Here is a 57,295-nt window from a genome sequence, read left to right on the forward strand (position 1 = left end):
CTGGCCCCCCAGGTGACAGCAGCCTTCTTTTCCATGTCATCGTCTATCCGGGCGCGACAGCCTGGCCCCGGCTCTGGTCTATGCACAGCATCATTTCCTGTAGGGCGGATGGGGTGACTGAATGGTGCTGCCATCTCATGGCTGTTTGGATGCCCCGGCGCATCCCAGGCCGGTTACTGGGGTGCTGCTGGCCACTGCATGGAAACCATCCCCATTGCCAGTATGGGGCCTGTACCTGGCAACCCAGACGGAGAGGCCCAGGCGTACAGGACTCCCCATCAGCCCTTGCGGGTGCTGGGACAGATGGACAGCGGGGCTCTGGACAGCTGCCGCTGCACAGGCTGTGCCTGTCCCACCATTCGGTAGCGGGCTTCAGTCCCCAGGGCTACCAGCCCCTCGGCAAGGCAGTCAGCTGACGGGCAGGTACCGTGTGAGCACCATGGGGCATCAGATAGAGGAAGGACAGCAGCCCCAAGAGACACCCCAGCCTGGCCAGTGCCAGCCCTGGGGGCAGCAAATAATGGGGAGAGAACGCAAAGGGACAAGAAGAGGACTGCAAATGGGCCATGCCCCAGCACCGTGCGTCACCCCCCAGGGCTACATTTGGGAGTACTCAGAGACCCCCACAGCTGGGGAAAACCACTGCCTGTAGCACTGGCCCCAGAGCAACTGTAGCCCAGACAGGAAGATCTTTAACCCTGCTTGCCCTGCGCCGTGCTGCTGGTTACCAAACGCCCCGTGCGATCCACAGTCCAGCTGTCTCCAGCAGGGCGCGGGCAGGGCCTATGCAGGTTGTAGCTGGAAATCGCCCTGCGCGGTGATCCTTTTTACGTGGCAGTTTCACTTCCCCACCTTCAGCTGTCACCTGCCTCCGCTGAGTGCAGGTCCTGCCCTGGCTGGAGCTGGCTGAGAGCCAGGGGTTGCTCTGTGGGGTCTGGCTGTTGGGGAGAGGGATTTTCCTCCCAGGGCTGTGCTAACTACACCGTCGGCGCCCCGCTCCATCCTGACAAGCACTCTCCCTGGCTCCAATACTCGGGGAGGCCAGTCCAGAGCCCCGCCAGCAGCACTCTTCTCCCTGACCCTGGGACCCAGCATGGTTCTGGGGCAGAAGAGAGCATTCCCTCCCCGGGGTTTGACCCCGAAGCCCAGCTGCCCCAGCAGCGCAGTGTTTAACGCTCCTCCCTTGTGGCACGTCGCAGGATTGTGGTTAGCGGCGCGGCGCTGCAGCGCGGAACGGTGGCCGGATCTGCCGGCGTCAACAACTTCCAGGAGGCTTTCAACCTGCAGCGTGAGGATGTAAGTGAAGCTGACAGCCTACCTGGGCTCTGGGTGCTCGCAGAGCAGAGGTGGCAGCGAATTGCTAGGCCGGGGACTGCCACAAGCTGCAGTCGGTCTGGGGCCAAGGTCAGAAACAGCATCTCTGTTGGTGTCTTCACTGCACCGCGCTTCGTGGGGAATCTCTCAGAGTTCAAGGCTAGTCCGGCTCCACTAAACTACACACAGATCTGGTCCTGGTTTAATAACTGCGTGGGAGGAGTGGGATAGTTACGTGAAGGCAGTTATACCAGTATAAGGTGCTGTATAGCTGATTGCCTTCCCAGGTGGGAACAGCTATCCTGGGATAAGCACCTTAATACCAGTCTAACTCCATCCATACTAGGGTGGGGCAAAAGTGGTACCACGTGTGTGTATAGACAAGGCCGGAAAGCCTACGGGTCTGACTCTCCATTGTCCTGCCCCTGGTGCAAAGGGAGTGCAAGGAGGGTAGGACAGCAGGATCTGAAGGGCAGCCTTGGTTCTGGTGTCCCACAAAGGACAGGGCAATGGAGACCGAGGCCCTAGACCAGTGTTTCTCAATTGGTGTTCAGCGGAACCCTGGGGTTCCACGGGAACACTGTTAGGGTTCCGCGAGCAGCTGTTCTCCGCGCCGCCGAAAAAGGGAAGATGTCCCGGATTTTCCGGCAGAGGGTATCCAGTGTAAGTGTAATTTAATTGAGAAATGCTGACCTTTGCTTATTTCGACATTTGAAGACTGTTAAGAGTTTGGGGGGTTCCGCAATCATTTATGGAGTTCAAAAGGGTTCCGTGGCCAAATTTAATTGAGAAACACTGCCCTAGACATTGCTGCCTCGCTGCCTGCCCAGGACACAGCATTTCCACTGAGAGGAATGTGCTGGCTCTATTTTGTACAGCTCACTCCACCCCGGCAGGGGGCGGCTTGTGGCCGTTACCTTATGGCTGTTGTGTATAACCTCCCCCAACCTGAAACCAGACCCTGATTACAATCCTGGGCCCAGTTCTGCCCTCCCTCTGGGGTAACCACAGTTGTCAGCAGACAGCTGTTCACAGGCGTAGCTGAGAGGAGCCTCCAGCTGCTCCTTTCCCAGCCCTGGGGAATTAGAGCGTGAATTATGTAGGGAGGGCTGGGCTCTCAGCCCATTCGCTGTGGCTCACCCGTGTTATGCTGGCACGTGGACGCAGCCACTCAGGTAGCACCCAGCAGCCGTTTCGCAGGGGGCGAGTGGCATGGGAACTCTCAGCCCCCTCCATGAGGCGGTCTTCCCTGGGGGGAGTGCGCCTGTGTTTTGCATGCGTGTCGACTGCAGGAAGGAGGGAAAGCTTTTGGGGACGCTGCGTGGGCAGCATGGTCCAGTGGCTAGTGCGCAGAAAGGGGCATCGAGAGGTGGCCTCAGGCTGGGAGCATTTTACCCACTTTTTGCCCCGCTGTGAATGACTCCACGAGGTGCAGGACGGGAGAGGGCGAAACTCCGACTTGAATTGTGTGGCCAGTTCTCATCGCCGCTCTGTGCCTCAGTTTCCCCTCTGTGAAGTGCTCTGAGCTTGACGGAGGAGCTGGAGGGGGGGATCCCAGCATCATTCTTGCGTTTGCCTCGTGCTCAGCAAGTGCCGCTGGTGTCGATGTCAAAGGGTGAGTGCAGATGGGGCTTTGCGGGTTGAATAGCTTCCCCCTGTTTTGCGCTCACAATCCTGATGGGAATGCTGCACGGGAGCTCCTTTAAAACCATGCAGACCCCACGGCCTCTCTTCTCCCCAAAGGCAGGGAGCTAACGGGACCCCTGCGTTTGAAAACGAGTCATCTTTTGTAGGAGGCTCTCAGACCACCGCCTGCATGTTAACTGACTCACCCTGACAGCGCCCTGTGACAGGGAAGGTCAGCATTATCCCTATTGCACAGATGGAGAAACTGAGGCACAGAGGGGTTAGGTGATTTGTCCAAGGCCATGCAATGAGTCAGTATCAGGGCAGGGAGCAGATCCTAGACCCACGTGCTGTTCATTAGCCCATTCTGCCTCCTGCCGCACATCAGGAGTTGCTAGGCTCCATGGGAGGACAAGAGCAATAACAGCCGGTCATGTACAAGCTGTGTCTGATGCCTGCTGAGCAGCTCAACAGAACTCTGTGATTTTTCTTCTCTGTGACCAGGCCTTGGCCATCAGTGACCATTTCCCGGTGGAAGTGACTCTGAGGGCTCGCTGAGGCTCACCCGCTCCAGCCTTGCTCCTGTCCACCACTACACCAGGAGACGGAGCTATCAGCAAAAGCAACCTCTACCACATTCGGATTCTCTTTGGCTGCAGCTGGTTGCGGCGCCAACGCCTTCAAACAAGCTCCCAAGTCTGCATCTCAGTGTTTATGATAATCTGTGTCTGCCTGCAGCTCCTGGCACAGTCTCGTGGCTGGTCACCTCTATAGGTGCTGCATCTAATGGCCCACCAGTGTCACCTACTGGGTACCTGGCTAATAGGTACATCCACGTCATGCCATCAGGGGATCATTTCATGCAATGTAGTTAGTAAGCTTTGAAGTCTTTGGTTTCAGGGCATCCTGGAGCATTATGCTGGGCAACAGGGATGGTGGAGGGGAGCTGATTTTGTGGCAAATGAGTATGTGCAATTAACGAATTGGGTGCAATCATATAAGTGCTTGATGACCAGCTAGAAGCCAACGCGCGTGACTTTATTATGCTGAGTCTCATGCTAACTGGCGTTTTTCATAAAGCCCCAGCTCTTGGAGTCATGTGATTATAGGCGATGCTCAGCTTTCATTAAGAGTCAGGTTCCAGCCTTCAGGACTGCAGAGTAAAGCTGGAAGATGCGCCTCCCCCCTGGGTGCTCAAACACCACCAGGCCAATAAACAGAACCCATCATTGATTATTTTGTATATCTCATCGTTTTTAAGCCAGTCTCATGATTTTGCAGGCCTGGTTCATGAATTCTGAACACTTAACATAGAACATAAGAAGGGCCACACAGGGTCATACCTGTGGTCCATCTAGCCCAGTATCCTGTCTTCCAGCAGTGGTTGGTGCCAGATTCCAGATGGAATGAACAGAACAGGGCAATTATCCAGTGATCCATCCCCTGTCGTCCAGTCCCAGCAACCGGTAGTCTGAGGTTTAGGGACACACAGAGCTTGGGGTTGTGTCCCTGACCTAATAGCCATCAATGGCCCTGTCCTCCATGAACTCCGTGAATGTGATTGTTCTTGTAACCGTCTCTCTGCCTGGAATTGTTCCCTGCAGGACAGCATTCCATTCAAATGGGCCCATCTGGATCTGACTTGGAGTGGTTTTTGGGGGAGCCATGTATGCTCTTCTGAGCTGACAGATTCTGCAATGAGGGGCATTTCTCTGCTCACGGCCGGGTCCCTGTTCAACAGATGCCACTGCGACAGCAAGCCTGTGGCACAGCCCCGGGAGGGAAGGGCCTAGCCTGCGGCCGTGGGAAGAAGACAGGATTTAGGATGAGGGAGGCGTGTGGCTCACTGGACAGGGAGTGGCAATGCTTCTGCCTATTGCAATCAATCATTCAGCCCCCACGGTGCCCGGGGAGCCCCCAGAACAGCTCAGTGGTGCCCTGAGTGAATGCAACCAACCTCCATCTAGGCCGCTGCAAGCAGCCTGTTTATCTGGCGGGTGCCTAGCATCTCAGAGAGCCTTCTGGGTGCTGGGGAGCTGGAGTGCCTTAGTGCAGGGTGACGAAGTCTGTGCGTGTGTGCATGTGAGAGATCGCACACCGGCTAGGGTTTTAGTGCCGTGTTACAAATTACACCATGACTAATTAGTCTTCTAATTTATTAAATAAGGCATCAAAATATCCCACTTAGCCCGGATGGGCAGGGATGCAGCCCCATGCTCTGAAGCATCCCACCCTGGCCTCTGATTGCCAGAAGCTGGAAGTGGATGACAGGGGATAGGTCACGCGATGAACGCCTGCTCTGTTCATTCCTTTAAAAGTACCCGGCATTTGCCACTGTTGGAAGACAGGATACTAGGCTAGCGAGAACATTGGTCTGACCCCATATGGCCATTCTTATGTTCACTTTATACCTTGTGACAGGAAAAATGGGAAAAACCCTGGTAATTTCTTCTCTACCATTTTCTTTGCTGCTGGAAGAATGAGTTTCCTGCTACATCTCCTTGGCCCACTTGGTGGCAGTGGAGACTGTTTGCGTCTGGACACAGGCACATAACCCTTGTGTCAGCAGCACCCAGGGCTGGCTTCAATATCCAGGAGTTCCTCTTAACATCACAAAACTAGAACCAGCTCAAGCCCCCATCCAGAAATCTGGGAAAATTAGCCTCCAGCCCCAGGCCCCTAAGGAGGCACTACTTCCCAGCTCGCAAACAATGTCTGCCTGCAACAAAGACAACGTTCATTAATAGGGAGAGGGAACTGCACATTAATTTGGGGAAACCCCGCAACGAGGAGTCCAAAGCAGCAAACAATAAGTCACCCCCCACCCCACAGTATCTGGGAGGATGCCCTCTGCTTTCGTGTTCTACCTTGCCATGTGAAAGTCTGACAGATGAGTAGCCCTTTAACACAGCACTCCCCTTTTCCTCTGCCATCACAGTCGTATTCACGACTGGTCGTCCGAGGTCAGCATAGTCCCAGAATTCAGAGGCGCTTGGGTCACCACCCACCCTGATGGGAGGGTCGAGCAATGTCTCTGCTGCTACCGCTGCCGTTGTTCACCGCGGCCTCGGCTGTGGCTTGCCACTCGTGGCTGCCCTTGCGTCAAGCTGAGTTTCCAGCACTTAGCCCAGTTCTTAGTGATTTTACTGGGAACCTGACTGCTACTGCAGCCTCCGTGCCGCCTATCACACCAGGCCTCACGCCAGTGTCCTAGACCCACTCATCCGTGATTCCAGTTCTAGCGATCACTGAGCAGAAACAATGACTCTCAGTTCATTCGGATCAGCTCTATCTTTAAACACTGGAGACGATCAACCGGTATCTCAGCTCCCTACGCAAAATTCCCACCACCCGATAAGAGCATCTGCCCCCCCCCCCACCCGCCTGTCATTTGCATTTAGTATCACAACCCGTGCTTAATGTGGGTGACCCCCTCAATTAGGACAGGCTAAGTACAGTTCTGCTGCCTCTTACTCATATAATCAGGATAATAACATTTCATTGCTGCTGTGTTCAAGGTTAGAGTGAATTTTAAACTGGAAGAGCTAAAACTGATCACTTTGGCATAGCAGGCCTGCCTGGTGATCACCTAGGCAGAGTAGGTGTAGCTATACAAACACAGTCCGCTCACACACACACACACTCACCCAGAGCCTGTCTGTGCTTGGCTGATGCTGGCAGTAGCACCTGCCTTTCAGTGATGGTGTCACATGCACGCAGCCAGCCACGTGGCGGTGCCTATGCTGGGTATCCATCTTCCCGGACAGGGGACCACAAACAGACCCACAACGTTTCCACAAATGCTTTGTGACACAATCCCCACTCCAGAACAGCCTGCAGTGCTGAAAGATGTGGGGTCCAAAGCTTTCCCTACCCCCAGGACAAGCTTCCTCCACATTGTCCTGCCAATGGGCCTCAGTCCTGCCCTAGAGGAGACTCCTTCTGGGGTCTGGCTGCCATCAGACTCTTCTGGTGTGTGTTTGGGTCTCTTGATCCAGACACTTGATCATGTCCCACGTGCCCTAGCTTTGCTGGCTCTCCTGAATCGGAGCATCTGTCCCTGCCCGGCTCCAGCCCTAGGGCTGGTTACAAATTGTCCATCCAAACTTGGTATTGATGGACAATGTGGGTTTTTGAGGTGTTTGCAGGAAGTCTCTGCTTTCCTGGGACTTCCCAAGCTCTGGATGGGAAATCCCAAGCTCCCAAACAGCTTTGCCCGTGTGACGTTTCCCCTCTGCAATCTGGACTGGTGTGTAGCTGTGTCACCCCAATTCTTCACTCTTGGGCCTCCCCTTACCCCATTTTGCTGTGTGAACCACCCACTCCTGGGTCGGCCACACCCAGCCTCCCTCATGTAATCGGTCCCTCACCTAGTGAAGGAGCACTCCGGCCAGCCACTCATGGGAGAGACCCCCAGCAAACATCCCCAGTCCCAGAAGCAACCCCGGGAACTGCCGTCTTGCAGATTGCAGAGCTGCACACTGCACCCTGCAAGCGCATTTACATTTGTCCGTCAATTTATCAAAGAAATTGATATGCACGAGCTCTGTCACTCTAAGCGAGGTCTCTGCACACACTCAATCCACATGCACTGTTTTAGATAAAACAAACATGTTTATTGACTACAGCAAGATTTTAAGTGAATCGAAGTCAGATTATTAATAAGTCAAGGAGTTAATCACAATTAACTAAAAGATAACTCGCATCTTAGCCTAAGGTTACTATGTCAGTCTGTATTCAGCTTACCGCACGGGCTGGTTGCAATGCCTCTTGCAACTGGGCTCCCCCTCCCTGTGGGTAATTCTCAGTCTTTGGTGTTGCTTAGAAGATGGATTCCAGGGGAGAGCCAAGAGACAAAGACACATCAGCTTTTAACGAGTTTCCCCAACACCCCCTGGGGTCAGGTGATCGGCCCTGTCCAGCAAGGGGCATGATTTCTCCCACTTGAGCCAAAGTGCTCACAGGTGCTTAGGCCAGTCCATGGTTCCTGTACACATGCCTCTGTGGGGCGTGGAAACCCAGCTTTGTGTTTGTCTGCATCTATTCAAACCATATGAGACACATCCTTTGGGGACAGGATATAGCAGGGTTTCATATCTGTGCACGGCTGACATTGCAGGGAACATGCTACCACAACAATAATGGTCAGTATGCCATGAGCATTCCAGAAACACCGGACATGGCACACTTTGCATCAGTTACACTGTCAGGGTGACCATGGGTGCTACACGGATCACACTGTAAGGGTGTACATGGGGTACAAAGTGTGTCACAGCACCCAAACCAATTTTTGGTTTGCTTTGGTTTGGTTTGGTTTCTGGCTGGAAAAATGTGGTTGGGGAACGTTCGGTTTTTGGCTGACAGTGGAAATCCTCTGCGGGAAATTTGGATAGAATTATTTTTCTAAAATTTTCCTGGGCGTTTTCTGTGGGAGCCCTTCCCCCACTTTCTGTCCCATAATGGATATCGTGGCAAGACCCCTGGGAGGTTTCTGTTGCCCTGGCTGAGCCGATGCCACTGCCTTTGTTTGTCGGGTTTCCAGCATTTCAGGCCTGCGCTGTGCATCTCCTTGCCCCCACTCAGGCCGGTGACGCTCCCCAGGGGGTGCCTCTGCTCCATGGGGGAGTTTGCTCCAAGACCCCTACCCTCCACACTCCCTCCCTCTGGAGCGGCACCTCTGGGTCTGGAAGGATCTAGTCCCAGCAAAGCGAGTCTCCCTCCCTGGATCCTTGCTTTGGCCCCTTACCTTTCCTCACTGCTCCTGCTGATGAGCCAGGATGCTGTCAAGATCAGGGCCGGCAGGCCAACATCTCTTCTCTGGGGTGCATGCGCACAGGTCTGGGGAGGAGCTGCCCCCACGCAGACTGTCCAGCACCACTCTGGATCTGGGGAATCCTGGGAATCTGGAGTAGCTTTGCTCTGACCCTCTGCCAACTCCCACTCACCTGGCTGAGCCGTGCTTCCTGGGTCAGCTTATAAAGAGCCAGCCTGAGGGTGACATGGTGGCTGGTGAGCAGAGTTTCATGACCCAGCAGGAGCCTGGGGCTCAGTTCCCTCACTAGAGCGGATCCCACCGGCAAAAGGAGGAGGGAGCATCTGCATCAATATCCCTGAGCGGTGCCCCGATCCTTCCAGTGCTGCCAGGTGAGCTCCCAGCTGCCTGTGTCTTGTCCCAGGGCTGTGCTGAGTGCCTGGCCCCTCCTGGAAGGGATCCCTGACGCCTTCCTCAGAGAGGGCGAGTGGCTGGCGACACTCAGACAGCCGAGTTCAGGTTCCCTGCTAAAGAAACCAGCCTGGATTCTAGTGGCCCAGCCAGCTGTCGCCCCAGCCACGTCTCACGGGGAGGGATCTGGGAGCTGGGTGTGGCAGGCCAGTCCCAATGGGCTCAGAGGGTCCCAGCCCAGGAGCAGCACCAGCGTCACCATCAATCTGGTAACACCCTGGTTCCACCCCAACACCGGCCCCAGGGGGAGCCGTCACCAGGCTGCCCCACTTCTCACCCCTCCTGGGGGCTGGAGGAAAGCTGGCTGAGAGAAGCACCTCCTGGGGAAGGGAGCAGAGAGATTGTTTGGCACGGGAGGCTGTGGGGAGGGGAATTCCTGGCCAATGTCAAAGGGAACCGCAGCCTTTACTCAGCCTGGCTCCTGGACTGTCTGCAACCTCATGTAACCTGCTCCTCGCAGTAATCCCTCCAGCCTCCACCACAGCGGGACCAAGATGCCCAGCTGGCATCAGTGGCTGGCAGAGAAAGGCTGGCACAGAGACCATACCCCATCTCCCCCAGCACTGCCCATGTCTCTGCCATCCATGTCCTTGCCACACACAGCCGACTACGGCCCTGGCTGTGCCCAGCCAGGAATGTCACTCAGGCCGGTGGGTGGGACTATCCGCCCCATTTACAGAAGGGATTGCACAGGCACAGAGAGGAAGCGACTTGCCCAAGGTCTGTTGCCGAGCTGGGAGGTGCGGCGAGATCTGACTCACAGCCCTGTCCCGTAAGCGCCAGCCCAGCCCTCCTTTGGGGCCTGCGGGCATAGCCAGCACGTAGGCAGCCTGACGCTTTGCAAGCACCAAGGGCAGGCAGCGGTCAGGAACCCACGCTGGGAAGCCGGCACCCTGATGTCAAGTGTGTGCCTGTACCAGATGGCCAGGCAGAATGAGGCAGTGCCTTTAGCAAGCTGGGCCCTTCTCCCTCAGGACTTCAGGGTGAAATCCATGCCAAACTGAGGGCTCAGTGCCGCCTCTCCCTTCCCAGTGTCTTGTCTGTTGTATTTGTCTATGATAATTGAATCCTGCCCTGCGAATGTTGCAATGGGACAACACCCACACCTCCAGGCGTTATGACACCTGCCAGGCTGCTCCAGTAGCAGATGAGTAAGAAAGGACGGAGAGGAGGGAAACATCCCAGCTGCACAATGGGCATGGAGTATATCCTATCACTCCCTCCCCTGGCAACTGCATCTGTTCAGAACTGGGAACTCCCTGGGGCAGGGATTCACCCCACGAGGGTGCAGCCCCTAGCACAATGGGGGCCTGACCTCGGCTGGGCTCTCTAGGCACACCCAGAACATAAAAACAGACACAATCACATTTAATACTAAGCAGTGGTATGGAGCAAAAACTGGTCCCTCTGGCCAGAAGCTGACACTCTGCTGGCTGAAAGAATTTCCCTGCCATTTGAAGTGCCATGAAAGACAACACTCTGAAGGTTCTCCACTCCCAGTTGCGCCAGGAGCTGCGTCCATCCCAGGGCTGGATCAGAGCACCAGGGGACACCAGAAAGGAGGATTTTGTCCTTAATTTGCTCACAGATTACAACAATGGTGGCCATGGTGCCTAGTGGTTAGATCCGGGATCAGGGTCTATTCCCAGCTTGGCCCTGATTCACCGTCTGACCTTGGCTAAGTCACTTAGGTCCAAAACTGTCACAAACGGTCTCTCATTTGGGGTGTCCAGCTCCTGGCGCCTTGGGCCTCCAGGTCAGATGTAGGCAGCACCTGCTGCTCCAGCTGACATCAGCAGGAGCTTGTTATCTAGGGTGCTGGACGTAAAAATCAAGGTCATTTTAACAACGTGGGTGTTCCCCTCTGAGCCTCAGCTCCTTCCCGTGCACAACGGGAACAGACAGGTGCCCCCTTCCTTGCGTGGGGCACACTGATGAGCCCCTGGACTCTCCGGTGGGGCTGGGAGAGGCAGAGCATGGTCACGGCAAACACCCCTGTTTAACTCACTGCTGCTCACTTTGCTGGCAGCAGGACTGGGCTCTCACCAGGCAGGATCTGGAGAGGCGTCGCACACCCGCAGCTCCCACCGCAGCGTGAGTGCTAACAGGGCCCGCTCTGTGTGGTGGCGAATGCCCGCGGCTCCCATGGAGTCTCACGAGAGCAGGGTTATCTCTGCGACCGATGCCAAGGAGGCACTTGAAGCAGAGCGTGCCCGTTCCTCTCAGCATCAGCTGCTCTGTGCTGTCTCCGGAGACTCCAGGACCCAGCCCCCCACCCCAGGGACTCATAGCAAAGCTCAGTGGAAAGTCCACAGGCCATCTCATGTGGGGATGGACGTCAGGACAATCTGGGAGGGGCAGAGAGTGACCTGGCATGGGCCTGCACAGGATGGAGGTGGCTTCGAAATGGTAGATTATTGCTTGAGATAATTAGTCACTGTAACTGCTGTGGTGTCTTACTGGATAGAAAACACCATGTGATTCCCCCTCTCCTTGGAGATGGCCCGTGAAAGTGCCACGGGCAGATGGCAAGGAGGGGGCAGGCTGTCCCCCAAAGACATGGGGAAACAGGCTGGCTGGTGAGTGGGTCTCTGTGTGTGGTGCAGGCTGGGGACAAGAAGCTGGTCCACCCTCCAACACATACGCTCCAAGACAGCAGCCACTCTCAACCGCGGGTGTTTGTACCCCTGCTAGCAGTCAGGCTCTGGCAGACTCACCCAATTTGCAGCTGGGGCCAACGGCTATTTCAGGGACTGCCCTGCACCAGGCAGGAATGAGGAGCTAAGCTGTGAGCACGTTACAAGCCTTGGGAACTCAGCCCTGGGGGAACCCTCCAACTTCTCTGAAACTAGGCATTAAAACCTGCTCACAGGGCCCCTCAGCTGGGCTGTCTCTCTCTGACCTCACTGCTTTATCCCTGGACCCCTTCCTACCCGTTTCCCCTTTTCTTCCTAGACCTACCAGCTCCCAAAACCTCTTCTCAGGAAGCACCTGCGGTCCCGACTCACACATCGCTTTCTCCTAGGATTGTCTGCTGTCAGCTCCTGGGCTTTCTAGGCCCCACCTATTCCTGCCCAGCTGAGCCTCCTTCATCAGCTGCCTAATGGGATGACTGGCCTGTTAAACCCTGCAGGGCGAGTGGGGGTCAGCCCATCACAATGCGCTAGTGATGAGAATCATCCCCAGCTTTCACTGCTCCTCCCCTCCCCGGATCACAAGTTCTCTCCCAGCTCCTCCTCCGTGTCCCCAGGCCCTGGTGGTAGGGCTTGGATGCAGCAGTACATTAATATGCCTCTACCTGGTGTCTCAGGACGATCACATCTCCTTGGGCAGGGGCCAATGCCTGAGGTCCCTGCCCAAGTTTCACTTAGTCTTATGACTCCAGTGTGACTTTGCTGCTGTAGGGTTGAGTAAGACCCTTACGATTTGCCCCCATGCAAGTCGATTTAAGCCACCGCTTCCCTTCTCCTCCTTGGCTGTTTGGTTTATGGCCCACCAGAGACCCTAGGCCAGCTGTGAGCCAGCAGGCTGCGGCCGCTTCTCTTTGATCCGGGAAGGATGGCCAGGCGTGGAGCTAGCATTCCCCTGATACTATGACACACCATGAGCAAGCAGGTCTCTCCGCTCTGCCTAGGTAGGGATGGTCCTGCTGCTTTTGTCTTGCATTTGTTCTCTTGCTTTCATACCGCCCTCATACTAAATTAGCTGCTCCCAATTAGGCAATGTATAGGTTTTCCCCTTGAACTCATCTTTATCTCATTCTAACATAAGAGAGAACTCCTCAAAGCAGCCCCACCCTCCCCAGGGACGAGTATTTGTTTCCCATCTACAAAGAGGCATCAATCAGGAACCAAAACGTGCACCGAAGTGTCCTGCTCGCTCTGCCTGGCCTCCTAGCCGTGCTCCTGCTGGGGCAGCCGGAGCAGCAGAACTGCGGGCCAACCAGGAGAGCAGAGCGGCTTCCTGCAGCTTCCCCCTCCAGACCTGTGGCTGGGCACCAATAACGCAGTAAGAGCTAGCCTCCCTTTTTAAAGCATGCATCTTGTTTTCATTTTCTGATGGCAACATTATCCACATAATGTGTGTAGCTTTGTGCTGGGCTGTGGACGAATGCAATTATTGCTTGTGCAGAGCCTTGTCTGCACTCTTGAAGGTGGTATTATTGTTATTATGAGCTGCGGGGAAGCAGATGCTCGAAATATCTGCTGAGCAGCTAAAATAAATGGAACAGGAGGTCGGCTTCTCGGTCATCCTGGACCTTGACTGAATCAGGGTGGGCAAGGGCAGATTAGCGAGGCATGACCCTGGAGCGATGCCTGGGAGAGATCTGAATGACACAGCTAGAGAAGTCAAGGAAGATTTGGAGTCAGATGGGATGAAAGTTTTGGGGGGCATACAAGCGAGGAAGAATTACTGTGGATCAAGGCTGTGAACCGAGCACTGGGACTTGCGACAGACACTCAAAAAATCCAAAAAAACAATCCACAATAGGGAGGTGGGATCAGAAATGAAAAAGGCGGAGAAGGTGGTGGAGGGTAAAGCAGATTCAGCTAGAGAAATCTACACGAGAGAAGACGTAGGCTACCTAGAGATCTGCTCCCCAGCCCAACTCCCTGCTCCACACAGACTGGCTGAGCGTAAAAGCTGAGAACAGAGGGAGCGATTGCCTTTGCTCTTGCTGGGTGCAGCGAAAGCTTGTGGCTGTATTAGTACTATGCCCAGAGTAGCGTGGCTGTGTGCGATGCCTTTGAGTAGATAACATGTGTCAAAGGCAGGAATCCTGCAGGTACTTCATTTGTAATGAAAGAGGGCCCAGGGCTCAAGCCATTTTTTTACTTTCATAACTGACGTGGCAAGCCCAGAGGTGTCAGGGCAATAAACTGCCACACCTAGAGGTGCCGGGGCTGAGCCCTGGCACAAATTAAGCCCTGGATCTCTCCCTCTGAGAGCTATCAGACTATTGGCACCAGCACAAAAACATATAGCACGGGAAATTCTGGGAACTGGCCGTTATTACAGCAAGGATCCTTCCTGTGGAGTGTTTAGAAGGAGATGCTTTGTGGGCAGACATGTCATGTGCTGTCACCCGGCAGGAGACTTTGGGCACAAAACACCAGGAGGAATCTGGTGATTGGATTCACACCCTCAGCCGCACATGAGAGCCAAGTGGCCGAGGTGTCTCGGCTCTGCTGTAAGCACAGACCAAACGCCAGGGACGCTCCGCAGAGCATAACCCAGCTCCCATAGAGTGATGCCTGCCTGCTTTCAAGCAGAGCCATCCTTAAACCCTGCCCATTAGCCCATAGCGTAGGAGGACCTGGCAGAGACTGGCATTGCAGCAGAGATGGCAGGTCAGCCCTCTACACCCTGCAATCTCCTTCCCCTCTGGGTTCCTTACAGACCCCACTGCAGATCACTAACAAGTCATGGCTACCTAACACTTTAGGAGGAGCCAGGACATTGTCCTGGGCCTTGCTACCCTGGAGCTGGGAGCTGGCTGAGTTCTTCCATGGGCCACAAGGACCTTTGCAAATGTTCCCAGGGGCCCAAGATAAGCAGCGCAGACAGTGATCTCCTCAGGGGAACTGTCCGGCGCTGTGCTTGGCTTTCCTGCCGAGGGGCGAGTGTATCGGACAGCGTGCCTGTGGTGCGCTGGAGGGAAGCAGGCATGTGGAGGCAGCACACTTCGCCCTCAGCCGACCCTGGCATGGCTGTGCTAGCCACGTCCTGGACAGAGCGACAGGCAGTGTCATCTGGCCCCGGAGGGAGGGAGCCAGGCCTCGCCTTCCCCAGCTGGGGCAGGGGTGCCTGGTGTGGCGCTCTGGGAGGTGACTGTGGGGAATTCCAGGGGGAAATGTGTGTGGGAGAGGGGAGGAAGTGGGACGGTACCAAACCTTGAGGATTGCAGCAGACTTCTAGGGAACATGAGCCCCCACAGAGGTGACTGGCTGGTCCATGGTAGGCAGCAAAGACGAGTCCAACTCAGCTATGGACCTAGGTCCCCAGATATGGGAGCTTTTGTACCAGAAGCCTATGTGAAGCCTGCCTGGCTTTGCTCCCTGTCCCAGCTCCTCTCATCATTCTGCGGGCATGTTCCCACGCGCACTCCAGCCTGCTGATCTGCGAGCCAGACTCGGGCAGGCCGACCTCCTCCTGACGCCTTGAGAGTCACACTACAAAGTGAAAAAATACCAGCTGGCTGAAAAGAGGAGACGGGTGCCAAAACCTTTCACCATGGCACTCTTTTGTTTTGGATTTCGCAAGCAAGGTTTAACCACAATAAACAGGGGCCCATAGATACTGTAAATGTCCCAGCTGATCCTGAGGTCTCTTTAATCACTGAATAAATTCAAACCTTACTAAAACCATTCTTGGTAACATACTGCTGGCCTGGATGGCGACCTTAGGCAATCGTGATGGGTCTGACAAGACAGGACCAGCAGAGTTTCAGCGGACCGCTCACGAGTACAGCACACCGCAGTGCACCTGCAGCTAGGCGCCTTGAGGTGGGACGGAAATGTTTAAATAAGAAATGTAAGGATAGATTGAGCGAAACATTAACCTGGCAAAACACCATGAAAGGCCGGCTAATAGTAGTAATAAAAGCGATAGTGAAGGAGCGCTTAAATCGCTTGTAAAGGAACACGTTGATGAGCATGGAAGTGCAGCACTAGCGCTAAACATGGTGAATCACGTGTGTTTGTGACGTGTGCTGAAAAAAAAGGTAAGGTTAAGGAGTAAAGAGAGGGAGCAAAATGGGTAAGTAAAAATGCAGCTTAGGAGCGTGAATAGTTCAAACGTGGTTCTAGCTCAGAATGGCCAGGAGGAAAGCTCAGGGAATGTCAGATTGATTTAGATGCAGGTTTCTAACCATTAGGGGAGTAAAGTTCTGGAACAGCCATCCAATGGGAGCAGTGGGGGCAAGAAACCTAGCTGGCTTCAAGACTGAGCTTGATATGGAGGGGATGGTATAATGGGACAGCCTAATTTGGCAATTGACTGATTGTTGACTACTAGTGGTAAATATGCCCAATGGCCTGTGATGGGGCATTTGATGGGCGGGTTCTGAGTTACTACAGAGAATTCTTTCTGGGTGTCTGGCTGGTGAGTCTTGCCCACATGCTCAGGGTTTAGTTGATCACCGTATTTGGGGTTGGGAAGGAATTTTCCCCCAGGGCAGATTGGCAGAGGCCCTGGGGGGTTTTCCCCTTCCTCTGCAGCGTAGGGCACGACTCACTTGCTGGTGGATTCTCTGTACCTTAAAGTCTTTAAATCATTATCTGAGGACTTTAACAACTCAGTCATAGGTCAGGGATCTATTACAGGAGTGGGTGGGTGAGGTTCTGTGGCTTGTGTTCTGCAGGAGGTCAGATTGGATGATCATAATGGTCCCTTCTAACCTTATAGTCTAGGAGTCTATGTGGTGAGAGGAGGGCAAGGAAGTTAAGTTGGCAGAAAGAACCTAAGAAGTTGAGAAGTGCTTACCAGGTGATACAAGAGCAATTAATTATGGCAAAGCAGGGTGCCCCACTGAATCATGTTAGGTACTGGAAGGAACAGGAGGATTTGAGAGAGCAGGGTTGTGATTTAAGGGGACAAACTGCAGCGGTAAGTGAGAGAGCTGAGGAGTGCAGAAAGCCAAGAAAATTAAATGAGCAAGGGAAGGGAAAGCTTCATGAATTAACAATAGACTCAAAGAGACTCAGGTGCTCATTAGATGAAAGAGAGAATGCAGCTATGCAGGTCCAAGGAACACCAGTGATCTAGGAGGTAATTGTGGATGGTTGCCGTGAAGGAGAAATTGAGAAGAAGAATTTAAATGACAGATTATCTGGAAAAATTACCAATTTGGAATAAAGATCAAGTCAGTCTGCAGGTAGATCCAGACAACACTCCTAAAAGGAAATTATAATGTTCATCCTAAACTAACCAAAGGGATTAGTTTAAAAAGAAAAGCACTATGGTTTTAGCAAAGTTTAGACTGAACCAAAAGATATCGTTGGCCATTGGCTAAAAAGCAAGTAAAATTCCTGTTACCCAACTAAATAATTTGGAAATTTGAATTTGCCATAAAATGCTTTTGGAAATTGACACAGTGGTGTGATTCATGAGCGTCACCCTACTTCCTGGGGGCATGGGTGTGTATGGCCAGGAAATCAGATGAGCCTAAATTAAGGGAGAGGGGAGAGGCTCCATTAATTAATTCAAATTTTAAGCAAAAAGTGCTTAATAGGCGATGCAATAAAGTTGTGTGATTGTGAAAGGCTTAAAGGACCTAAATGAAAATTCCTTGTGGTCAAAACCCTATTTTAAAAAGGAAGGTGTATGTGAAATGTATGTACTATTTGTAACCTGGGAAGTGGGTGGGTGCAAGCTAAAGGCCCCCCCCCCAGCCTAAGGGGAGGAGTCACTGAGCCTGGGATACAACTGATTACCGGGAACAACTAATGAAAAAAACCAGGAAGGGGGGTGGGGGGTCACAGGTTTAAACGAAGGGAACTAGAAAGGGACACTGAGCAGAGAACCCCGGACAGCGCCCACTACCCCCGGAAGGTGTCAAGGGAGCCAGCGGACGCTGCCCAGAGGAACTTTGCCCGGATGCATGAGTTCACAAGGGAATGGAAGTAGGCCCCACAGTTGCAGAGCACCGCCCCCAGCCAACCTCCTCTCCCTGGTCTTGTAGATGGCCATTTTGGCCAGGGAGAGGAGGAGGTTGACGAGGAGGTCCTGCGACTTTGTGGGGCCGCTGGCTTTCAAAAGGTTCCACTAAAAATCCATTTGCCTCAGTAAGTAAAGAATTAAAAAACTTTGATTTTGAACATGTAATGGTAAAGGTGAGACAAGTCAGCCTTGTTAAAATAAAAGTATGATTGATGTAATTCACAGGATAATTTAAAGTTAAAGATACTAAGTCATCAATTGTTGTGCCCTTTACATTATGATTCTTGGGTGAGTTTTGGTTCAAAGTCGAAAAGCTGACAGGGACAGTGAAAAAGCAAAGGGCAGCAACACCATTTGGCCTCTTGGGTCAGCAGCCAGCATGTTGCTGGACAAAGAAAAAAAGAAAGTGTTTTTCCTGGCAGCCACTGCTCAACTGTTTTGTTTGTGAAAAAACAAAACAAAAAACACCCAGACAAGCAGAACTGCTTTTAACTGAGGACTTGGTTTAATGAGCATTAAGAATTGTTGCCCCTGGATCCCAGTCCTAAAACAAGACAAACATAAAACAAAGCAACTAATTTTTGATGTCCTCAAGCCTTCAGTTTAAATTTAAACACCGGCTCTTGGACTCTGAACCGAACACAAGTTGCTAATTTCAGTTGGCTTTGCTGTAACAATGACACCATGCATTTGAAATAGATGCCCCTCTAAACAGGGCGATGTAGGATGAAAATGTCAAAATTAAATTAGTAAATGCAAATAGAGTAAAACAAAACCCTACTCACCATCCTGCAAAAAAGTACCAAGGTGGGCTGCAGACGGGGGAAGCGGGTAGGAGAAAAAGTAAAAGAAGGTAAATTGAAGTATTAAGCATATATATAGAATGCTTCGATGCTTGCTTATTAGTCATGCGGGTTATTAGCTAGATGTTGCTGATTTAGTATGTTAATAGATATAGGAGTTATTTTTATCCTCTCTGCAGACAACCCTCATTTCTCCCCATCTCCTCTGGAAAACATTTAACTTTTTTGAAACTTTTGCAAGTAACCCTGTTTCCTCTAGTCTTTCTCAACTGCTGCCAGCAATCATAGGAAGGATGATTTGACTCCACAGCTTTGTGCTAACCTGTTTATTGGAACTACAGAATATCCTGGGGTCTGGCGCTGTGGTTCACCAGGGCCTGCATTGCTGATTTAACTAACCGTCTGCATCTGTAGCAACTGGTTGTTCTCTGGGAAATGAGTCTTGAAAGAAAATAATTGTCTGCTTGACCACAGTTACTCCATTTTAGTTCTTTTTAGTGTTCACCTATTTTGTAGAGATTGCCAGCCCCCTCCTTTTTTGTTTTTACAGTGCTTGTCTTGTACCAGGGTCAGAGAAAGCATTCCTAGAAGAAGCAAGGAGATAGCCTCAGCTGGTTTTAACTAGTTATATAACCTTGAGAGAGACCAAGCAGCCCTGAGAGATAAGCTGAAATCTTCTGTTAGCATGTTTTCTGTTATGAATACCTTTAGAAGAAGTAGGCCAATAGTAATAGGGATAATTTGAATGTACCTATAAGTATTAAGAATTTATGCATATATAATTTCTTTGTCTATGTTTGTATAAATATGCAAAAGAGCATGCCTTTGGGGTCTCACACTGACCACTTGCTGGGAAGTGTCTGACCTCTGCAGAAATAAAACTTGGAGACTTCCCAACTACCTGTGTGGATCTCTTTTCTATCTGGTGCAGGGTAAACGAACCTCATTTGGAATCTTTTTCCAACAGTCTATAGCAGTAGCTGACTGCCATGTCACTGCAGCAGTTAAAAAGCCTGTCTGTTGCAATCTGTCAGGTCTGTATGAAACTCACCCTTTGCAGGAGATTGTGCAATCTTGGATTGAAGCAAGAGCCTCTGCCTTGCTCAACATAAAGATGAGCGGGAAAGAATGCTTGTCACGATGACTGTTCCAGGTCCTCCTAACCCACCGCCTTGGTAGCAACATCCAGATCAGGCTAAATCATACGCAGCTGAAAGCATGAATTCCTCACTATAGCAGGATGTCCTCCAAACCTGTGCCTCTTGTGACAGATCTGACCAGTTCCTGTACATACTTGGCAAACCGTACTGAATTAAGTTTAAGTACCTTTGGAGTTCAACATATTCAAAATGGTATTGTTGTGCAATTGTATGTAACATCGCTAGGGGAGGAGAGATGGCTAACGTAGAGTCTGGGAAATGTGCTGAGTTTCAGGGATCTCTTAAGCAATGGGCCAGACAAGAATTAATTCTAAGCTCAGTGGCTTTCCTAGGAAATATTTGGGTGCCGAGGAATGCACATTTCCACCTAAATTTTCTAGATTTCTCTGTTTAAGGACAGACAGGTTTCCAATGCCTGTCTGCCTTTGGGACATTGCTGCCTTAGGACTAGTCCAGTAAAATTAATGATTTGAATGATTCAGGAATTCAAAAGTTAAAGGAACTGGTAACTTGTCTTAAAAGTGTGGTTACCAAGCAACAAAATGCTAACTTTCCTTTTAACTTTAGCATAACTATTAAAACTTCCCCCCCTTTTACTAGCCAATTATTAATATATAAAATATGGCTTTTTCTTGTTTCTGTAGAGTAATATTTTAAGGTAAAAGTAATGTAAATTGCACTGAGTTAATTAATGTAATTAAGTGAGCAAATAAATTAAATGGAATTTTAGTCAATTCTTATTAAAAAATCTTTAAATAAAAAAGTAACAGGTAACCTATCTTAATAATTTAATTATTTTGTTAAACTGTTGCTATCTAGTATTATGTTGCCTGAATGAATTTAAGCTTTTAATATTTTATTTTGTATGCCAAATATAATTATCTGGACGCTATTTGTCTTTGATTATAAGTTGTCCTATATGTTATAAGTTTTGTGTCAAGTGATTATTCTTATTTTTGATTTTGTTGGGAAAAAAATTAATTTTGGGTGCATAATCATAAAAAACAATGAATTTTGTTCAACATTAGTGGTACCCCTCTATTTTAATATTCTGATTTGGTCATGGCTATCATTTAATAGATTACAGCTATATTCATTTAATTCTTCTTAAAATGTCTGTTATAAAAATATATGTACATATATTTTGTCTCAATGAAATTTGATTGCAAACAAATAATTTTTTCTACTAATCAAAAACTTTCAGTTCAAAAGAAAAAAACTGTAAGGAAGAGACTTCAATATTGATGTTTATAATATTCACAAGATCATAGCTTTTTTTTAGTGAAAAACTTATTTGCATCCTTATTACATTTTAACAATATAGCTGTTAAGTATGGTATAGCCAAAATGTTTAAAATATAACAATGTTACAAAATGTTAAAGCTGGGGAAAAAAAACATTCAAAAGGTTTCTACCGGTATCTCCCAAGGATAAGCACATCATTACGAGTTTATTATCCTCAGGGTGTTTATATAAACTCAAAAGGGCAATATTTTATTTGTTTTAATTTTTATATTGTTTTCTTTTATCCTATGTTTAAAATGTATTTATTGGTTATTAGAATTTATGCTGTTTATAAATATTTGACAGAAGTTTAATTGGTGTAACTGATGAATTAACTCTAAAAGGGTTGGGTAAAATTCTGTAACTAATTTTCTTGCTAAAACAAAGTAGTCGGGGGAAAAAGCAGTAAATTTTTTCACTTATCGTGTGAGTACCCGTCTTCACAATCAACCTCCCCCCTCCTGTTTTAGCAATGAGGCCTGCAAATGAGGAGTTCTCAAACTTTTTTTGCTGGGACCCCCTTTGAAAATATTTCACTCTGTGACAACCCCCCCAAAGTGATGATCCCCTCCATGCCATGCCATCCTTACTGGCATACATGGGGGCTGACAGCTAGCAACCCCCCATAATAATCTTGCAACCCCCTGAGGGGTCACGACCCCCAGTTTGAGAACCCCCTATAGCCGATAGTCCAACAATCTGTGACATGCAGACAGCATACCAATCTGTCACCTTAGCAGTGATCCTCAATGTCTGAAGCACCCACACATGCTACCGTGTTGGGGCAACTACAACCATCCCGGCCCCTTTTTGGGGAAGTGAAGGGGGGAATATGTGTGTGAATGGGGAGGAAGTGGGAGAGTCCCCCGCTTTGAGAATTGAAGTGGATCTGTAGCTAATATTAGCTGCGGAAGAGGTGACTGGCAGCTTTGCTCCCTGTCCCAGTTTCTCTCATCCTTCTGTATCCAAATTCACATTAACACTGGAGCTTCAGGGACCTGACCGAACCCTGGCTGTTTAATGCAGTGCCTTGCTCTGGGTTATCTTCAGATAGGCAGGATGTAGGGTTTATGAAAGGAACACACAGAAAGGATCCGCCATCCTTGTGGTAGCTTTAGAGACTGGTCTAGGGGCTAAAACAGGTGACTGAGAGAGCCAGGACTCCTGGGTTCTTTTTCCAGCTTTGCTGCTGATTCACCGGCTGTGACCTTGAGCAAGTCCCTTCCCCCCTCTTTGCCTGAGCTTCAGGTGAGAGAGCTTTTGGAGGGGAATCAGGCCCCTTCCCCACCCTGCGCTATCATTTAGTGAAAACTCGTTACGTGGATTTGTTCCCCTCCCCCCACAAAATTCAAAGCAACGTCACAAACCCCGAGTGAATTCTGGGGGTGGTGGGACTGTTTTGTGTGCACGTCACACGGTCCCCCCAGCATTCCAGCCCAGCTAGCACCCCTCAGCTGCTTCCTCCTCCGCGCTCACCTCTCCTCCCGTCCTTACAGCCATGGCTTCCCTTCCTACTTGCAGGATGGGGGCCATGAGGCTGGTGCTGGCCTTGCTGTCCCTGGCATCCCTCCTGCACGCAGCCGCCGCCCTGAGAATCGGTGCTTTCAACATCAAGAGCTTTGGAGACAGCAAGCTGTCCAACGAGACCGTCGCGGGCAACATCGTGAAAGTGAGTGCTACAGGCTGCCGGCATCAGGCTGCCCCAGGGTCAAGGCTGAGGCCCAGCTGGTGGCGGCAGTAGGGCCAGCTAGGGAACCTCAGCAGCAGCCAGGGGCTGGTTTGCATTTGGAGGTTTTAAAAAATGCCCCATCTTGGGTGAATCCGAGGGGGTGGGAAGGGGCTCAGTCCCCTCTGTCTCGAGGATTGTGGTTCATTCAGGGGTCACGGAGCTAATGATCTCCTCTCTGCTGGAGAACGGGGATGGATCCAGGCTGTTCCCACGCAGCCCCCACAGCCAGCTGCCTTGGGACTCAACTCCGCCTGCCCCTGACCCCCGAGGGGGGCTCTCAGACACATTCGTCCCGCTAGTGGCTGTTTGCTGGTATCCCAATGGATGGCACTGCAGTCCCTGGCCCTGCCCCGGCTTGTGTAACCATTTGCACCAGGTGTGAAGCGCTGCTAGTGACGGCAGTAAAGAGGGGCACTCGCTGCTGGTGCAGGGCAATAGGGACCCTCCCCCACTTATTCCAGGCAGGCTGTGATGGGAACGCTCACCCTGCTGGGGGGCTGTTCAGGGGGGATGAGGCAGAGCAGCCTATGGGACCAGGGGTCTCCTGCACCCTGCTTGGTGCCAGCCCTTTAAAGGGGTGGTGGACAGAAAACGCCCATGAAAGGCTGGGCCAAATCCATCCCTGGTGTAACCCCACTGCTGGCAGTGGAGTTGTCCCAGGGAGAGCCAGGCCCCAGGCTCTAGACTGGCAGCCCCTCTAGAGTCTCCTCCCGGTGGCAGGAAGGAGACAGGCTGGGGAAGCAGGGGCTGAGCAGCCAGGTACCTGGGCACCTCACTGAGCCCAGTGCAACCTCCCCTGTTCCTCCCTCATCCCAGGACAGATACCACCCTGCTAGCCACTGGGCCCCCTCCTGCTCCTGGGAAATGGCTGGGGTCACCAGGGTGTTCCAGCCGCCAAGTGCCCTTGCTCAGAGCCCAGCCAGCTCAGCGGCTGCAGGGTCAAGCTGCCGTGCCAGCCCTCGGCCTGCAGACACTGCCCCTCTGCCTCCCTGCCCGTCCCTCTGCTGGAAGCAGAGACGCACCAGCCAGGGAGCCCTGGCTCCGACCCCTGGGGAACCCCAAGAGCACTGAGCCAGGAGGTGCCAGGCTGTGGGCTGGCAGGGTGCTCAGGCCGTTTGCAGTCCCGTCGTGTGACCGGGAGCGGCATTCGCGCCAGAGGAGAGGCACTGCCACGCCGGTGCTCACGCTCAGGGGAAGCCAGAGAGATGGGCCCAACCGCAGTCCCAAATCTGGGCTTGGGCAGAGCTGGGATCTGCTGTGACCCAGGTCAGGCCCTGGAGCGGAACCCGGGGTGTTGCTGCACGCACGGTACCCGTTTGGTCCTTGTGTCTTGGTCCTGTTTGGCTCTGTGATCCCAGGCAAGTCCCTTCCCCCTCCACGCTCCAGGCTTCCCCTCTGGGGGGTGACATCCATGCCCCGGTGAGACTGGCAGGGCACCGGCACCTGCTACCACGTTGATTCCCCAGGTTGCGGAGTCAGGGTATTCTCTCCAGCCCTCAGTGGGTCGCCAGCCCTGTTCGCGAGGCTGGCCCATTGCCTGTGCACATCTTGCTGCCTTCATCCCTCTCTGCTGCTCTCCCCACTGACTGCTGGGAAGCTGTGTCTTGTGCCGTGCTGGTGCCCACTGGCCGCAGAGCCGAGCACTCTGCAGCCAGCCCCCGGCCAGTCCACATCAGCTGCCCCTCCGCTCCTCCCTGCCGTTCGCTCACAGCCGCACGCTGACAGCTGCACCTGTGCCGCCCGCAGATCCTGTCGCGATATGACATTGCCCTGGTGCAGGAGGTGCGGGACGCCGATCTCAGCGCCGTGACCAACCTTCTGGAGCAGCTCAACAGGTAACCTCCCGAGCAGGGGGGAGAAGGGGGTGTCCATCTCATTCCTCGTTAGTAATAAACGAGGCATCGCAGGCAGTGGAAGAGCAGCCTCCAGATAAAGGGGCCGGCTCCATGCCCGCTTCTTCCCCGACTGCAGCCAGCTCAGGTCAGCTCCCGCTGTCACAGTCCATCTTGTAAAGGGGCGAATCTCCCCCGCTCCAGGGCTGGGAGGCCAAATCCAGCCCCGCCCGCAGGAGGCCCTGAGCTGGAAGGGGCCTGGTATCCGTGCGTAGGGTTGTGTCAGGGTCAGGAAGAAGCTGGTGCCCTGTGCACCACACCCTCTGTCAGGTAGCAGCAGATGTGCCTGACCATGTGTCCTAGGCCCGACAGCAGGGCAAGTCTCCTTCAGCTTGGTGGAGGTGGGCAGAGCACCCAGATCAGCAGGTGAAAGGGGCGAGCACAGGCTGAAGGAGCATTATGGGCTGGCTGATTAGCTGACGTCTGCGGGGTGATTTGAAGATCTGAGTGCCAAGTAAGTACCTAGGGCCGGGACCCTCCTCAGCTCCGCCCAAGGAGCAGAGAAAGGTGAGAAGAGGGAGAGTGAAGTGAAGAGTGGCTAGCGGGGGTCTGGAAGTGCTTATCTGGCAGGCCAGGGCCTGGCTCCCTCGGCATGCCCACTGGATACAACGGGTGGACCCTGCTGACACTGTTGGGAGTGGTTGGCTCAGACCGGCGGCTAGCCTGCAAGGTCACCACTGTTCTTCTTTGTGTCTCCCCCACCTGCAGCGCGTCAAAGCATCAGTACAGCTACGAGATCAGCGAGCCCCTGGGGCGGGAAAACTACAGGGAGATGTACCTCTTCATCTACAGGTAACAGGCTAACAGGGGAGGCTGGCTCAGCAGCTGCCAGCCTGAGAAAGGCCTGGCTTGCCTGACCCACGTGTTTGTGGTGCTCCTGGCCCCACACAGAATGGACCCTTCAAGCTGGCAGGGTGGTGCAGGGGGGCTTTTGTTTAAACACTAAGGCCTGTAGTGTTTGGGCACCAGGTGGTCTCCTGGTTTGGGTGGGGTGAGGGCTGGGATCCGGCCGGGGGTCAGAGAAAGGCCCTCGGAGAGCCAGCAGCTGTGTATCTCCATGCTCCCAAACGCTTGCATTGGGCAGAGTGTTCCAGATGCAGCATTTCCTCCCCGGGTGCTGCCTGCTGGGTGGGGTTTTAAAGCCACAGCGCTCACGGAAGGCTTTTTCCCCTCCAAATTCAAACGCCTAATTCACCAAGTCTTGTGTGTGGGAATTTCCAGGGGCTTTGGGCAGGGTGACTGAGAACGCCTGGGCTGCTCTGCAGCCAGTGTGGGCACTATAGCCGCGGTTCTCAACCTTTTTTTTCATTGGCCGACCCCGTTGGAAAGCTATTGTCCATAGAGAGTCAAATTCTGTCCAGTCAGTTTTCTGTCTAAGTCTTTCACGGACCCCTTAGACATAGGCCCCAGGTCGAGAGCCACTGGTCCAGAGGACAGCTGTAGGGGCTGGATCTGCACAGTCCTGACATGCTACAACACCTGAGTCAAATACCCTGGGTGAAAATGAACAAACATGATAGCGAAGCATCGCTGCCTGACGCGTTCAGCACTCTGGGACAGACTTGGTACGGGGCTTTGCCTCAGACGGGTGGGCGGGGGGATGCCTGGAGCCTAATTAACTAATTAACAACAATGGTCCCGACCCTCTGCTGGCGTGAATGGGTGCGGCTCTGTTGCTGGCGGTGGGGCATCATCAAGCTACACCACCTAGCCCATTGCCTCAGGACCAGCGTCTCCTGGGTTGAAGATAACCATCTCAGCACTGAAGATCTGTAGCAGCGGAAGATCATGTGCTCAGGAAAGCATTCCCTTGTGCTTGAGATGTGCTGACAAAGCTGTGCTGAATTAGCTGGGGATGGGGGCGCTGCAGGATGGGATTGAGGGGTGCCAGCAGAGCGGGGTGGTGGGGAGCCCAGGGCTGGGCTAGCAGGGGGCTGCAGGGCGGGATTGAGGGGTGCTGGCAGAGTGTGTGGAGGGGAAGCCCACGGCTGCAGGTCAGGACTAAGGGGCACAGGCAGAGCTTAACTCTAAGGAATTGTTACCCATTAGATCTGTCCCTCCCAGGCCCAGCCAAGCTAAACCCTCTGACCTGAATAGCCAGAGCCTTCTGCCTGTCCCCTGACCCTCTCTCCCTCCCATTTCCACCCAGGACGCAGGCGGTGTCCGTAGTGGCCAAGTACCAGTACCCGGACCCAAGTGACGTCTTCAGCCGGGAGCCTTTCATCGTGAAGTTCTCAGCCCCCAACTTGAGTAAGCAGAGCCCGCCAGTGGCAGTAATCCCCACCGGCCTGGCCTCGAGCTTGAGTCCTCCCGGCTCCCCTCCAGAGGCTGGGAGCAGCCATGAGCCCAGCTGAGCTGCAGCAGGCTGGCGAGCAGGGCGAATGTCTGGGGAGGGGTAGCTCTGGGTTCTGCGGGAGCTATTGCAGGGACACTCCAGTTGCACATGCTGGCTCGCGCGCTGCGCGGGGAGTGACAGATTCATGGCCTCAGGACAGGCGCCACTCCATCCGGGAGAGACCTGGGTGCTCCTGCTCCAGGATCAGGCCCTGCTGCTGTAGGGAAGGGAGACCCTGCTAGGTCTGGGATGCATCCACTCCCTGCAACACAGGGTACCGGCTCTCTCTGAACCCTGCCATCACATTCAGCCACAACCCGGCGTGTTTGCATAGCGAGAGCTGCATGGGGGGGGCGATGTTGGGAGATGCCAGGATCTCAGCCCCGCAGTCCCAGATCTCCCACTCTATGAGGCATGGGGCTCTCTGGCACTGTTGGCTCATAGAGGACAAGACACTCATGGACGTAGGTGAAGGGAGAGAGCAGAACATGTCTGCTGGGCATGGGCGTGCTTGTCCCTTTTATGTAGAGGACTGTGCATGTGTGTGCGACGAGTGTGTATAATGCCTCAGTGTGGGGTGTGCGTGCGTGTGGATATGATAACTGTAGGTGTGCACACGTGTGCAATGGCTCTGTGTGTGCGTGTGCACGCGAACTGTGTGCACAGAGGTGTGATGCCTGTATGTAACTTGTCTCTGGCAGAGGTGAAGGAGTTTGTGCTGGTGCCCCTGCACACGCCCCCCAGCGAGGCTGTGGCGGAGATCGACGCCCTTTACGATGTCTACTTAGATGTCATCGACAAGTGGACAACTGACGTAAGCAGATGGATCCGGGTGCAAACCCAGGGCCGTGTGAATGTAAAGGGGGCTGTAGATTCGCAGCTGGTAAGACCAGGAGGGCCCAGTCTGACCATCCAGTCTGAGCTGCATCATCCAGGCCAGAGAACCCAGCCTGTGCGTCCTTTGCCAAGCCCAGCCCTGACAGCTGGGCTGGTATTAACTGTACAATTCCTCTGGAACCCTCAGTGCCCATCGGCTGCTGCCTCTGGGCCACCGCCGTGGCCAGGAATGGGCCAATCGGCTGAGATCCCATTCCCAGAGGAGCTGGCCATACTGCGTCATGCCCTGGAATCTGCCCCCAGACACAATGGAGCCATAAGGCACCTGAACTACGACTCCCATGAGGCAGTGCAGCAGCCCCAGCCCATGCCGTCCAACAGCTGACCCAAAATGAAAGTTTAGCCCTTTCTGGATCAGAATGTTCCACTTCGGGTAGAGCTTGGATATCTTGACCTTTCAGCCCAATGCGAGACAAAGCCAAATAGACACATTTCGGCCCTTCCCCGCGATGGAAATTCTGCTTTGCAGCCGTCCAAAGGGCCTAGCATCCATGCTCAGGCACGGACTGTGTAACGGAGCTCTTGCCTGCATGCCAGTTGCTCCCATGCCCCGTCCCAGCACCGCCCACCCAGCCCAGTCACGCTCTTCCTCCCACAGAACATCATGTTCCTGGGAGACTTCAATGCCGACTGCTCCTACGTCAGGAAAAAGGATTGGGCCTCCATCCGCCTGCGAACCAGTGAGGTGTTTGAGTGGCTCATCCCTGACAGTGCAGACACCACCGTTGGGAAGTCGGACTGTGCCTACGACAGGTGAGATGCAGACTTTCCAGGTGTTGCAACCAGCAGGCCTCTCTCCCGACAATAGAGCGTGCAGCTGTGGAGCCTTATTCCTCCAGCCCTCCAGGGGGAGACACCGGCTCCCGGCCCAGGCAGAGACCCCAGCAGCAGATGGGGGGAGATTTCCAAGGGCTCTGGCTGTATTTTCTTCTGGGCTGTTGAGAAGTCTCGGATCAGATGGAGTGACTTTGGCTTGTCAGGAGAATGGCTGTGTGTGTTTGGGTGGTGGGGGGCGTGCATACATATGTGCTGGGGGCAGGGTTGGCTGCAATCAGCAGGCCGATCGCATGGCATGGGCAACACGAGTGCCACACACAGAACGTGAGAGTGAATGCAGCAGCCCACGGCGATCCTCTGTCTAGTGGAACCACAGAGCAGTTGAGATCATGACTCTCAGGGGATTCTGTCTTTGCTGGCGGCCCACGTTCCCTCTTGTGGCTGAACTAGGAGAGCTCCAAAAAAATGCCTTGGGGCTTCTCTGCCTAGGTCTTAGCTCTCGTTTCTCATCAGAAACCCGCTCTCGGAGAGCAGTCACAGACAACGGCAGATGCCATTTGGTGGCTGTGAAAAGGAACAGTCTGACCCTGAGCTCTCTCTGGGCTCGGCTCAGCTGATACTAACTCCAGGTCCCTGGAATCAGGGCTTTTCCGTGATGTGTTTGAATCTGAAACGAAAGCCCCTGCAAAGTGCACGGTTTTAACATGGAGTCTTGTGTTGTCGTGTTCCAGGATTGTGGTGTGTGGCTCTAAGCTGAAGAAAAGTGTCGTGCCCAACTCTGCTGGTATCTATGATTTCCAACACACTTTCAAACTGGAGGAAGCCAAGGTATGTTGGATTGAGAAACTGACCGCCAAAGAGCTAACATTTAATTAACTTGGACAGTGAAGCTCTTCCTGACTGTTAAATTCCAGAGTAGCCTCCTGCCCCAGTCATTCTAGGGGAACCCTTAAGGATCAGACAGCGCCTCTGGCCAGGCCCAAGGGTTATCATTTATGAAACGTTGACAGGGATGTCAGCAACTCAGCTGGGAAAATGGGGAGGTCTCAAGACTTTATCATTGGGAGTTTCGGATACCTGCAGCACTCACAAGCAGTGAAGTCACCGGTTGCTTTTGCAGGTTACCAGGGCACCACTGTGCCGCCCCCCCCCCCCGCCTGGCCGGCCCTCTGTGTGCGCCACATGCTAGCCCAGCAGCATCAGAGAGTTGTCGCAAATGTGGTGGGAACTATTTTTCATGTCCCTTCCTGGGTAAAACCAGGTGTCTTCAGTAGCCAGGAGTCCATAACTCCACAGGGCACCATGGATAAGGAAAACAATAACTGGTGCATTTAAAACTTCTCTAAAGCAGCTCTTCTCTACCTGGAAACCTACAGCTTTAAAGTCAGGGTTATCCAGACCTTCCCCTATGTACCTCCAGCTTGGGAATTCCCAGTGGTTGGAAGCTCAACCCTAGCTCTGTAGGGCTGAGAGAGACCTTCACCCTTTCAGAGGTCCAGTGGTGAATGTTCCTATCTCAAGGTTGGGGCCAGAATCCCACCTTCGGAGGAAATCTTTTGACTGAAGGCTGATCTAATCAAATGGCCACTGCTTGAAACAACTCCAAGGACCGGATTGTTGGAAGGAGTCCAAGGCAGCGCTTACTTTGTGCCAGGGCTGAGCCCCAGCACCGCTGGGCCTGGCAGTTCATAGCCCCGGCACCTCCGGGCCTGCTGGGTCAGTTCTGAAAGTAAAAATAACTGCTCGAGCCCCAGCACCTCTCTCATTACAAATTAAGCCCTGGCCCTGGGAGACAGGGGAGTGGGCAGAGTGCACATGAGGCAGTGGCTACGGGTGCAAAACAAACCTATTCAGCCCCCAGCTCTGCAGTTTATCCCATGAGTCTGCCGTGTATCACCTGGCTGGCACCTGCGTGATGTACGCTGTCTTCCTTGCTAAGTGTTTATTTAGCTATCACTAGCATCGTGCCCCACCACTCGTCTTCCTTTAAAGCAGGCTGGAAAGTGGCCCGTCTTCTCTCCCATTCCCTCCTGTGAGCCTCGCAAAGACCAAGTCAACAAAATGGGCGACCCCAGCACCAGCCTCAGAAACACCCAGTTGTCATCAACAGCCTGATTTGGTTGAAATGCCCGCACACCTCACTGGCGGGGCCAAGTGCGCTGCGGTTGTCGTGCTGAGCGCTAGGGGTGCAGCTGCCCTTTAAGCAGAGGCAACCAGATTCTCTCCAGTATCGAGCTGGCTGGTTCTGGGCACGTGTCTATCAGAAATGCTCTAGTACACACACCTCACAGCGAAAGGCGTGCCCTGTCTCACCCTGCTCATTCCTGGGCTCCAGCTGTAGCAGTGCAGGGGGGTACAGGTGGGTCAGGGGAAGGGAAAGGCCCCTGGGAAGGTTACCTGCTGCACTTGCTGCCTGCTACCCCGCCAGGTGGCTCGAAGCTGGCAGAGCTGTTACACCCCCCCCCCCTTGCTGTTCCCATGCAGGCCCTGGCTGTCAGCGACCATTTCCCCATCGAGGTGACGCTGAAAAGTCACTGAAGCTCTGGGCTGCCTTCACCAGCACCCGCTTGGATCCCTCTCCCCCCTGCAGAAGTGGAGCCCAGCTGCCCAGCCCCACCAGCTGTAACTGTTAGCCCAAAAGGACCCTGAGGCCCAGCGTTTGCCATCCTTGCAGGACAGCAGCACTGGCCGCACCACCGCTCCTCGTGCAGCTGGGGTTTAAGTCAAGGCCACGTTAGTGAAAGATGCCGGCATGGCAGCCCCCACCTAAGGCCCACTGAGCCACGGCCAGGCCCATCTGCCGCCTGTCACAGCCTGACGCTGGAGCAGCCCAATCGTAAAAGGGGTTCGATCTACAAGACCCTTCAGCAGCACCCTCCGTCTATCAGAGCACAACGACCTGCAGCGGCGGTGAACCTGTGCTGGCTTCCAAGTGCTGCCTGATTTCCAATCTCTATCTGCCTGGAAGGGTGCACTTGGCCCCATGGTTTCCTTATCCACAGTCACTGGATGTGTAAACACCTGAAATGACTCCTTTACCCATGGCTGCCTGACAGTCATACTCCCTGGCTTGGAGAAGCTGTAGTGTTTAGTTAGCGCCCGGTATGGACAGCCACAGCCCACATGGCAAACAAAGTTTCCCTCTCTCAACTGTCCTCGTTTCAAGAGATTTTATTGACCATTCAAGTTTAACATTCGCTCTTTTCGGAAGGCAAAGAGCTGAGTGGCAGGAGGCCCCAGCCAGTGCTGTTTCACAGTAGCAACAGGCTGACTGCTGATTTACTTCCATGGATCATCTAATCAAACATTTCCTGCAGCCCTCCAGGAAAAAGGCATCAGTATTAGGCACCGTAAGGCAGGGCACTAGTGTGAATGGGTTAGAAACAGGAGGCAAAGGTGACAGACAGGATCAATCGGATCAATTACAGTAAAAAATATCTCATTTTCAAAATCTAATGCTATTGCAGGGTGATCAGAGGTTTGCATGTGGCTCTTCAGTCTCCCAGGCCAGCGATCCCATGTGATTCCTCAGCCTCTCTTCTGTTTTAGCATCTCCAGGTACATCTGGAGAGACTTTTGAATGGAGTCCTTTGTGATGAAGCTGACGAAGTTCTGAATGTCAGATTCGCGGTGTGCGAGCAGACGGTCCACGGTCGGCTTTCTCATCATAGACTTGGTGATCTGACGAGCATGATCTGTGGAATAGAGAGAATTAGCACATGGGCCGCGCAGGGTCAGTGACCTATACATTACAGCCAGAGGTCCACCTATCAGCAATAGGACCACAGGGTATAAGGACCTTCCTGGGGAAAAAAATACTGGGTTCTAAGGTGCTCTTGATTCTAACAGGGAAAGACAGAACAAGAACCAATGGCTGGAAGCTGAAGCCAGACAAAGGCAAATTGGAAATAAGGCACACATTTTTAACAGTGAGGGTGATTAATCACCAAAGGAAGTGGTGGATTCTCCATCTCTTGATGGCGCCAAAGCCAGACTGGAATCCTTTCTGGAAGATGCTTCGGTCAAATACATGTGACGCGACTCAGTACAGGGATAACCGGGTGAAATTCTCTGGCCTGTGCTATGCAGGAGATCAGGCCAGACGGTCACAGTGGTCCCTTCTGGCCTTAAAGTCGATGCCCTCTGTCCCCAGGGTTTGACAGAAGTGCTACCATCACAAAGAAACGCCAGCTGCCCCATCCCTGGAGTGTGTCCCCTGAATCTGCTCCCAGAAGAGCACAATGAAGCCAATTTCCCAGCTGGTGACACTCTGCATTGCTTCACGGAGTTCAAAGGAGCTGCACAAATTCACACCAGCTGCGTGAGGCCACAGCTCTGAGTTTCAGACACAGAGAACGTCTGTATGTATTAACGAGGTCCTTCCCCACCACACTGTGGACATGCTCCGTGCCCCTCACTTCAAGGACAGCCTGCGTCTTGCATTGGGCACTGATGCACTCACTGTGGAAGCCTTGGCTGGAAGGTGCTATTATAAGCGTAAATCACTACATTCACAGAAACTCTTTTGAAGCCAAGCCCAGAGCACAGACATTCTCCACCATGCTACCTGGCCACAATCCCGGGCAGTCTTCGGGACAGATCCTCAGCAACACGGCCAAGGAACCCTCCCGTGGGGAATCTCTGGCTTAGGCATGCAGTGAAAAGAAGAGTAAGTCTCAAGTGGGGAAGAGACTAAATAACATTAGAGAGAGAGCAAAACTTATCTGCAGCCAGTTGCATAAACCAAATCCTGCAGGCGGGTCAGATGGCAGCCTCCTCACCTCCATTTCCAAAGCTGTCCAGCCCTCCCCCAGTCTGCCTCGTACCTTCTCTCTAGACCCAACGTGCTTTGAAAGCTTTTCTCAGAGGGATTATTCTTCTAGCCTTTCATCTCCACTGAACTCTGCTGTTTGTATGGAGCTACTGCAAAACATGATGCCCAAAAGTGAACCTGGCTCTGAAAACCAGAGCCGTGGCCAGAGCAGAAGAATTGACTTGCTTGTGCTGCACTGGATACTCCTAGCCAAACGTTGGCCTTTCCTGCACCAGTGTCAGATTGCTGACTTGTCCACATCATCAGATGTAATCCCCAGCTCTCCTGTGCAATACAACAGCCTGGCCAGCGATCTCTCCGTCCAATTTGTAGAATGGATTATTCCAGCCCATATGAACCACTTTACATTTACCTTCGCCTCAAGGCTTTGATTTCTGATTTGCTTATTGAGCAGCATGCACGCTGATTATGATTAAATTCGTGTTCACACGAAGGTCTGATTGCTCATTTAAAGTCTGCAAATGCAAGTTAGTTCTGCTGGCTGCATTTTATAGAGCTTGCAGTGCAACCCAGACACCTTCATTCTAGTAAGTCTGCCGTTCATTTCACTGGTGCAGCACAAGAGACTGCATCAGTGCTACGTGCATTTCATTTTCCAAGTGTTTGCCCAAGATGTCCTAGAGATGCAGAGATTCCTCTGGCTGATAACCAACCAGTGTTCCTGTGTAGCACATACTCTAGTATGCATACATGTCAAGGACCAGGTACAGGGTCAGGGTCCTAGCGTGGGAACTGTGAGATCTGCAGCCTATGGGAAGGGAGACAAGAGGAAACTGGTGACTTGTTCCCTGCTGGGATAAGGAGCCAGGAACCGATGGGCATCCCGACACCCTCCCCATGCTGGCAGTGCAGGGTCCAAGAGATGCCTGGGGACCTGCCTGCCTGTCAGTCCCAGATTTCCAAGCTTCTAGAAGGCAAAGCCAAAGGGACCAGAATGGGATGCAAGCTCCAGCGACCCGTCACACACAGCTCTTCTGGGTAAGGGGTGGGGAGAGGGGCTGGGAAGGCCCAGACTTGGTTTGTCTCTCCCAGCCCATTCCCCGAGCAGCAGGCACACGCACCGTGCATCTCCCATTGGCTAGGTACCTTCTGTTTCAAATGCTCCGATCTGTGTGAAATCCCACCCTGCTGCTCTCAGGGGTAGGACAGCACATGCTTCTCCCACGGGCTCGTCGCATACGGAGCTGCAAATTTGCACACGAGCTAAGTCACACAGGGAGCTTCCGCTTTCTTCCCCCTCCATGCACTGTCCTCACCCAGCAACGGCTTCCTGGCAGGGTCAGCTGGGCGAAACTGCATGTCTGCACCACACACTAGCCGCATGAGATGACCTGCTACCGTCCTTGGCTTATTAAGCCAGATAAGCTCATTGCACTGCCTTTATTCCTGATCTCAGGGGTGCCAACGGCAGCTTTACTGCTCATTTCAATGGGCACTGGATCAGACCACGAACCTGGTAACTTCTCCGAAGACAGATGTGGGGTTAGGCCCCATGAGCTCACTACAGCTGAACTTTGCCAGGCCATTTGTCACTGGGTTCTCCTGAAGGTGTTTGCGAGCTGCCTGTTCTAGCTGGTTCCAGAAGCGTTATAGTCCAATTGCCTGGGTTTCTTTCCATTCACCTTCCCTCTAGGACCTCGCCAGGTTGGGATTTCTCAGGGGTTTGCTGGTGGGTCTGGTCCAATACTATTCTGCCTCATTTTTAATCAATCTAGGATAAACATTGCTAGGCCCCGCTGACACTCACACATTCAGAAATCTTTACACCTTGCTCTCCGATTCCGTCTCATTCCCCTACGTCGCTCTGGCTGGGCAACCCCAGGCGACCTGCATACTCTGGCCAAGGGCTCACTGCTCTTTGACGGGGGCTGAGAACAGCAGCCGCATCCCGAGGTCAGATGTCCCTTACCTGGGATAGCTAGCCACTGGGACATCACAGCAGCAGCCGTGCTCTGTAGCTTCTCCTCTGGTACCAGCTGATCAACAAGGCCTATTTTGTGGGCCTCAGGAGGTGAGTACAAGAGCCCCAGCTGCAGGGAACGCTCCGCAGCTCGGTTTCCAATCGTGTTCACCATTGTATCCTTAAACCTAGGAGAGAGGAGAAGAAATTCTCAGGCACAGGAACCACAGAATATGCAGCAAGTGTAAAGAGAAGCATTTAGACGCCAAAACAGAGAGCTGATAGTAAGTAACCACACTGTCCTTCCAATTCCTCCTTAGAACTCACCTCTGCTGGGATGCCTTCAAAACACTCTGCCAGGGTTAAGCAAGCATGATGGCTGCTTTTCAGACTGACTGGTATCATCAGTGTCACCTTGCAGTCTGCCTGTCTGTATCCACCCATTGTCTCTCATCTTATACTTTCATTGTAAGCTTGTCCGGGCAGGGACCATCTCTGATACACATACGTACAGCACCCAGCGCAGTGGGGCTGGGACCTTTATGCGCTACCCCAATACAAATAAACTCTGTCCTTCCAGAAAGAGTTGCCCTGGTGTCTCTGAATACACATTTCATAGCAGCACTGCTCCCTCTCCTTCCCCCGCCTCCCAAACAGACATGTCTCATTACAGTTTAACGGCCACCTTACCAGAAAGGTGCAACAATACCCAGCTGCGTTTCGTTTAGTCCAATGCTGTATTTTGGATTCTCAGCCATGATTCTGTAGTCACATGACATGGCCATCAGACAGCCCCCGGCCGGGCTGGATCCCTGGCATAGGGAGGAAGAGATTGGGTCTAGTTAAATCTCCACAACGTGCTTCTAGTTCTAAAATAGTCTGTCTCCTGTCACTGTAACAGCATCATTCTATCGCAGGCAGCAGTGGGACTAGGCCTGCATAGGGCAGGCCAGATGAATGAGTCTCTGCCAACCTAACTGAAAGAATGAAAAAACGCTTCACTGACATTTAAAGTCATGTCCCTATGAATCTTCAAAGGGACGTGCTCAGGGTAAAAATAGTCATTAAAAGAATGCCTGGCCTGTATTAGCAATGTCTTTTTAATTTAAAAATTCTTTCCTTTTTAATTCCCACCCCCACCTATTTATGCTATTCACAGTTTGAACTTCCCCAGCTTGGGCAATGGATTAGTCAGTGTCACCATCAGGTTCTCAGGTGTTGCAGGAGGCTGCTTTGTTTGGGTTGCAAACTCTGCAGTGGAGTGATTGTGGTTTGTTTGTTTGTTTTTAAACCAAAACTATTTTTCCTAGTGGAATTTATATTTAAAAACTCCCAAGGCAACATTTCCATTGACCTCAGGCTTTGTGAAGCCTACAGTTGAGACCAGACTTGGCCTGACGGTGTCCCTTTTAAAAATTCCTAGCTGCCTCTTTTCCTCATAAATTCAACCTCCAAGAGAAAGCCAATAGCACTTGCTAGTCTCAGAGGTATGGTTGGCACCAGCAGTTAGTTTGTGGGGGGGAAAAAGTGAGTGACTATGCAATACACAGAAATCGCACGTCCAAGTGCACAAATTCAGAATGCATTTCCTCCTGCACCAAGATTCTCCAGATGGGCCAGTATTATCCAAGAAATAGTAACAAATTTTTGCCTATTAATTTATGCCAGCAGACATCCTAACACTAACTGCCCTTGCTGCAGATCTAACAGCAGACTACAACCACCTCCTCCCCCACGCTTCCTGCCCTTGGATTTCATTCCCTCAAACTATTGGGGTAACATAGTAACTAATAAAGCACAAATGGTATCTAGAATCATTCACCCAATTCATCAGGTAGAAGCTAGGAAGCTGGGCATGCGACACAAGCACATCTCATGAATTCTTAATGGGGTAACCTTTGCCCTTCTCTGCCTTTGACATCCCTTCATTACTAGCTTCTTCTCTCCTGCAGAGAAACCTGGCAAGGAGCCAGACGAGCCAGGTAACAAATCAGAGCTCATGTGGGGGAGTTTCTGGGTCATTGTCTCCTCCCGTGGGAGGGCTTTGGGGGAGCTGAGGGCAGCTTGGAAGAAGGGACAACCCTGGCTCTAAGGAGCTGTCAGGGCGGCACTGCTCTGCTAGCTTCTCTGTTACCCTGGCAACATGGCTTCTTCGGGTGTGATCCCACTATGGACCACGGCCCCCAGTGGCTGGGCAGCAGCCGCCACACAGAGGCTCCCCCAGAGCTAATGCTATTCCAAGCAGTGTGATTGGAAATGTGGAGCTGCGTTGGGGACAATGAAGCAAAAAACAAGAATGGTGCTCTCGCCTCTCCCGCCCCTGCAGTCCTGGGACTCACTGACTCCAATAAAGGAGGGTCTCAGGATGGGGGAGAAAACCATGGCAATGCCACAAGCAGCCATCTCTTCCCCGATGCCCACCCAAGCAGGCCATCAAGCTGTCCTGCACACAAAGTGCCTGGGATAATCCAGCTCTTAGCCAGAGCTTCTTGGGGCCAGGATACTCTTTGCTAGGTCTGTGGGGTAGAAACAAAGAATTCGATCAGAACCAGCTCCAACGAATAGGAGATTTTGCGGTGATCTGTCACTTGAAATGAAGAGGCCGCTAAGAAGTTTAGTGAGCGGCACATGCAATTGTGTGGGGCATTGTGGCGCTTGGGCTTTATGTGCGGTGCTGAGCAAGTCCCACTGGAACCAGAGGGAGCTGATGGTGCTCAGCACCTCCCAGGTGAAACGTCTGAATGGCGGTGTGTCCATCTCTGGAAGCTCTCCCACCTAGTGCAATATACAAAACCATCTCGGAGCATAACTGATGGTTTAAATCTCTCTCCTTTACGCCTGTATCTGAGAATAAGGAGCAGAACCCGCAGCCTGCAACACAGACCCTGTACTCAGTCTAGTGTTTGTACATAAAGCCTTATTCATTTCTTGTCCCTGCCCACGTCGTACCAATAAACCCAGGCAAGTGACTGACAGTTGAGAGCCTCCTATGAAGTGAGGTATAAAGATGACTTGCATTGATCACAGCTATTGTCACCATGTTGGATTGGTACAGCCTGAGCCACATCTCCTGCACGGCTCGCCAGAACTCTGCGTAGTGCTCTGCGCTCTTCCCGCACATCTCCGTAATTTCCAGGCCCGCTGAGAAGATTTTGGGGACACCCTAAAATAGGGAAATAAAAACATCAAATGGACAATTAATATACAGCTACTGACCTTTCAACCGGTTAGCAACAAGGTCTCGCAGAACCTGACCTGATCCTGAATTGTGCACAAAACTGGGCATGCAAATATCTTTAATATTTTACAAATTTCCTAAGAGTTACATCAATGGATAACTCAAGGGATCTTACCAGCAAGAAAAATAACAAAGAAACATGCTAATAAAGAAGAAATTCGTTACTTTGCAATACTATTTTTACTTAGCAATGTTTGAGGTTTATTTCTAATCTGATGCCAGAAAATGCCAGGTGAATTTAAAAAAAAAAAAAGCAAAAAAAAAGCAAGGAAATAGCATTTCCCTCCCAAATCAGCCTTTGGAGCCCCCTTATTTCCTTTCATCCTCAGAGCCCCTGTAGCAATGACCCTCCCTCAGGCAGAGGTGGCTTAATGCGGCAGCCGTCAGAGCCTATCAATGCCATGCTCTAATATCGCCTGAACTGGTTGCTAGAGAGCAACACGGCTAAGCATGAAGCAAAGGAACGACCTGGGGACTGGCACTCACACCCTGTGTATAGCAACACCTGGCCCTACTGGCCCTGTAAAGTGTATCCTCTTTTCAGTGGAAACGTACTGACGTCAGGATGACCCCTCTGCAGCCTCGGTCATTCTCCAGCTTCTCCAGGCTTATCAGAAACTCTGTTAGAAAGTCCAAGCTTAGGCTGTTCACGGGAAGGTTCTGCATCTTCATCACAGCTACCCCTGCACCACAGCAAAGAGAGGAATCAGAACCCACTGCAGATGACCATAGCAATGTCTGCAAGGCCACTAGTCAGCACACTCCAGTGTTACTCAACAAAGAACATTTCACTTCTCTTTCCATGCCTGTTTCACTTTAGAATAACTCCAGGAGCTGTGAGCGCGCAGCAGGCCTGGGCCAGCTGCCAGAAGGAGACGCTGTCACACACACTCGGTTGCTCTGCACAGAGGGCTAGTGGCCCTCAGGCATTTCTGCCCAATCACATTCTCACTGCATTGCATTGGCCGCCTAGTGGGAGCCACTAAGAAACACCACTGCATGGACGGGGTACCAGCCATCCAGAAGCACAGCCCGAGCTTCAAATGTATCTCTGGGGAGCATTTCTGAGCCAGCTCAATGGCCGAGGGGCAGCGCTGCTAAGCAGAGGGTTCCAGAGTGGGTCCTGACAGTAGGTTTTGTGGCAGAGGCAGCATACTCAGCATGGCATCTCCCTTCAGCCAGAAAGGCAAGTCAGCAGTGGATCTGTCGGGGTGGGGGTGGAAGGGAATAAAGAGGAAATACAAAGGAGCTCAAACTATGAATGTGTTGGCAGCCAAAAGATGCTATATCACCACGTGAGGCAGCACATGCTCAGGGCTACGTTTCACCCGGATGGCGAACAGATCAACCTGTAGCTTGTTTTCCTTAAACAAATTTAAAAATTCCAAATTAAAAAACCCCAGGCAATTCTATCTCCACAGAATGGATCTCACAGCAATGTTTATAGATGTCTCCACGCTGACAGAGCAATTTGATTCAGTTAATGCATCCGTCAGCATTTAGGAAGTTGAAGCAAAATACTGGGCCTGCATTCACAGAACGGCACAAGAAACCCACACCTCTGGAATGACCTGCTCAGGGGGAAGTTTCTCCCCAGCCCCTGGTCAGTTACAGGTGGACCGATGGCTTGAAGCATGAGGTTTTACATCCCTTCTAAAAAAACCGTAATTAGCATATGTAAGACTCTGGATGTTGCTAGCCATGGAAGCAGGTATTCTTTCTCTGGAACCTCTTGGCGTTGATGATATTTTGTGGCCTTGAGAGCCGTGTTTTCATTCTGAGCAGCGTAAAAATGTTTCAGTCTCAAAATGCGTTGCTTTCCAATTTCACAGGCTGCTCCCTTTCTTGTATTACAAGGAGGTTCACTAGATGTGCGCTGTTTAGCTTCTCTGGGCCAGTCGTCCTTTTGTATATAGCTCTGGCAAAGCCAAGGGTCAAAATATCCACTCACCCATAGTGAGGAGGAATCTTTCCAGAGCAACTACCATCAGTTTCTGTAGAATCTAAGCGTTCATTGAAAAACACAAAGAGCGTGCCTACCCGGGAAAGTTATACTTATACTGGTATAGGCTAAACATGTGACATTAAGCCAATAGTTATATCCCTGTGTGGACACATTCTGGTGTCAGAGTGGCATTCTTCAATTTGGTTTATGTTGCTTGGAAAGCGAAGAGAACTAAACCAAAGAGAACCACTCTTCTTCCAGAATAGGAGTATCCACATGGGGGAATATACCAGTATAAGTGGACCTGTACAACTGGGAAAGCTTCCCCGTATAGAGAGGATTTAAATCTCTTGCCCACATGGTTCAAAGAAAACCACCCAACCATGACCTGAGTGTGATAGTCGCACTGTTGTCGTCTTAAGTCTGCGGACAGACAGCTCCAACTGCCCCCTCTGTCAGAGGTGCCACGTCCTCTCTGTGCATTAGTCTCCTCCTTTCCCTGTGTGAACAGGGACAATTCTCCCTGACCTCATGGGAGCGCTGCATGGACAAATCCATCACGATATGCAAGCCTGCCTCTGCCACTCCTACAAAAGCTACATGCATGGCTCCCTGCCTCGCTCTCCTTCCCCTTCTGGACAGCAGCCACCGAAGAAGCACATTTTCAATTCCTAACCAAATACTAACGTCCTTCTTGACACAGCTGTCCTCAAAGGCCACAGGCTGGACACCCCCGTTTCAATGCAGTGTGGGGTATGGGATGCGAGACAGCCCACAATAATTTAATGCACTGAGCAGACAATGTCACACCTGATAAGAGAGAGTTTTAGATACCAGATCTCTTTCTGTTTGAAGATCATAGCTCTGGTCTAATGCCCACTAAAGTCCGTGGAGAGAGATTCCCTTTGATTGCACCAAGAGATGAAGCAGGTCCCATGTGAGCAGGATCTGGGATGCACGGCTAAAACTGTCTGCCAGATCTCTGAACGTTCCCAAGACCTAGATGAGGCCATGCCAGTTTACCTAACTAGGTCGATGGATTTTCTCCATCCGCCTCATGCCTGTTAGGATATCAGGCATTTCTCTAGCTCCTTTCATATAAAGATCTGTGCGTGCCACAAATATTATTTTAGCCTCACAACGCCCTGTGAAATATTGTTCCCTGTCTGCAGATGGGGAGCTGAGGCACAGAAAGATATAAAGCAGCAGTCACAGTGCGGCAGAGTCAGGAACAGAGGGCAGTTCTCTTGACTGTCCATTTTGTGTCTAAACACCTCCACAGAAGAACCTCTTGAAATGCAGCTCTATGTGAATCACGCTTGTAGCGCTGAGGGCGCGGGGGGGGGGGATTTGTCACATTGGTTAACATCAGTGTGACAAAATCATAATAATTCATGTGAGATAGGCCATGTCAGGTACTGTTAGAAAGGTTATAATATGCTAAGTCAGATGATGATACTTATGTTCATGTGTAATATGTGAAATGGAAGTTATAGATATATTTGATATATCTGTATTTCAAATTGTGCTACCTGGGTAATGACTCAGGCAGGATGGATGCAGAACAATAGCCTACTTAATGTCCCATTAAGACACTCACGGATGCAAGGGGCCCAGGAAGAAACTAGAGGCATACCTGAAGGGTTACCAGGATTGGCCCATGTGATTCTGGACTCCATTTTAGTTCTTGTAATATTCCACAAGACAGCATGGCCAGGGCCAAAGGATATATAAGGCCAAGCCACAGAATCCATTTTGTCTTTTGTTCCTGTTCAGCTACAGACACATACCTGCCTCTGGATCAATTTACTTGCAACTGAACCGAAGGACTAAGACCCATCCAGATACTGAATGTATGCCAGAGGAACTGTACAAGCCTATGAACTCCACAATTCTTCTAGAAACCTGATGTGTATGAACTTTTAATCATCTGTATGTATTTGATTGCTCTAATCCTTTAACATTTTTCTTATGGTTTTTTTCTTTCTGTTTACAATAAACCTTTAGTTTTAGTTACTAAAGGATTGGCTGGCAGCGTGGTATTTTGGGTAAGAGCCAAACTTATATTGATCTGGTACTGTGGCTGACCCCTTTGGGTCAGAGGGAACCTTTTTAGTAAAGAGCATAGAGTTTAAATAACTGGTCTCTTTACTGGACCTAGTGCTGATTTGGGAGCCAGAAGCTAAAATGCAGTAAAGGGGGCTGTGTGTATTTGTGTACTGGCTTCTTGATAACCGGTTGGGGGAATCAGAAGCACAGTTTGTAGCTGGTTGGGAAGCCTGACTTCAGTGTCACCCTCCAGATTGGGAGAATCTGCTCTCCTTGTGCAGCCTGCCCTGATCTTGTTATTTTCAGGTGGCTACCTGGACACGGGTCACAACACTAACAAGGAGAAATAGTCTGGCAAGGGTATTTTAAATAGCTAGAACTCTGGCAGCTACCAGCAAAAGGAGCATGTCCTATTGTTTCTTGTGGGTGAAGCTAGTGATGGCTGTCCCCAAAACAACTACTCAACATTCCTCCTGTACCATTATTCCCCACTGACATCAGTGGAGTCTGGCCATCAGGATCAGGTGCTTTAATCACCGAGATTGGTATGAATTGTATTCAAGAGGGCTAACACTGATCATGCAGGAGCTGGAGTGGAGAGGTAGATTTTACTTGTAAATATTGTTCCCTTGATCTTGGTCATGTTCCACCGAGAGAGGCATCCGTGTGTGACTGGCAGTGCTTGCACAGGGAAGTGACAGGCACTGGGTACTTTAGATTTAGATTACTTGGGGAGGCTTGTGAAGATCAGCACGGAAAACTGTGGTAGGACTAAAGACCAATTCCTGCAACCTGATGTGTGTCCGTGCAGAAGCCCACAGACCTAAGTCACTGCAGGAGACAAGTCACATGCATGTTAAAACAATCACAGCAGCTTTTCCAGACCCATTACCAAGCATCAGCACCTAGTACAATGGACATCACACATGGCACTGTTACACAGAGCCTAATGCACTGAACACACACACACACCGACACATTGTACGCATGCAAACACACACAGACACACACAGCCTGGCATCCTGTACACAGACAGGCGCAGGCTGGTCCACACTTACCCGGCGATTTGGCGGCTGTTGATGGGAGTTACGCAAGCTACACAGAGTAACTTGTGTAACTCCAGTTGATGGCTGTGCTTCCCTTCTGCACACCGTCTTCACTGCACTGCGCTCACGGGAACCGCATTCCCAATGACGCAGCACTATGCTACTTGAGGGGGTGGTTTTACTGCATTGACTTCTGGATCGATTGAGTGGGTCTTCACTGACTGCTCAGTCTATCCAGATAGGTCAATCTGACGGTGGTGTCAGTGTGGATGTACCCACAGACACAGCCCAGAGCGCTGCATACACACATGCATGTGCCATATAGAGACAAGCGTACAAACGCACTTGTGTGCACACCCTCCCACACACCAGCAAGCTGTATGCACACATGCATACACATGCACACACAGCCTGGTGCGCTGTACACATACATATGCACGCACAGAGCCCTTCATGCTGTACACGCACAGTCCAGCACCCTGTACACACACAGAGCCCAGCGCCCCGGGTCCACACACACACGCATACACACAGCCCAGCACGCTATACACACATACACACCCACAGTGCGGCACGACACACACACACACCCACCCACATAGACCCCAGTGTGCTGTACACGCACACATACACCCCACAGCCCGGTACGCTTTACACACCCACGGAGCCCGGCGCGCTTCACACACCCACCCACACACACCCGCCGCCCCTCACCGGCGCTGCCGTCCAGCTCCACCGTCACTCGGCCGTGGCCGATCGCTCTGCGGGGGGCGGCCCCCGACTCCCGGGCCCCGGCTCCGCACAGCCCCGGACGCGGCCCTGCAAGACACACACGGGTGAGTGGCGCGGCCCGGCCGTGCGCAGGGGGTCGGGGACGGCCCCGGGCGGCTCCCCCCACGCGGGGCCGGGCAGGGGCCGCGGACGGGCCGCACCTGAGCGGAGCAGCCGCCGGATCAGGGTCACCGCCACCAGCGCCATCTTCTGCCTGCCGGGCCGAGCCGGACCGCGGCCGATACAGCCACAGCCACAGCGCCGCCTAGTGCCGCGGCCTGGACTGTGCGAGCGGACGGGCCCGCAGACCCTGCCCACCGACACTGTCTGACACACCCCCAGAGACACACCCAGACACTGAGACACACCCAGGGACACTGACACCCAGAGACAGTGACACACACCCTGACACTGTCTGACACATACCCAGAGACAGTGACACCCAGAGACACACCTTGACACTGACACACACCCAGAGACAGTGTCACCCAGAGACAGTGAAACCCAGAGACAGTGACACCAAGACAGCGATAAACACCCAGACACTGACACCCAAAGAAATGAACACACACCCAGACAGTGACACCCAGAGATACACCCAGACACTGACATCCAGAGACACTGACACACACCCAGACTAACACACAACTAGACAGTGACATCCAGAGACAGTGACACCCAGAGACACACCCAAACACTGACACACACCCAGACACTGACACCCAGAGACACACCAAAATTCCTTGCCCCAAGGAGTTTCCGATCTAAGAGGGCTAATGAGATTTACCCGCTTTGCAGAGAACGGTGGGGTCTAAAAATGTCTGTGCAGTGCTGGGAGGAGAACTCAGCTGCCAACTCTTCATTCACCCCCACCAGACCAGGACAGTGGAACATTTCACGTGCTTTTTGCCCTGCAAGTTGCTGCAATTTCATGGGATTTTCACAAAGCTGAACCCAGGCAAGTTTCACTGACCAAACCCTAGGAAGATGTATCCCCCCCAGATCTACCCAGTGCTGATGGAGGAGCGGAGCGCCCGTGACCTGTTCCATCCAGCAGAGGGCAATGTTGCACACTCATGCTGTGAAGGATGATGGATGCCCAGCCAAGGTCGGCTTTCAAGGGAGGGCTGGTTGGTACCAGCCCCTCAGCAGTGCTCTCCTGTTGTCGGTGTCTGGGTGTGTGTCACTGTCTCTGGGTGTCAGTGTCTGGGTGTGTGTCAGTGTCTGGAGGAGGAGGAGTCCTGTGTTGAGAGCCCCCTGAGGGGCTGATTATAAGGCACTCCAGGACTTCAGCAGACATTAGATCAGGCCCTAAGCCCTTAGGTTGGATTTCTTAGCCTTGATTCTTGCCTACTAACCCCTGGCTTTGCTGGGCCAGCTTCCCAGCACCCTGTGATTTCAAGGACCCTGGCAGGAAGACAGCCGTTCTGACAACCTGTTGTGGTGCAACCCCTGAGCTACCGCTTCCTTGGCACTTAATGTGTAAATGGCAGGTGTTATGTTGAATCCTTAGAAAGTATTTGTATTCAGAGAGAAATCAGCACGGAACAGAGAGGGATGCAAACCCATGAAAAGTCTTTACTGAACTACACTAAAACCAGCCAGGACTGGCTGAGCTATCCCCTAATAGTCTAACTTTATTGCTATGGCAACACGCTAAGCTCTATTGCTATGGCAACCTAAGCAATAAGGCAAGACACAAAATACACAACATATTCCTCCCCCCATAATGAAAACACCCATTTAACAGAACAATCACTAAACTAGGGAATGAGGGTAGCCTGCCTCATTTCCTGGCTAAACCCCGGGGATTATTCTGCCCTGTAACGTGGGTTGGCCCTTGCTAGAGATCCAGCCGTTGAGGAGGCCTTCTCTCTCCAAGTGGATTACGGCGATCCTCTAGTATTCTTGCACCGGAAGGTGTTATTGGTGCAAGTCTGACAATGGGCTCAGGACTTGTAGCTCAAATAGGTGACGATGTATCTGCTCGAACAGGGGAGGGGGCTGTATCGGCTGTAGAGGTGGATGGAGAAGGGGAGTCAGGAATGGATGACTCTTGGCTCGATGATATCTCACCTGTAATGGTGAGGTCAGGCAATTCAACTGGAGATGTGTCCTTGGGACATGTATGACCTGGCAACAACTGATCTACATAGAGCCACCAGGTGAGATCCTCTGCAGTCTGGACAGTGTAGGAAACAGGTCCTGTTTGGGCGATGACTGTAGCAGGGACCCATTTAGCTCCAGAAGCATAGTTCTGAGCTAGGACAGGCTGTCCAGGACTAAAGATTCGGTCTTTTGCTCTGTGTGCACGTCTGATGACTTGGGTTTGCTGTTGACATTGCACAACTTGTTGTGCTTTGTTGGGTTTCTGCAGATCAAAGCAAGTGAGCAGCTGTCGTCCCATCATTAGAAAGGCCGGGGACGCTTTGATCAAAGCATGAGGTGTGTTTCTGTAGGGTAGTAAGAAGGTCTCCAGATGCTTTTGAATGGTTGAATGTCCCCTTGCAGATCTTAAAGCTTGTTTCATGGTCTGCACAAACCTTTCAGCTAATCCATTGGTGGATGGATGATACGGTGCTGAAGTGATGTGATGTAGCCCATTTGCTTTCATAAACTTTTCAAACTCCTGAGAGACGAACTGCGATCCGTTGTCGCTCACGAGTTTCTGGAAGACCAAAACGACTAAAGATTTCCTGCAGTTTCTGGATAGTACTTTCAGCCGTAGTGGACGGCATTAGAGAGACTTCTGGCCATTTAGAGTGGGCGTCTACAACAACCAGGAACATGCTTCCTTCAAATGGGCCAGCAAAATCAACGTGAATACGCTGCCATGAGTTTTCAGGCCAGTCCCATGGGTGTAGGGGCGCCAACTGGGGCACGTTCCTCATACTCCGACATGAAGTACAAGCTCTTGCCTTCTCTTCAATGGCACTGTCCGGGCCAATGGCATCCCATGGGTCTCCGGCACTTGGGGGCCAATACATGTATTTGTGCCACCCTGTTGCACCACCCTGCGGGGGGGGAAGGGTCTGCGGGCCGAAGCGATGCTCAGCTAGCAGGGATGATGGTTATCCCCAAACAGGGTGGCACCATTCCTTGGCTTCCCTATGCCCCATCTCTCCATAGAGAGAGTCGGTTGTCATTGCAATCTGGGGAATTTGACTGCCCCAAAAAAGACAGCAGCTGCCTGCCACCAGGCTGAGCCAGTGCTGGGAGGTGCTAAGTGTCTGCCGCACACTCAGGACATACTCAGCCGGAAGCAGTGTCTTGATCTCAGGCAGGTGGGAGGCCAGCAGGTAGGGCACGGAGACTTTGCAGGGAAAATGGGGCTGGTGCGGAAATAGCCCTGCTCTAGTGCACGTAGACAAAAGATCTACTGGTGACAATGGCCGCTGCGTCTGTTATTCATGTCTTGGTGAGCTGTGCTGGGTGCAAGCCATGGGCAAACGTTGCGGATTCCGCTCAAACCCTGGGCAGCACTGGCTGGAGACAGCAGGTCGGGATAAGGGAAACTCTGAGTGAGCTACACCGCCCCACACACTTCTGCAAAACCCATCTGGCCTCCTGTGTGAATATGGCTGAGCAGAGATTTTCAATGTGCCATAAACCAGCAGGGCTGACTCTGGGCCGGGATATGTGTACAAACTCTGCCCCTCCTTCAATACTAACCAGCCACCGAGCCCCTGCTCCAGCCGGGCTTGCTCCTGAAGAAAGTACTGGCTTCCATGCTAACCATGGTGCCGGGGGAATGCGAGGGGAGTCTGCAGATCTCATCTATTTTGAGGAAAAACCACAGACTCCTCTCTGACTGGCTGGAGGAACACGAACCCCTCCCGTCAAAGAGGGAAACCAGCGATCAGCCACAAAAAGCCCGAGAGAGAGACAGGGGAGCATACAGAAACCAGACACTGAACCAGGCTGATCTTTCCATTCAAGAGCTACCAACGGGATCCGTGGAAGCCAGCTCTCTGCTGCAGCATGCGCTGGGCGAGGAAAATGCTGCCCGTTTGCCTTCTGCTTGCTGTGGTCTGTCTTCAGGGGAGCCTGCTGCAGGAAGCCGGGACTGGGGAGCAGAGAAAGCCGTTCTTTGAAAGGTTTAGGAGACTCGAGGAGCAGGTGAATATTCATGACTCTTTGCTATTGGAGAGACAGGGCTAAATCCCGCTGACTTCAGTAGGAGTCAGATCTGCTTCCTCCAAAGGGTCTGCAGTGTATCCCTCTGATATCAGCGCGTCTACCCATGCGTTTCTAAAGTATCTGTCTCACCAGCTGTCATGGCTCTGTAACGTAGCTGTCGAAGTATAAGGATGTAATATACAGCACATAAACCACCCCTCACTTACACAGATTTTTACCCAAGCAAAACTCCCGTTCCCTTTGCCCGAGTCCTGACTCTTCGGGCCGTCACGCTCTGTTGCCCTACAGCTGATTGTGATATATGTGCCGAAGTAGATGCGTCTCTGGTTTAGCCGTTAGCGATACCCAGCCAGCGGCAGAGGTTTTAGTTCTGGGAAGCTGAGCGAGAGCAATGCAGGGGTCCAAGAAGGCTTTCCCGAGAGCATCCCAGAGCAGAATAAGAACAAATTACCTGGAGGGGTGGCAGAAGGCCTGTCTATGCTGACAACGGGGCACGGGCTCACTGACTTGCACAGCAGACCCAGTCACCCTCTGGGAGTTATTAGAGGACAGGACTGCAGTGAGAAATGTCTCTGTCCTGCAAGGATCTGGCTGGGGACCCCCCGGGCTTGGTATGTCAGGGATTTCAGGGAATCGCACGAGCAAAAAGCCAGTGACCAAAGTGTGGATGATCCAGTTTCTACTATGTGTGTATGGATCACATGTATTTAGTGTCCTAGAAATCAGACATGCGAGAAGGCTGACTAGGTCATCAAATCCAGCAAGGGCAGGAGAGAGTCCTCCGACAGACAGAGAGCTGGGAAGTGTCTGGGTTAGGTGCCTGCGAGCTACAAGGGGCAATGCAAAACTGAGTTTTGGAGCATTTTGATGCCATTTTGCATGCTTCAGCAGGGAGTCCCGTATGAAGGCTATAGTTGGTTTCCCTTCCTTCAAGGAGATAAATATGGAACATTGACACACAGTGTGGGTGGGGTGGGGGCAGGTGCTCACCTGGCAAGATTAGTATTTTAAGCCACACCCTGTTTAATTTTGCAGCATTTGATCACCTGCGCTGTGTTTGCTTATCAGCATTAGGTTGTTGGCTCTTGGGGGGAGGTGCCGTTTCTCAGGCTAGGGTCCGTGAAATGCTGCATGTGTTTCTGGCACCTGCGCCATATCAGTCACAAGCAGGGTGAAATTCTCTAGACTCAGTGGCTGAAGCTGGGCACCCAGCGGCCAAAGCAACTCCAATTAAAGGCCACTTGGGAAAGTTTGGCTCTTAATGCTTGTGTCTCCGTTTCATCAGCGGAACAAGGGTTGCGTAAGTCCTTGGGGGTTGAGGAGGGGTGATTAGCCAGCATTCACAGCCCTGCCCAGAAATGATCCCTGATCTAAGTTCTGGGAATCATTCCGGGTTACGGGTGTTTTGCAGTTTCGTCGGTTTCAGGAGGTGACACTGATGCATCTCCAGGGGATCGCCAGGAACTACAACATTTCCTACAACATCGACACCCGGTTCCAGCACCTGGTGGGTCAGTACGACACCGTGGCCTCTGCCCTCAACACGTCGCAAGCGGCCCTGCAGGAGGAGCTGGGCCATTTGAAAACCTGGATGAAGAAGCTGCAGAAAAGAACCAAAAAGCTGACTTTGAAACTCTCATCGCTGACCAAGTCCCTGCGCGCAAACAGCAAGCCGAGCTCTGGGGAGGGGCTGCAGCAGAGCGCCCTCCTGTCCAACCTAACCCTGCAGACCGCAGGCCACGCGGCGGACATCACTGCCCTGCGTGCTGGCAGGAACACCCTGCACAAAGAGCTGGAGAGTCTGCAGGAGGCCAGTCGCAGCCAGGGAAGCAAGCTGGATGCGCTGGAGCAGCGGATGAAGAGCACGCTGCACAAGGCGGTCCTGGCACCTGGGCCCCATGAGCTGGCTGCTGCCCAGCGACCAAACCAGATTCCCCAGGATGAGCAGCCAGAGGCAGGGGGCAGCCAGGGCCCCAGCGGGAAGAAGCTGCACGCCAAGCACAGCCAAAGGAAGATGCTGCAGGAGAAGAGGCAAAAGCTCCTGGCCCAGGCTGCAAACAGGGGGCTGCAGGACAGCCTGCTCCATGGGAATAAGACCCCCGGGCAGGAGAGGCAGGCAGAGACCCCCACGGTGCCCAAGACACAACCTGCCAGGCAGCAGCTCCGCAGCGTAACCCACATCTCACAAGAGCCGCCACGGCCGCCCCAGAAGCCAGGCTCAAGTATGTAGAGATGTTTTCCTTCCCTCTGTCTCCCAAGCGCACGCACACAGACGATGGATCCTAGGGGGAGCAGCCCCGTAGTTAGGTGACCAACCACTTGCCATTCGACAGGGCTTCTAGAAGGAAAGCTCAGCCCTCCATTGCTTGCAGCACGCTGAAACCTCTCAAGTGTTAAAAATCCCCATGGCCTTTCCCTCACTTGAACCCTCAGGGAATCCCTGAGCAGTGTGGAGAGCCTGGCTTATATTACCACTGCCACCATAGCTGTGACAGTGTGCTGGGAAAATCTGGGCGCAGCCAGAGTAGCTGGGGCGGGCTAGGGAAATCGAGAGAGATGAGGCAGGTGTCTCAGTGATTCTGCACATAGCCCTGGCATCTCATTTCCCCACCTTCCCCATCCTCCTGACCATCCCATGGACCTAACACATGGTGATCCTCCTGACCATCCACGCCCGGTGCCAATAGCCCGGTCCCCCCACTCTGGGATTACAGCCTTCTCTTGCTGCTGACTAAGGTAGTTAGACTTGTGTGTTGAACAGCAGCAGGCTGTAGTGTAGTGCTGGAGGTTTAGGATTCAAAGCCCACCGCTGATGCATGATGGGGAAGGTTATTATACTTGCACATAATAGAATCTGGTTTTATTTCTGATCCAATTTTGCATTCTCCAGGAATGCAAAAGCTAGGAAATTGCACACAAAAGACCTACATTCTTTAGGCTGCAAAATCCAGCACTTGAAAGCTAGGAAATGCCAGTTGCCTCTGCAGACTTAATTTGGCCCCTTGTCCATATACCCTATAATCTTTGATTACATGACCTCATGGTATTTTTCTGCAGGACCCCTGCCTTATTCAGGTGCACATGGAGCCGAATTAAGGTTGTGTGGGCAACCCTACATCTGGTATTTCCTAACTTTCAAGTGCTGGACTTTGCAACCTGCATAATATTATGATAAAGGTGTATAAAATCATGCATGAGCTGAAGAAAGTAAATAGAGAAGTGTTATTTATCCCTTTGGAGTCACCTGATGAAATTATTAGGCAGCAGGTTTAAAACAAACAAAAGGAAATACTTCTTCACACAATGCACAGTCAACTTGTGGAACTCCTTGCCAGGGGAGGTTGTGAAGGCCCAAATTATAACTGGGTTCAAAACAGAATTAGATAGATCCATCAGTGGCTGATAGCCAAGATGGACAGGGATGCAACCCTCATGCTCTGAGTGTCCCCAGACATCTGTCCCCCAGGAGCTGGCACTGGATGACAGGGGATGGTTCACCTGATAATTGCCCTGTTCTGTTCATTCCTTCTGAAGCACCTGGCATTGGCCACTGTCAGAAGACAGGATACAGAGTGAGATGAACCATTGGTCTGACCCAGCATGGCCGTTCTTATGTTCTTTTAACATACCCACAATTACGGACAAAAAGTATGTGGAGAGAGCGAGCGAGCATGTGTGATATAGGGCACATACACTGCATTATTGCAGGTGCCTGGGTGTGCCTTCTATAAGTGATGTCCATGTACAGCTTCCATTTTAAACCCCCCTTTGTCAGCTGCTCATAATTTTGGCAAACAAATTCCTTTGGGGCTGAAATTTCCCATGGCTAGACCTGAATTCTCAGTTGTGCTAGGGCCCGTTTACACCGCTCTGGCAGCATAAAGGAGCTTCGCATCAGTGTAAATGTAATTTCCCCCTACTTCCAGCCCCTTTACGTTGCTAGAGAGATTTAGCTGGCTGCAATGTCAGTGAGAATTCAGGCTGTATGCGCTGGCCAGAGATTTTTGGAAGGTTTCAGCAGATGAGCTGTCCAGTTGCATTGTCATTCTGCTGTGGCCGCTGTTAAAACACCACAAATAAACCACTTCACCCGTCAGTTCCCATCAGAAAGGTTGGCCGCACATAACCCCAACAACTGCTGCTGATTTCTTTTATAGATCTTGCTGGGGTTGGAAGCACCAGCCAAGTGGGCTGGGACTTGAGCTGGGGCGCTGGAAGTTGGGAGCGTTGATATTTTCCCACACGCATACAGCAGGGTTTTCTCTTGGATTCCTACGCCCCAGCTAAGCCTCAGCCTCATTCTGCTCCTGTGTGCAATGGACGGACAGACCTTCTGAGGGGGTTTCGCAGGCAGCTGCGTGACAGATCCTAGGCTAGGCAGTGGGGATGATCTCACTGAGGCCACCTGCCTTCAAAGCCCAGGACTGCTGAGTTGTGAGTTCTATTCCCCCCCCCAGCATTGACTTGTCTCAGAAACACTTTGCAACTATGCAGCACGTCCCTGGCATGATGGAGTGAGGCGTGGAGGGCCCAGAGGGGGGAGAGTCTCAGGGGGGCTCTGTGGGAAGCTCTGGGGGAGAGGGGATGCTTAGCAGAAGTCGCAATGGAGCTGGCAGGCTCTGCTGGAGCGGGTGGGTGAGGGATCTCACCAGCAGCTTTGCGACTATGGGACCTCTCCCTGGAAGCCCTGGCTCAGAGCTGTCTGGACGGGGGATACCCAGTGCACCAGGCAAGCTGCTCTGGGAGGCTTTCCGAACCCCGCTCTGCTCAGGGTGGGCTGGACAAGAGATGGTGTGAGCGTCTCCCCTTCCCCAGATCCTTCCCCCCATCCTTCTGGATCCCACTCATGGACTCTGAGATTTCACAGATAATCTCCACTTCTGACCCCCATATCTCGCTACCCTTGGCCCCACGCCCCAGTCTCACGCCCTGCCCCTGGCTCCCCTCCTTCGATGGACAGGCCTCCTGTAGGATGCCCCATCCATCAAAAACCCAACCAACCAGCCCCTGTCTCCCCTCCTCGTCTAAGCTCCTTGAACAGGGTCTTTGCCGCCGCTGCATCACCTCCAGGCCTCTGTTCCCTCCTTATCCTCCCTGATTGCTCTGCAGCCTTGAACTCTCTGGGTCCTTCGCTGGCTCCCCCTTGTCTCCTGTATCAAGTTTAAACTTCCTGTCTGGGCCTTGCAGGCTCCACCAGAAACAGATGCACTGGGGAGTGTGGGGCCCTTGGGGACGTGTGTGCTCAGAGGTAGCCAATCCCGGCAATGCTTCCTTGTCTCGATGCCCCTAGCCTTGGGGGATCTCTGCTTGACTGCCTTGGCAGGGGCTGAGAGATCATCCCCAACTCCGGTGGTGCCTGAGCTGCGGCTCTGCTTTTGCATCCAAACAGGTGTCACCTCCCCCCCACCCCCACTCAGGAGTCACTGAGCCAGTTAAACCGCGAGGCTGGGTGGATCTACTGGCATGAGAATCTCAGAGGGGGGGTCCCAGGCTCTGTCCCTAGCTAGCAGAGCATGCATGTCAGTCGGAAACAAAGCGGGAGGGATTGTAGAGCAGCCACTAGGAGGCGCTGTTGCTCCACTAAGGTTCAGCCCAGCTCGGGGTCGACATGGGTTTAGTGGTGCTGGGGCCAGGATATTAGAGAGACAAGACAGCGAAGGTAATATCTGTTACTGGACCCACCGCCCCAGCGGTGAGAGAGACACGCTTTGGAGCCACACAGAGCCCCTCTTCAGGGCTGGGAACGTACTCAGAGTGTCAGAGCGAGGCACAAGGTGGAACTGATACTTTAGCGTAAGTAGCACGTCGTCTAAGGGACCATTCAAGGTGAAGTGGCCCGTTAACACCCCTGCAGTCGTAGCACAAAAACGGGGCGTTTGTGGGTTCTCGATCGTTGCAATAAGCCACAAATCCAGCGTCTTTATCGGGCCCACACCTTTTGGTCTCTAGCCAAGTTACCAATTTAAGCTCCCAGGCTCCTCTTTGGAAGGCGTGGTGCGATTTCCTTTGCGGCCCAGGCCTGAGAGGTGGTTCGCTAGGGAGTGATCACTGGGTGCAGAGTGTTTGCTCGCGGCTGGCGGGGCGGTTTTGTCTCGAACACTTGGCTGTGCGGGTTCATTCCCGGCCCGGGGCGATTGTCTGGTGCCACCGTCATTATTATAACCCAGGCGCACAGTCATCGTGCCCACCGGAGTGACTGAATGGGGCCTGGGGACTTTCTGAAGCCGCTGGGCTGCCCTGCATGGTTTCTGTCCATCTCCAGCTGAGCATATGCAGGGCAGCAGCTTCCCCTGAAGGGTCTCCCAAAGCTCACCACGCTGTCCTGGGCTGGCCAGGTTTTTCACAGTAAACTCAGGGAACTTCTCGCCTGCTCTGGCTCTAAGATGGGGCGGTGGCACGGCTGTCTGGGTGGCTGTCACATGTGCAGCCCCCTGAGTGTTGCTCTGTTGAAAACGACAGGCCCCCCCATCATTTAAAGGCTGGGCGTCTGCAGGGAGTGGGGGTCGAGAGGTAGCTGGGGCCCCGCAGGGTTGAGCAGGAGACAACCAGGTGGGTCCTGAAGGGAGGACGCAGCCCCTTCCTGGCTGAATTCTTAATGCCGGGAAAGGACTGATGACCCAGATTCTGTCATGCAAGGTGCTGCTATGGCTGCCCCTGTTAGGAAGGGTGGGGCGGCCTTGGGGCTTAGGGCCTGGCTGGAAATCAAGAGAGCTGGGTCCTCGGCCCAGCTGTGGCCCAGACTCAATGTGTGACCGTGGGCCAGTCACCCACTGGCTGATTTTTCCCAGGTGCCGAGCGGCCAGAACTACTCTGAAAACCTGGCCCCACTCCTCCCTGTGCTGCAGGGTGCCCTGTCCAATGTGGAGCATCACACGGGGCTGCCTGACAGCATGGGGCGAGCATTGCACCCCACGTGCCATGGGTCATGAAGCCTTTGGGGCTCCCCAGGTGGAGGCACTCGGGATTATTATCTAGATGGGGTGGGGGGGAAATCTACGTGAGGCAGGGCAGCACCTATGCCAGGTGAAAGGGAGGGTGTGTGATCAAAGGAGAACCCTGCTCTCAGACAGCTGGAGGGGAGGGAGGGCTGTCCTTGGCTGATGCTATGGTATGGTGGGGTGAGGGGCAGGAGGCTGGGCCAGCAGCAGCCCCCCTTGCTTGGCGCAGGCAGTGATTGTGACTTTCTCTCCCCTCTCCAGTTTGCAATGTGGATTCCATGCTGCTTTTCCCCAACGTGTCCACTGAAAATTTTGCCACCTTTGGCCGGGGCTTCCCGACTGGCCTGCACGAGCTGTCCCTCTGCAGCTGGGTGAGCACCCACGCCCGCTCCCTGGGCACCATCCTGTCCTACGCCACGGAGGAGAATGACAACAAGCTGGTCCTGCATGGCCGGAACGCCGCCGTCCCGGGCTCCATCCATTTCGTCATCGGAGACCCAGCTTTCCGGGAGCTGCCGGTGGGGCAGCTGTTGAACGGCAGGTGGCACCACGTGTGTGTCATCTGGTCCTCCATCCAGGGTAGGTACTGGTTCTACGTGGACAGGAGACTGATCTCCATGGGCTCCCAGTTCCAGAAAGGCTACGAGATTCCCCCCGGCGGGTCGCTCATTCTGGGTCAGGAGCAAGATGTGGTTGGGGGTGGGTTTGACCCCTCAGAAGCCTTCGTGGGAGGCCTGGCCGGCTTTGCCATCTGGAACCGCGCTCTCTCACCTGGGGAGGTGTCCAGCATAGCGACTGGGCAGGGCCTGCCCCGTGGTACCATCCTCAGTCTGGCTGATATCTCCTCCCTGAATGGAGCAGTGCAGAGGGTGAATTGCACCTGCCTGGAACACTGTTTGTAAACCGAGATCTCCCTGTCCCGGGCTGTCCCCGGCAATATAGACTGTGGGCAGCCCAGAATCCAAATGCTGGGCAGTTACCGGCACCGGCTCGTGGTGCCTGCTAGCCAGAATGCTTCTTCCACCCTGCTAAATAGGCAAAATACCCTTTTCTCCACTGGATGAGAGCCAAGGGATGGTATTGACACAGCCATCGCCATGGAGATCCTGCGAAGCATAAAAGCAGCGTTTGATGCTCGTGTGATTGCTCATATCCCCTCACTGGGTCCAGAAATCCATGCGACCGCGTTGAGGGTCCAGGCATGCTGAGATATCTGTGTCCAAATGGAGAAGCAGCCAGAGGCCAGCTCATATCAATACTTCCGCTCTGCGTCGAATTGCCTTTCCTCCTGCTGTGCTTTTCCAAACCCGCCGCAGATACCCAGCTATCACTTCGCCCACCAGTGAAATGCAGCCACCTCTGGGGGTGCCGTGGCAGCTGTTTCACAGTGCGCAGCAATGCCACACACCAGATTAGGACAAGAAATGAAAGCCTCAGCTGGGATTTAGGTAGACAAGATGCGAGCACTGAAACTGGAACGCAGCCACCCTGCGCTAATGGAAAGTGCCGGGGGAATTTTATACCCACGAACACTGGGACCTTAGTCTTAGGTCTCATCCACGAGACAGCCCGTAATATCATGCTGGGTATGGGTTTGGTCCAGAGATGAAGGGAAGCGGGCTATCTCCTGCAAGTACCACTTCCTACAGCCCCCACTTTGCCAGAAAGGCGCCCCTCCAATCACCAACCTAAGCAAAGCCCACGATCCAGACAAGAGCCCAGCCCGAGGTGCT

General features: G+C 52.5%; 4 protein-coding genes across 5 annotated transcripts in view; 3 read left to right on the plus strand and 1 right to left on the minus strand.

Moving 5' to 3' along the window:
- Positions 1 to 3,498, plus strand: part of LOC137155132 (deoxyribonuclease-1-like) — a 10,440-nt gene extending 6,942 nt beyond the window's left edge. The window contains exons 7-8 of the mRNA XM_067551155.1: positions 1,200 to 1,296; positions 3,445 to 3,498. Of these exons, the coding sequence (XP_067407256.1) occupies positions 1,200 to 1,296; positions 3,445 to 3,498 (151 nt within the window). The remainder of the gene's footprint in view (positions 1 to 1,199; positions 1,297 to 3,444) is intronic.
- Positions 3,499 to 17,882: 14,384 nt separating this feature from the next.
- LOC137155131 (deoxyribonuclease-1-like 2) lies at positions 17,883 to 31,866 on the plus strand. The gene is made up of 9 exons (XM_067551154.1): positions 17,883 to 17,949; positions 22,593 to 22,740; positions 24,547 to 24,635; positions 25,401 to 25,484; positions 26,842 to 26,942; positions 27,729 to 27,841; positions 28,523 to 28,677; positions 29,433 to 29,529; positions 31,186 to 31,866. The coding sequence occupies exons 2-9, from the start codon at positions 22,594 to 22,596 to the stop codon at positions 31,237 to 31,239; spliced, it is 840 nt and encodes a 279-aa protein (XP_067407255.1). The 5' UTR covers positions 17,883 to 17,949; position 22,593; the 3' UTR covers positions 31,240 to 31,866.
- On the minus strand, positions 31,857 to 44,729 carry ECI1 (enoyl-CoA delta isomerase 1). Of its 2 annotated transcripts, none has more exons than XM_067551152.1 (7): positions 44,646 to 44,729; positions 44,428 to 44,532; positions 39,229 to 39,356; positions 38,452 to 38,598; positions 36,126 to 36,247; positions 35,445 to 35,623; positions 31,857 to 32,396 (listed from the first exon to the last, which is right to left on the minus strand). In XM_067551152.1, exons 1-7 carry the CDS (start codon positions 44,689 to 44,691, stop codon positions 32,230 to 32,232), a joined length of 894 nt encoding a protein of 297 aa, XP_067407253.1. In that variant the 5' UTR covers positions 44,692 to 44,729; the 3' UTR covers positions 31,857 to 32,229. The 2 variants fall into 2 exon arrangements, with proteins under 2 accessions (XP_067407253.1, XP_067407254.1); XM_067551153.1 differs by lacking the exon at positions 31,857 to 32,396 and adding an exon at positions 34,617 to 34,719.
- A 3,196-nt stretch (positions 44,730 to 47,925) lies between these two features.
- On the plus strand, positions 47,926 to 56,464 carry PTX4 (pentraxin 4). Its single transcript, XM_067551463.1, is given in 5 exon segments — positions 47,926 to 47,983; positions 48,306 to 48,401; positions 48,404 to 48,603; positions 50,036 to 50,846; positions 55,824 to 56,464. Coding segments are annotated over 5 exon segments (1,806 nt in total).
- Positions 56,465 to 57,295: the final 831 nt, after the last annotated feature.

Source organism: Emydura macquarii, unplaced genomic scaffold (genome assembly GCF_026122565.2).
Source record: "Emydura macquarii macquarii isolate MOO-44397 ecotype Brisbane River unplaced genomic scaffold, CSIRO-AGI_Emac_v2 contig_1348, whole genome shotgun sequence".
Classification (NCBI taxonomy): domain Eukaryota; kingdom Metazoa; phylum Chordata; order Testudines; family Chelidae; genus Emydura; species Emydura macquarii.

What these genes read in the sequence shown, in the direction of transcription:
- LOC137155131 (XM_067551154.1), top strand. Translation starts at nt 22,594, where the DNA reads ATGGGGGCCATGAGGCTGGTGCTGGCCTTGCTGTCCCTGGCATCCCTC. An exon ending in ATGTACCTCTTCATCTACAG is followed by an intron (nt 25,485 to 26,841) that starts GTAACAGGCTAA and finishes ATTTCCACCCAG; the next exon opens with GACGCAGGCGGTGTCCGTAG. An exon ending in TCGGACTGTGCCTACGACAG is followed by an intron (nt 28,678 to 29,432) that starts GTGAGATGCAGA and finishes GTCGTGTTCCAG; the next exon opens with GATTGTGGTGTGTGGCTCTA.
- ECI1 (XM_067551152.1), bottom strand. Translation starts at nt 44,691, where the DNA reads ATGGCGCTGGTGGCGGTGACCCTGATCCGGCGGCTGCTCCGCTCAG. An exon ending in GGAGCTGGACGGCAGCGCCG is followed by an intron (nt 39,357 to 44,427) that starts GTGAGGGGCGGC and finishes GCTGTGGTGCAG; the next exon opens with GGGTAGCTGTGATGAAGATG. An exon ending in GAGGGGTCATCCTGACGTCA is followed by an intron (nt 38,599 to 39,228) that starts GTACGTTTCCAC and finishes TCCCTATTTTAG; the next exon opens with GGTGTCCCCAAAATCTTCTC.